The sequence below is a fragment of the Camellia sinensis genome, chromosome 1 (assembly GCF_055761805.1).
Source record: "Camellia sinensis isolate YWXY chromosome 1, ASM5576180v1, whole genome shotgun sequence".
In the NCBI taxonomy this organism is placed as follows: Eukaryota; Viridiplantae; Streptophyta; class Magnoliopsida; order Ericales; family Theaceae; genus Camellia; species Camellia sinensis.
This window is the reverse complement of record NC_138961.1, coordinates 136,888,260-136,960,348: the sequence shown is the minus strand read 5'-3', so window position 1 is coordinate 136,960,348 and position 72,089 is coordinate 136,888,260. Positions and strand designations below refer to the sequence as shown.

General features: G+C 37.6%; 3 protein-coding genes across 3 annotated transcripts; 1 reads left to right on the top strand and 2 right to left on the bottom strand.

The window, feature by feature from the left end:
- Nucleotides 1–15,442: 15,442 nt before the first annotated feature.
- LOC114286074 (NDR1/HIN1-like protein 26) lies at nt 15,443–16,455 on the bottom strand. Its single transcript, XM_028229153.2, has one exon. The coding sequence runs from the start codon at nt 16,426–16,428 to the stop codon at nt 15,646–15,648; it is 783 nt and encodes a 260-aa protein (XP_028084954.2). The 5' UTR covers nt 16,429–16,455; the 3' UTR covers nt 15,443–15,645.
- Nucleotides 16,456–27,053: 10,598 nt separating this feature from the next.
- On the bottom strand, nt 27,054–57,195 carry PRR5 (two-component response regulator-like protein). Its single transcript, XM_028229154.2, has 8 exons — nt 56,636–57,195; nt 37,713–37,874; nt 37,486–37,616; nt 37,217–37,372; nt 36,937–37,108; nt 36,437–36,815; nt 33,833–34,601; nt 27,054–27,572 (listed from the first exon to the last, which is right to left on the bottom strand). The coding sequence occupies exons 1-8, from the start codon at nt 56,841–56,843 to the stop codon at nt 27,441–27,443; spliced, it is 2,109 nt and encodes a 702-aa protein (XP_028084955.1). The 5' UTR covers nt 56,844–57,195; the 3' UTR covers nt 27,054–27,440.
- Nucleotides 57,196–61,396: 4,201 nt separating this feature from the next.
- On the top strand, nt 61,397–63,007 carry LOC114286090 (zinc finger BED domain-containing protein RICESLEEPER 1-like). Its single transcript, XM_028229176.2, has one exon. The coding sequence runs from the start codon at nt 61,397–61,399 to the stop codon at nt 63,005–63,007; it is 1,611 nt and encodes a 536-aa protein (XP_028084977.2).
- Nucleotides 63,008–72,089: the final 9,082 nt, after the last annotated feature.

The following is a 72,089-nucleotide window of genomic DNA, read 5'->3' as shown; positions in this document are numbered from 1 at the left end:
AGCTTCAGTAGTTAAATTTGGTAAAACTTCTTTTTCTTCTTCTTCTGTTTTTTTAATCCAGGGAAAAAGCGGTAAAAGAATCTCCAGTTGGTCAGGGTAGATTTAAAACCTTTCCTTAGATTATGCAAATTTCATTGAAAGCTCCAAGTATTGCGACTCAAATTTATGTATAAGTTCTAGTTCAATATGCGCCTTACAAAGAGCCAATGTTATTTCATCTCATAGTTGTTGAAATCATATGATTTGCAATTCATATCTTACAATTCAGAGTCAATTCAAACTGTAATTGATATGGATTGGTTGACGGAATCGACAGAGGGCTTGAATCAGTGGATGGATAGATAAATTGACCGAATCAATTTAACCCATTTGTTGAAAATGGTCTCTCAAAGCCTTTTAATGCGGTTAAGATTGGTCCAGACCATTTTCCTCCTGTTCCCGTTCTTTTATTGTATTTTAGACCCTTAGTGCCTCAGACATCAATTTTCAAACAAATTTTCTCTCTCAACAGGGCCCCTCATTGTTGAAATTTGGCTTTAGCTTTTTTATATGATGGACCTCGCATGCTTGTTTTCTGTATTTCAAGTGAATTAATGCACACTGCCACTTACCTGACCTGTTTAACCAGTCACCATTGACAACAAGTTTTGCATTAATATATGTAATAATTCAGCTTTTCAATAGAATTTTTTTTTTCTTGTTTAAATGTGTTTTTCCACCTATTCTAGAAAATTTTACCGAATCTTTTGATTCACTATTATAAGAAAGAGAATATTGATTCATGATTCATATCTCAATATAACAACTATGGTTCATCGTGATCTCAATCAAAAGCCTTGCGACCAATATTAATTGATGGTGCAGAAGCTCCATAGCCTAATAATCAGCCATTATATACTAAGACTCTATGGGACCCTTGTTTAGCAATCCTAATACTGGTGCCCTGATCTTTTGCGGGTGACTGCTCTTTTCAATCTTGTTCACCTCCCCTCTGTGGTATCTGTGTTCCTTTGGTAGTTCAATATTGACTGGTTTGCTCTCTTAGCAATCCATGTGCACATGAGGATAATTTCAAAAATCAATTTGTATGGACCACTGCCGTAAAAATGTCCAAATCACAAGTTTGATACCATGTTTTTCCATGATGGGATAACCTTGTTGCAGCATAAAGGAGTTCTTTCGGTGTTGTGTTGATAGGTCTGTATCATGTCGTATCCATGTACCGTGTTTAAATCCAAGCTTCTTAAAAGTAATTCCACGTTAAGGCAATGTTAAATGGACTCAGATACGAGTATCGGATCCGAGTATGTATCCAAGCGTTAGACCTTCATAAGTTTAAATCTTAGGATTTTGAGATACATATCCAAAATTGAATATGGATACGGAGACATGCCATATGCACATGTATATTGCATGTTATATAATATTCTCGAGTGAAATGTTGTAAATTATGTAAAAATATACTAGAAATTAAATAGGATTCAGGAAAAATATGAAATTTTTATATCTAGACTAAAAATATTGTTTTAGTAACAAATCTGAGTTTCTTCTTACTTTTCATGTATTGTTACAAATCAAAGGATCTAAGTGTCCAAATTGGGTATGAGTGTCGGACACATATCTCACACCTTTACCTATGTCATATCTAGTGGACACGACACATGTACTGTGGGGGAAATAAAAAAGTCCATGTAACATAGCTTTATGCTGTGTTTGGTTGGGAGATTTGGACAGGAATTTGGAAAGAAAAAGAAAAAAGGTGTGTGAAACTAGGTGAAATGTAGATATATTTTATTTACATTTCACTTACTTTTTCCGTTTTACTTTCAAATCTCTCATCAAATCTCCTAACTAAACACAGTATTAAGGTACTTCCAAATGTGAAAACATTTTCTAACTTTGTTTTCAAAATTATCCAATAAAAGGTAGTTTCGTATTATTTGAAGTAACATGTTACAACACAATCTAGTTGCATTATTTTTTTAATGCTTTGTCATGCCAAAATTCTAGTCAGATTTAATTTGGTGTATTTGTTTTTTAAACCTTCGAAGGAAAACTTTTAGTTAAAAAAAAAAAAAATTAAAATAAAAAAAAGGGTAATGATAAATTCACTATTTTGAGTAAAAGTGTACCAAGTTTCGGAGAAGTGTTCCAAAGTGTAAATTGCTCAAGTATTAGTGTTCTACGGAAAGAGACAATGCACTTCAGTAGCACAGCCACAGACATATAATATGACACGGAAACAAAGGGATGTAATCGGTTTAATACGGTCGGCATTTAAGTAAAAAATTACAACAAATCGATAATGTTGGTTTAATTATTTTGAGCACCGATACAGACCGCTTCTTACATGAAACCGCACCGAACCGAACCAATTGAAACGGTTCGGTTTGATACGGCTTAATCAGTTTAGAATTTTTCAAAACTTGAGTCACTTTTAAATATAATCATTAATCTATATAAAAATATTAAATTAGTTATTTGTCTACCATTTCAAACATATCCAATCCATCCATTTAATACACATTTTTTAATTCCTAAATTAACAAAAATAAAAACAAAAAAAAAATTTAAAAATACTAAGGTTTCAAGAATAATAAGTTACAGTTAAGATTATATATAATAAGAGTTTACAAACTTAGATTATAAAGATGATAAGGTTAATAATTTATTATACTTATTAATATCATTAGATTATTATATTATATATATATATATATTATAAATACAATATATGTTGAAGCGGTCGGTTTCAGTTTAAATCGGTGCACAATGTGCTTAAACCGATACCGGACCAAAAATCGAAAAAATTCAAATTTAAAAACCACACAGACCGATTCTTGTTAAAAAACAGACCAAATATAGCCGATTTGGTCCGGTTCAATCAGTTTGGTCGGTTTTTTCGATTTTTCTTACATCCATGGCAATTTGAAAAAATGTAAGACACAATTTGTTTAAGACATGTTAAAAATAAATAGTTTTACAAATTTATTATATGTCAAATATATTATAATTTATTCAAATGTAATGAAAAAAGAAAAAAAGAAACATAATACTAATTAAAACAACAATGATTCATCCCACTAAAAACATCACCACTAATAACACTAATGCATTAAAAAAATAAAAAAAATAAAAAAAAGAAAAATGCTTGGGAGCACTAATTAGTGCTCCCACTAATTAGGTGGCAGTGGGTCCCGCCATTAATGATGTGATGTTTTGGTCTTGGAGTTGTATTTATTTATTTATTTTTTTACTTTTTTAATGCATTAGTGTTACTAGTGGTGATGTTTTTAGTGGGATGAATCATTGTTGATAAAAAAAATACAACTCTAAGACCAAAACATCACATCATTAATGGCGGAACTCACTGCCACCTAATTAGTGGGAGCACTAATTAGTGCTCCCAAGCATTTTTCTAATTAAAATTAAATAGTCATAAATTCCATAACGTAAATATCAAAATATCATTCACATAATGTAAACTAATTGTGAAACATTAAAATATACATAATATATTTATCTTATTGTGGTGGGACGTTTCCTGGTTCTTTTTTTTCCAAATAATGAATTGAGGTCTTTGACAACAAGGATCTTGCACAAGAATCAAATTACCAAACAGTCCGACCTGAGCATTAGTATTATTACGAAAAGATTCATTATATAAGTCGTGTTTAGAGAGTTCAAAAAGTGTTGCAAAAGTGTTTGTACAATGTCTAATATTATGAATTTAAATTTTTTATTAAAATATAGTTGAAGAAGTGTCGGATATACTTTTAAAAGTGTTCACAGAGTGTCATCGTTCAACTTGATACACCTCCTCTGTAGAAGTGTCCTCGCTTTATAACTAGAACTAGTTGTGTGACAGTTATGCGAGAAGTTTCAGAACCTTCTTATTGTAACACAGTTACTTGTTGCAAGGGCAAGTTATGTACATGGCCTCCACTGCATACCTTCTCACTCTTTCATCATGGCTTGAGCACAATTTGAAAGTAATTTAAACCCTTCAGCATTCAAATTATATATGTTATTAATTATAATATGCAATATCCTAAACCAAAGCTAAAGTACAAAACTTGTAATATACTCTGCACTGCTGAATTTTGTTTTTTCATGAGCCTATTGAGGATTCATGATTGCCATCAGCTGATGATGAACCCACATCTGGAAAAGTGAAAACCTTTTTGTTACTTTTGGGGTTAAATAGAAAAACACTTGCAGGAAGTGGAATGTGTAGCAGTCAAATAGTATAATTACCTTTGTGGCCTTTTTGTTTTGGGAGGTCGAACTTCTATATTGATCTTGAAGGTGACTTGAGAGTGAGAGAGATATTTTTCATCATAGATAGACATAGGGATAAAGTGTCACTGATTTCTGCTGGTGATAGGGACTACCATTATCTGGGGACCAAAACTAAATAATTTAATTTTCTAGCAGCTTAAGAGTGGTTCAGACTAGTGCTTTATTATTGGGAAATCTTTTTTGTCCTCTACTCTTTTCTTTTTTTTTTTTTCTTTGATCTTGTGCATTGTCTATTTTATTATAGGTTTTTTTTCTACGTATCTACTTTAGACTTTTTTTTTTTTGATCGGCAAAGAAAAATTCCATTAAAAATATGAAATTTAAAGGTACAAGGAGATAAAACACATTGAGAGAGATTCGAAGAGCAAATACTCACTCTCCTACTACTGCTACTCGCGTTCATAAAATCAACCTCTTAGCCTCATGATTTTACATTTTAAAATACAACTAGAAAATAAAAAAGAAAAAGAAAAAAACAACCACACTCTCTTGAGCCCCCACCTAAACACAGATACACTGAAAATAGACCCACGCCTGATACACTCTCATGAGCCCCCGCCCCCACGTCTGACTCAAACACTGAGACACTCTTGAGCCCCACGCCTGACCCGAGCACCCTGCGTCATTGTCGGGCACTCAACCTCCAAAATTGCCAGACACTCGGGCTCCATTACCGTCACTCAAGCTCTGAAACTACTTCTTCAGCTGGACTGCTGCACCGGGACTGCTGCTGCTACTGGGACTGCTGCTACTACTGGGAATTCAACCTCCACAGATACACTAAAAAACCACACACTCAACCTCCAAAATTCTTTGCTCCTGACTTCAACCCCCACCGGTTGCCTGATACACACTTGATGCACTGATACACACTTGAAATACTCAACCTCCATACTTGCCGGACACACAGACTCCTCCATCGCTGTCGAGGACCACCCGTGACCGAACCTCCTTTGCTTCATCTCTGAACATCGACAGCCTCTGAACATTTTGTTAACACTCTAAAATTAAACCCCTTTCCTTCTTTCTCCTCTGAGCCTCTGGACCTCTTCACCTCTGAACCTCCTTTGCTTCCTTCTCCCCTTCTCCGTGACCCAAACATCACCCTCCACTGCAGATGCTTAGCTTTTCTTGCTTCACTCTCCTCGTCAAGCTTAACCGAACACAAACACCGACCACCAAAGGATTGAACGGAAATCATCCCTCAAACTCCCACTCGCACGGAGCGCTCGAATGAAGATCCTAAACATCTCTGAATCCTCCACCCCTCAAACTCCCTCTTGCAGCGAAGTGCCCGAATGAATTTCCTGAACCAACCCATCCAAGGTCAACGCAAGGCCGAAGCTGAACCCAAGGCCGAGAAACGAACCCACCAAACCCACCCAACAAAGCTTCCAAAGCACCAACCCACAAAGTGAAGAAAGATCTAAAACCACCCAAGGTATAAACAACTAAAAAACCCAAAGAAAACCTGAGAACACAAACAACCTAAACTAAAACGAAAGGACCCTAAACAAATCTAGAGGTTAGATCTGAAAAGGAAGAAAACTGGGAAACAAATGGGGGCTCAAGATTATTAGGAGAAAAACAACAGCACAAAGAGAGAAAGCTAGGCCAGCCAACCGCCATGGCCAAAGGCGGCGGCCGGCCGGCCAACGGTGAGGCCGAGATGGAGGCTTTTTAGAGAGAGAATTTTTAAAACGAGTCTAACAAAATAGTTAAGGGACTAATTACTTTCTACTTTAGACTTGATCTGTGGAGACTGAAAATTTTAATAAAATCCTACAATATTAGATTAGCATATAAAACCTTCCCCAAATAAATTTTCGATGTAACACATTGAAAAATCTGTGTGAGGATCGCTATGGTGTTCCAACCACCATTCAAAATTATGGCCTTTTTATGAATAGAACTGCACCTCCTTTAAATTCATTCTACTTTCTAGCCAGGAATACCATGAATGAATATTGTAAGTATTACTGTCAAACGTGAATTGAATTCTAAATCGTTTTTCCAAAATAGTGAATCATGAATATTAAAATTCACTTTATTTAGCATAATATATACTTTTATATATGTATAAACATATAATAATACACATAGCATCTAAACTTTGTGTGGTTCAAGTGGGTCATATGCACAAACCAAAGTTTTTTGAGAAAATTTCCCTTCCCTCACTATCATGATCGGGTCAACCAGACCAGATCATGAGTGAATAGAAACTCTACTGTCATTAACTCTCAAAACTCTTGCAAGGCTCTCAAATGGTCTTGCTCTCGAAACTCTTGATAAGGTTGGCTGCTACCAACTCTATAGTAATGGGTCAAACTTTTGGTGTGCTCCTCTGTTCTCGGGGATCTGCCACCTCGAGGACTAGAAATTTCATTGTAGACTATGGGTTGGCTGATTTGGGTTTTGAGGGTTATCCTTTCACATGGAAGAATAACAAATTTAGTGGGGTAAGGATTTTGTTAATGTGTGCCTTTAAGGTACATGTTAAAAAGTTTAAAACGATTATATATTCTACATGAAAGTGAGTATTATAAAGAATGTTAAATCTTTTTAAACTTGCTTAACATTTGTCCTAAGAGCACATGTTAACAAGATCCATCTTCTTTTTCTTTTTTTTGTGAAAATGTTGTCTTTTCATGCGTTATACAAATAGAACTGAATTGTGGCAAATCATAGTAAATAGCAATTGAATTGTGTAATTATCTGAATTTAAGATTCAATAGCATGAATTGAATCATTTTAGTTGAAACTTGTATGAAAGTGAACCATGAATCTTAAGATCTAACAACCATGATCAGAGAACTGGCTTATTGGTTCTATTGGGCAATAATAATATCTTGTGAATTGGTTTAGATGATGATATACTAGGCAGGGCAGAGTGGATTGCATTGGTCTAGCAGAAGCCTTCTCTTCTATTAGGTCTTTCTTTGACTGATATATTAAAGATTTTCTCAGTTATTTTGTTCAGGCAAAAGGGGGTAGAGTTTTCATAGGACCTTTGTTTGAAAGAAATGAAAAGGAAAAAAAAGGGGAAAATTGTGTAAATGAGAGAGAATGTAATGTGCCATCAGGGAAGAGATGAATTCACAAAAGGCCATGAAGCCAAGTCAAGATTTGAAAACAACTCATTGGAGAAATATCTGTGCATCTCTTATCTGAAAAAAGGTTTCAAAGTATCATGGATCTATCTATGTGGTCCCTTTATTATTATTATCATTTTGAATTGGTTGTTTTGATTGTTGTTGATAATATAAAACCTTATTGAGTGGTGGATAACATCGACTCTGTCTCAACCATTTTCCAGTATCTTGAGGTTTATTTTGTAATTTGTAGGGACCTATTAGGTAGGAACTGGTAAGTCACTTTGGCTTTTTTGAAAGCCATGAAAAGTTCTGTAGCTTTTTTTTTTTTTGCTTTCTTTCTTTCTTTGAGGGAGAACTGAGGCTTGGAAGGGTGTAACAAAAAATAAACGAGGAAAATGGTAGAGAAGGTGCAGAATAGCTTCTTGTAGAGCTTGCCAACATTCAATCCTTGCTTGCCACAGTGTTTGGGAGATTTTGTGAGGATTTGAGAGAGAGAGAGAGAGAGAGAGAGAGAGAGAGAGAGAGAGAGAAAGAGTATACAATGTTAAGGAAGGGGAGGTAGCACTGGGAAGCAGAAAATCAGCAACAATAATTTTGTGAGATATCATCACCATGTGAGGGGTGATTCTCCATGTGCTACAAGAGTTGGCAATGTGCAAAGCCAACACACATGAGCTGGCCATGTGAAGCCAACACACAAGATAGCTGGCCATATGCAAGGCCAGCCTCTCCATCTTCATTCTGTTAGTGTATAAATGGAGGCTGAGGGGAGGGTTTGATAAATAGAGCAGAGCAAGCCACAGAGAGTGAGATATCTGAGGCGGAGAAACCGTCTTCCTCGGTGTGAACAAGGGAGACGGGTGAGTGGGTGAGTGAGGAGAGTGTGAGCTCCTCCTCTATTGTAATCTTTCTGTAATATCTCCAATGTTATAATGATAACCGGCTACTCTCCCGTGGACGTAGGCATTGAGGCCGAACCACGTTAAATATTGTGTCTCCTTGAGTGTGGGTGTGTTTTTCTGCATGAAATAATTTCTATAAGGTCTTGGGCGGGATCCCAGATCCCAACAAGTGGTATCAGAGCCTCGTTGGTGGCGTTTCGGAACAAAAACAGCGTGTTGTTTGAAACTGCCCAGAAATCAAGTTGCTCGAAATCAGGTTTTGAGCACACCAGGAGCAAGGGCTCGACTAGAGGTGTCCAGAAATATAAAGCAGACACCCAACGGAGGCTGGACGCGCCCTCACGCGCCCCTGGAAGTTGGCGCGTGAGTCCCAGTCGTGTCACGCACCCACACGCGCCGTAAAGGCACCCGACGCGTAGTCCCAATCTCACTCACGCGCCCCACGCGCGGCGCAAGGAGGACGACGACTGAGGGAACAGCGCGTGCCATACACGCGCCATCAACACGCGCGCCACGTCATCTCACCATGTCATCACCACGTGGCACAGTTGTCAGCCAGGGGCTGCCACGTGGTCGCCACGTCATCGTCCAATCATCGCCACGTGGCAGACACGTCCTCGCCACGTCATCACTCTGAAGAAAGATCCAGTGCGACACGGCAAGGGTGTAGCCGCAGGAGGAAGGATCCAGTGCTTCGCGGCTAAGGTGCAGCCGCAGATCTGAGGCGTACAATCTGTTTTGGCTTGATCTAAGCCATTTGGAGTCCGTTTTTGGTGATCCAATAATGGTTTCCGACTATTTGGAGTATTCCGGACACATCCGTACTGTCAGATTTTGCAAATAAGTTTTCAAAAATTTGCAGTTTTTATTTTGGCAATCCGAAGTACTTTTCCGGCTAATTTGAGCAGTCCGGACTTCACAGCAAAGCCTGTTTTTCAAACAAAGATTACTTTCTGGATGATGGAGGAATCCACATCAGTTTCAGGGCCGATGATTCGGTTGAACGCTTCTAATTATGCGATATGGAAGCCGCGGATGGAGGACATCCTGTATTGTAGAGATTTGTTTGACCCTATAGCGCTAAAGGGGGTCAAACCAGATGGAGACAAGGATGGGGACTGGATAAAAACCAACCGGAAGACTGTTGGTCAAATCAGACAGTGGATTGACCACAGTGTGTTCCACCATGTTGCCCAAGAGACAGACGCCTATGCCCTATGGATGAAATTGGAGGGCATGTACCAGTCCAAGACCGCACAGAACAAAGCCTTGATAATGAGAAGGCTTATAAACCTGAAGCTGAAGAATGGTGTGTCTGTTGCTGAACACACCAGTGAATTCCACAGCCTTGTGAACCAGCTTGCATCAATCAAAATGGAGTTAGAGGATGAGATGCAAGCATTATTATTACTCAGTTCCTTACCAGACAGCTGGGAGACGTTGGTGGTTTCTCTCAGTAATTCTGCACCCGAAGGGAAGCTGACCATGGGGATGGTCACAGACGCCTTATTCAATGAGGAGGCAAGGAAGAAAGAGATGGAAGGAGAGCAGTCTCATGCCCTTGTCACAGAAAGTAGAGGCAGAGATAGAGAAAGGGACAGAGGTAGAGGAAGAAGTAAAAGCAGAGGGCGTTCACAGTCCAGACAGGACAACATGAGGAGGTGTTTTTACTGTGATCAAGAGGATCACGTAATAAGAGATTGCCCAAAGAAAAAAGCGGACAGACAAGCCAAAGAGAAGGCTAAGGGACACGGAGGTCCCTCAACTACAGCAGTTGCAGTGAATTCCTCTGACGATGAAGAGGTGATGCTTACAATCTCGTCAGAGTTGGAGACACCCGGCTGGATTTTGGATTCAGGGTGTACATTCCACATATGTGCAGATAAGAAGCTTTTCTCCACTTATCGAAGAGTCAGCGGTAGCATTATCCGGATGGCCAACAACACAGTGAACAGAGTTGTCGGCATAGGGACAGTGCGGTTCCTTACTAAGGCTGGAAGAAAAGTAATTTTATCTGAGGTCCGACATGTGCCAGGAGTACGGAGGAATCTAATCTCCCTGAGTATGCTAGATCTAAAAGGAAATTGTTTCTCATCTAGTGGCGGGGTTCTTCATGTACACAGAGGTGATAGAGAAATGTTGCAAGGCAAATTGTGCAACAAACTGTACAGACTGGAAGCAGAAGTTTTGACAAAGATGAGTGTTGTCAAATGCCAGTCGAAGGGTACAAAGAGAGAACATACGCAACCAATGCGTATGCTTGAGCAAGGCTTTCATCAGGAATGGCAAAAACGGTGCACGGAAACGCAAGGAGGCAGTTCAAAGGTGCACAGATCTGAGCCAGTGAAGCCAATCTTGAAGAAAGTTCAGAGCAAAGAAACCAAGTCTGTAGAGACTATGCCAGTGAAGAAGAGAGTTTCTTTTGCTTCCGTGTTAGAGACTTTTTGCAACCTCTCAAAAGATGCATGGAAGGGAGGGATGCAATCTCAAGTCGCAAAGTGAGCTTTGCAATGCACTCCAATAAGGGGGTGCAAGCACTATGCACGGAGTTGCATAGTGGTAACTTGTACAGACCGGTGGAAGTTGTCTTGGCAGAAGGGCTAACTGTCAAACGTCAGTACGAACGTACAAGTGAGACAGAACCGAACATCAGGGATTGCAGCACAGACAACGGGCGTATGAGATCGCTGGGAAGTTGTTCTGAAGTGCAGAAAGCAAAAGCTGGTTGTTCAGAAATAAGCTCCGAGCAAGAAAAATTGAGGATGTTAATGTGTCAAACTCTGAAGTTTTCTAGTTGCTCCCGTGTTCATCATGCAAGGAGTTGCACGGTAATGCAAGGGTATCCCGAGCAGAGGGTACAGGGCATCCAATCAGGGGGTGCTTGATACCTTGGCAGCAGGTTTTGTTGTGGATCACCTCACATAGGCTGAGGGGGTGATTTGTGAGATATCATCACCATGTGAGGGGTGATTCTCCATGTGCTGCAAGAGTTGGAAATGTGCAAAGCCAACACACATGAGCTGGCCATGTGAAGCCAACACACAAGATAGCTGGCCATATGCAAGGCCAGCCTCTCCATCTCCATTCTGTTAGTGTATAAATGGAGGCTGAGGGGAGGGTTTGATAAATAGAGCAGAGCAAGCCACAGAGAGTGAGATATTTGAGGCGGAGAAACCGTCTTCCTCGGTGTGAGCAAGGGAGACGGGTGAGTGGGTGAGTGAGGAGAGTGTGAGCTCCTCCTCTATTGTAATCTTTCTGTAATATCTCCAATGTTATAGTGATAACCGGCTACTCTCCCGTGGACGTAGGCATTGAGGCCGAACCACGTTAAATATTGTGTCTCCTTGAGTGTGGGTGTGTTTTTCTGCATGGAATAATTTCTATAAGGTCTTGGGCGGGATCCCAGATCCCAACAAATTTTGGTTGCTGCATTTGGCTGCAGTTCTCATAGTAATGGAAGGTGGGCTGACAGACATTTACCCATTAAAATTGTTGTTTATTACCTATATTAACTTCTCAAATGTACCTTCGTAATTTTTCTAGTAATTATGTGTAGGCCCACAATAAGTATGAATCTTCGTTTGAGACGAGCAGATTGATGTAATTGATGAGATGCTTCTTAATGGACGTGATATCTATGTTTGTCTTGATCAATGCTTTGTGATGTAGCTTCCCTTTCTCTATTTTCTCCTATTGATTGTATTTGTAACAATATATATTATTTAAAACAAAAAAAAAAACAAAAAAACAACACGAGCATATATTTAACAGTATGTCTAGATGGTAGATACACATAGATTGCATGGGGTGCATGGTGATCACGAGTTGTGACTACCTAGTAGCTAAGGTCAATTTCCATCATATACGAATAATAGAATCCTCATTTAGCAATCCCAATACTGGCACCCTGATCTTTTGTGTGTAACTGCTCTTTTCAATCTTGTTCACCTCCCTCTGTGGTTGGTGTCCATGTACCTTTGGTAGCTCAACATTGACTGGTTTGCTTTCTCAGCAATCCAGGTGCACACGAGGATAACTTCGAAGATCAATTTTTACACATTACTGTTGTAACAATGTCGAAATCACATTTTTTATATCATGTTTTGCCATGAATGGGATAAGCTTGTTGCAGCATAAAGAAGTTCTGCTTTCAGAACTATCTCAGCGTGTCCTAATCATGTTGTATTCATATTCATGCTTCTTAAAATTAGACTTTAAGATACTTCTAAATGTGAAAGTAATTTTTATTAGTAATTAAAGATCCAGTAAAATGTAGTTTAATATGCAAAAAAAAAGCACAATTCTAATAGCGTTATTTTTTTAATGCTTTCATGTCAAAATTCTACTCTCCCCAGGTATTAGTTCAGTATATTTGTGTTTTTCCCCCCTTAAAATAAAATAAAACAAGTCACAGAATCGTTTCATCACAAAATTTATTGTTTTGGAACGGAAGTATACAAAGTTTCAAGACGTGTGTTCCAAACCGTAAATTGCTAGTTTATTAGTATTCTATGGTAGCACTGCTCTCTTAGAACTTAATTAAAAGCTAGTTTGATCTCTCACACTCCTTTTTAGTGTAAATTTCAAGCTGGAACTAGTTGCAAGGTCTCCACTGCATACCTTCTCAATTTGAAAATAATTTAAACCCCTCAGAAATCAATTGTTTGTTGTATGCAAGACCCTGCTGAACCAAAGCTAAAATGCAAAAACTTGTGAGTCTCTGCACTTCTGACATTTGTCCTTTCATGAGCCTATTGAGGATTCATGGATTTATCAGTGGCTGATGATGAAGCCACGTCTAGAAAAGTGAAAAACCTTTTTGTTACTTTCGTAGAAAAACTCTTGCAGAAAGTGGAATGTTTACAAACAAAACAGTATCAGTCAATAGAATAATTACATTGTGGCCTAAAGATTCTTTTCAAAGAAGGAGGCCTAATCGCTATCTTTCTCCTCAACCGTGCATCATTTGTAGTAAGAGTGAGAAAACTTTGGATCACTTATTCTTGCATATTTTCATGTGGCTTTGGATCTGTGGCATCGTCCATTTCATTTGATGCTCAATGGGTAGCACCGGGCACTTGTCTACTAATGATTTCAATGGATTGCCCAGGCTTGGGTGGTACAAGGTAAGCGAAAGTGATGTGGCATTGTGTTATCTTTTCAATATTTTGGGTTATTTGGTTAAAAAGGAATGTAAGGATCTTTGAGGACAATATTGATGACACGGAGTCTTTGTGGGATACAGTGTGTTATTTGAAATCGTTTTAGGCTTCTGGTACAAATTCTTTTAAAGGGATTCCATTTTTTATTTTTATTTTTATTTTTAAATTTTTATCTCTAGAGATTAAAAAGCAATTTGTGGTGTTTAAATTGTATTTTTGTTTTGGCAGATAATGCCTTTTCTTCTTTGGCATTGGACATTTTGTCCTTTATTTGTACCTTTTCTTATTTTTAATGAAATTGTGTTCTGGTGCCGATAAAAAGTAAAAAAAATAAAAAATTACGTTGTGTACTCTATGCTTGTGGGAGGTCGAACTTCTATATTACTCTTGAAGGTGGCTTGCAAGGGAGAGAGATTGAGAGAGACGTTTCATTATCGATAAAGGAGCAAAGTATATCACTGATTTCTGCTGGAGATAGGGACTAGCATTATCTGGGGACCAAAAATCATTCAACTTTCTAGCAGCTTAAGAGTGGTTCAGACTAGTGTTTTATTATTGGGAAAGCTTTTTTGTCCTATGCTCAGTTTTTTCCCTTTGAGGTTCTGCATTGTCTATTTTATTGTAGGTTTTTTACACATCTACTTTAGGCTTGGTCTGTGGCAAATGAAAATCATAATAAAATCATACTATAGTAGATTAGCATATAAAACCTTCCCCAAGTACATTTTAGATGTAGCTAGCTATCTTCTCCACTTTGAAAAATCTCTGAGGATCCTTGAAGAAACTATGGTGTTTCAACCACCAAGCAAAAGGTGAAAACTGAAACAGTTTTTGAGTTGTGTCGAACGTGTGATTCATGCACATTTTTTTTTCCATGTTTGCCCCCAAAGTTTGTGACACCGAATCTGTTATCTGTGGGACAAAATTGGTAACAAAAATAGCATGATGGGGTTCACACCAACTTGAGTGCTCACATTGTATAATGGAATAGATATACTAGGCAGAGTGGAATCCATTAGTCTAGTAGAAGCCTTTTCTTCTAGCAGATCTTTTTTAGACTGATATATTAAGTCATGGCTATCATTTTCTCAATGATTTCTTTCAGGAAACAGTGGAGTTTTTTCATAGGACGTTTGTAACTCTCCCATTAACACCCGAAAAGAAAAGAAAAGAAAAAAAACAAATATTAACTGGAAAATGGTGTAGATGAGAGAGTGGCACTGTGCTATCAGGGAGAGATGAATTTACACAAAAGGGAGTTTTTTTATTTTTTTATTTTTTTTTTAATTTTGAAGTGGTTAATATAAAACCTTATTGAGTGCCGATTATCTTGTGCATCCCTTATTGTGCATTCCTTATTGAGTGGTTAATATCAACCATTTTCCATTATCTTGAGGTTTATTTTGTAATTTGCAGGGACATGTTAGGTAGGAACTAGCAAGTCAATTTGGCTTTTGGAAAACCATGAAAAGTTCTGTAGCTTTTGAGGTATATATACATATGGCACCAGTTTTTTTTCTTTTTTCTTGCTTTTTTTTTATTTGTTATTTTATTTAAGATTTAGATTAGAGCTACTGCTTTTGTCAGTATTTCAACAATACTTGAAGAGTAATGCCTATACAAAATAACAAATTTTACAAACTTTCCTTAATGGAGGAGGATTGTATTTGTATCATCTTTACTCACTTGTTTTGGAACGGAGCTGATTTGAAGCAGAAAAGAAAAGGAGATTAAGGTTCTTCTTTTTCGCTAACTTATACGAAGGGATGAAGTCGACACTGTAAAATGAAGAGCAATGAGATAGAATCCGTACTCAATATCTCCGGTTGGGGATATAGGTTTAGGAAAAGGGAGCTTTAACTAAGTGTGTTATTGTTGCAGAAAATTTAACCACAAAGGTAAGAGCGGGATTGACAAGTAAATTAAAGATTCCTTTGCCAAGAAAGCAATTGTAAAGCAAAAATTAAAGTCAGATGAGTGGTTGAAAAAGAAGAGAAGATAACTAGCTTTTCATTATTATTATAATTGTAATGTAAACTTCCAATCCTATATACCATTTATCACTTTTTTACAAGCACTAACAAGAAAATTACATAAGCCAACCTTAGAAATCAAACCTGCAAGCAAGCCATAAAAAATTACCCATTAGATGCCTAATTCAACACATTCGTTTATCATCATGATTCAAACTGTCGTCGAGCATTCAGTCCCTTGCTTAGAACTCAATGGACCTGTCGGTATAGTAGGTCCAAAATCCATAATCGAAACACAATTAACATTGAACCTATACCGCCCGGACACCCAAGTCCCCACCTTCCATCGAAGCCGTCCATTCACCTTCAGATTCAATACCAGTTTCCCGGCCACCTGATCGCGCCCCACTTCGTAACCGAAGGAGGGATCCACGGGTAACCCTACTCCAACCAAAGACGCGGTTAAAAGGTTGTTCTCTTGATTCCCTTGATAGAAGGGAGGTAGAGAAGTATCAGTAGTAACCTGTTGGCCCTTGTAAGATGCATAAACTTGTAGCACGTCGTAGTAAATGCCGACTTTATTGTTTGGGTTCTTCGAGAGTAGAGTGAGTTGGATGGAGGAATTGAGAAGGTGAGTATTTGAGAGGTTGAGTTCATATATATCGGTTTCTTTGAGAGAGAACTGGGGCTTGGAAGGGTGTAGGATGAAATAAACAAGGAAGATGAGTAATAGGATTGAAAGGAAGATGGTAGAGAAGGTGCAGAATAGCTTCTTGTAGAACTTGCTCACATTCAATCCTTGCTTGTTGCCACAGTGTTTGGGAGATTTTGTGAGAATTTGAGACATTTGCAGCGAGAGAGAGAGAGAGAGAGAGAGAGAGAGAGAGAGAGATGGTATACAATGGGTAGGAAGGGGAGGAGGTGGAGTTAATAAAGGAGCACTGGGAAGCAGAAAAGAAAATTTTGGTTGCCGCTTTTGACTGGCAGCTATCATGGTAATGGAAGGTGGGATGAGAGATGTTTACCTATTAAAAATTACTTTGCTCTGTTACACCTGTATTAACTTCTCGGATGTACCTAAAAATTCTTAAGCTTAGATATTTTTTAGTAATTATGTGGTGGCCCACAAAAATATGAATCTTTATTGAGATTAAAGGATAGACTTAGTATATGAAACATTTTTAACTAGATGTGATATCGAAATTTCGCTTAAGGCTCGTTTGGCATATAACTGTTTTAGATTAAAAATTAAAAAGTTATTAAAAAAACTAAAAAATATATAACTTATACTAAAAAATTAAAAATTTTATTTTCTCTTTATTTTTTATATATCTTTTCGTAAAAAATCAAAAAAGTCATTCTAAACATACTAATTTTTTTACTTCATATTTTAATCAAAAAATTATTTAAAAAGTGAGTACCCAAACGAGGCCTTATCTACGCTTTGCGATATAGCTTCCGCTTTCTCTATATTTTTCTTATTTATTGTGAATATATATACAAATACTTTAACTGTCTGTCTAGATGATGGTAGGTACACATAGTTTGCATGGGATGCATGGTGATCACCAGCCATTTCCCATCATGAATATGCAATGCACTTTGCATTTTCTTTTCTTTGTTTTTTTTTTTTTTCCGCCTCTCTCACAGGCATGTTTGAGACTCTCGACTAGTCATCGGTACATGTAGTTCTTCGTCCAGCACATACATAAACCTAGGTTGCTGTCTATGGGGCTAGGAATAGAACCAGAGAACTCTTGCTTAGCAAGAGAGCCAGATCATTGATCCACCTTTGGTGTTCAATGGCCAGAGATTCTGTCTCAATTTTTTTTTTTTTTTTTTTTGGGTCTCAATTCGCTTAAATCATACCGTGAAATTCCTATACTTCAAAAATTTTATACGATTCAGCAACTAAGATTGAATTAAAACAGAAAATTGTAGATTTTTTTGGTGCAAATAATTCACAGCCCTTTGCCATAACTTGGCTTTACAGTATATATGCTATTGCAAGTAGTTTTAATATTTTATGGACCATAATGATTGATGTGAGAGTGATCCTGGGATATCTACGGCGCTTTTAGAATTATTGAAAGCAAAGTTCAGGCTTTTTCAAAATAGTGATAAAAGTAGCCAATATAGCCTTTCCTATTGATTGGAGATGAGAAAATGGTGCAAATGGGTTAGTAATTGAATGGCATCTCTCTCTCACTCTCTCTCTCTCTCTCTCTCTCTCCACCTACCTTGTTTGGTGAAATATAAATTAATTATTGTGCAAAGTATGAAAGAGTTTTGAAATCTTGGGTCTTTGTTTAATTTATTTATTTGAGCTGTGCACAAAAAAAGAGTTAGAAAGAGGAGCAAGACATGGAGAATCTGGAAAAACTTTTTGTTAGAGGTGGGGGCTTAATGAATGCGTCTCATATAGCTGTTTCTTTTGAGTGAAGAAAAGGGTATTTAGGAGATTGTTAGTTTTGTTACCTGTGGTCTCATCTCATTACATTACTTGCTGAGATTGAATCATGGCCACTTGATTTGATTACAAACATAAAGTGGACCATCCAGTAATATAAAAAGTTTTCATACGATGGTGATGAGTGATAACCCTCCGTTCTTCACTATTGGATGGTGGCGAGACTGTTTGAGTTGTGTGAATCTTGATAAGTATTGAAATATAAATTCTTCAATTGTGATTGTGGGAGTGAGGTTATTTTTGATATTTCACAATTTTGTCATGTTGCTTTAATAATGCTGTGTATATATTTATAGTTGAAAGGGCTGCTAAAGGGGAAATTCTATTTTCACACACCAAGTTTTCTTAATTCACACACTTGATGAATTTTTTCAGAATCACAATTTTATACTTAAAAAAAATTACCATCTCACCCACACAACTCACAATTTCTCCATACACATTTCACCCAACATCATCTCACCAGCCACTTCACTACTAGTGGTACGCTTCCCATGCCTAAACCTCAACCATACACAGCATTTCCATATCGAATCTCTCTCTGTCTTTTTCTTTCACTGTTAATTGGCCAGAGCAGACGGATTAAACTGGAAAACCTAATCCTTTGTCTCAGTAATATTGACTCAAAGTATTCAATTTATGTGCAAACTTTGTAGACTTCTCAATACCAATTGTTGAACTTTAGAGATAATGTATGCTTAGTACATAAAGTTCGAGATAACGAATGTTTGCATAGTGATATGTATATATATATATATATAGAAATTGTGGTATTTATTTATTGTTAGAAATTAGAAATTCAAGTAATTCAGTTTTAAGGTATGGATATAAATATATAAATAGATAGATAGATAATAGATTTAGATAAGAAAAATAGAGTCCTATAATGTCATGTATGACACGGAAAAAAGTAGAATCTTATCATGGCATGTTTTCTGCCTTTCTTCTTATAAGAAATGCAGAAATATTTCAAGCTTGGATAAAAATCAGCCTATATGAGTTTGCCCATGAAAATCGTGATGGAGATCTTTGCAAGACTACTTGTCCAAACACTCGCATGTTGCAGGTGCATTTGCAAGTCATGGCACTCTTTAGTTGCCAAACCTTTTTTCATCAGCAAGCACCTTCTTCATCGTTCAATCAGTGACAAAAATAATAGCAGCAACAGCCATGTAATCGTCCAATGTGGACATCGAAATCGATCGATCGTGATGGAGGGAGGTTGCATTGCGATGGAGGGGGCGAAGAGGACTGGGGAGGGGACGGAGAAGACTGAGGAAGGGGTGGGGAGGTGAATCTCAGAGGTGACGGTGACCAATGATGATCGCGATGGCAGTGACTGCGACCGGCGATGATCGCGATAAAGGTGACGGCAGCGTGAGGGGCTATGTAAGAATGGCTGAAAGGTTGGAAATTATGGGTGGTTGATGTCGTCGTTGCCGCCGTCGCCGATAACTAGTGTAGTTAGGGTTAAGGTTTTTGAAGTGAGAAAGAATGGAAGGAGAGGATGTGCACAAAGAAGGTGAGAGTATATTTAAAATGTGAAGTGTGTAGACTGAGACAAAGAAGTAAAAATCAAATTGCTAAATGTGTGGATTGAGAAAAGATATACACAAAGACAGTTTGGTGTGTGGAAATAGAATTTCCCCTACTAAAGGCCTTTACCTTTTTTACTTTGGATCCCTTATTTATTTTTATTTTTTTTATTTTATTACAATTTTGTCCTAACATCAAATTCCAATTTTATCCTCATCATATCCTCCCAAGTCTAACCCTAACCCTAACCCTAATCTCACCACCACTTCCACTCCTATCAGCGGCCTCCGACGACCAACCTACCTCCTTTATTTTCCTCCTCCGACGAGCCTCTCATCACCACATGTTGTTCACAGAACTATTAATGGCAATAAAGGTTAGGGTTTTGGCAGCGATGGCAAAGAAGGAACAATTGATTTGCAAACTCTCTTTCACGATCTTCATCTTCATCCTTCGAAACTTACTCTCTTTTCTCTCTTTTGTAAGCAACTCTCTCTCTCTGCCCATCGATTTCTCTTCGTTCAGTTACACAGAGCCGAACTTGTTGAATATATTTGGTGTTCCATAACTGAAGATATGCCTTTTGTTCGGTTACATAGTACCAAACATCAGGCTTTTGTTCAAAACTGGCTTTTTGAACGACGGCGAGAGTGGTTGCGAAGGCAAAAAAATGGGTTTTTCAAACTGGTTATTCATCCTTCATCTTCAACAACATCAATGTGATTCTTTACAATGAAGGAATCGCCCTTTGAACTCAGGCCCATTACACTTCCAATGTTGTTACATACCTTGAAACATAGTTCACATCTGTCTAATACTCCGAGGAAACAGATGGTTGCTCTATTGTTGTTGCTGTTGCTGTTGTTGCTACCGTTGTATGAGCAGGTCGTCGGAGGAAGACGGTCGTCAGAGTGTGAGGGGGACTGCCAGAGGAGGAAATGAGGAGTTGCAAGTAGAAGGTGTAAGGGTGGGGTTCAAAGGTATATTTGAGATTATGGTAAAGGTCCGAAGAAAAATAAAGAGGCAAGCAATGTTGGTGATGGAGAGCCAAAGGAGTGGGGAGTCCAAAGTAGAAAGATAGAGGCATTTAGCAGCCATCATATATTTAAATAGTTGAAATATTGCATCTCTATGTATTGCATAGTGTAGTCCTTTCAAATCATAGTGAAAAAGCAACGGCCATGAACGTAATTGTATTCTCAAGGTGAATCTTGTATTTTAGGATGAACTACGTAAATATTTGTATTCTTGTATTGTGTTGTAACGCTTTTAGATTATTGTGTGTAGGAGAGGGTTCAAGAAAGGAGTTGGAAAATTTGAAAATCTTCGAAGATCCTTGAAGAACAATTTCGAATTCTCTAGAATATGATGAGAGGCTTAGATTCTTCAATAATCTCAACTTAGGAACACGACAACAAAGGAGATGATGGAGATAAGAGATTGGGTGAAGAAGAAGGCAAAATGGCTAGAGAATAGAATAATGGCAAGGCTCTCCCATGGATCTCCCACTTTCACTCTCAAGGTTGATAATGGAGAAGGGAAATTAGTTCTTTCCCAAGAGTTAAAAATCTCCAAAATCCATCCCTTGTAAAGCTATGGGTGGGTGCTATTTATAGGCACCTCATGATGTAGGATGGAGCCCATGTGCAAGGCACATGGGGGATATTCTCTCTAACCACCTTGTCCGAGGAGGTGACCTCTCCGAGGAGGTGACTTCTCCGAGGAGGTGACTTCTCCGAGGATGAGAAAACCCCGAAGAGGAGATCACTCCCTCGGCGAACCCTTCTTCTTAGCCATACCTAACCAATGATCCCCAATCATCCCAAAGGGTCAGGGGTAGTCCCAGAGGACGTCCTGCCGCAAAATATTGCCGAGTCTCATGGACCCCCCGCGGTCGTGCCACCTCGACCCGGATATAGGCTAGTTTAACCGAAGAGTGAATTTATCTCCACTCACCGTCCTCGGGATCGGGTCCTTTGTTCGAACTCCATTACGCCCATGGTTCTGGTGCGTAGATCCCGGAAAGCTCCGAGCCCGCAAGTGTTCTGAGACTCATTAACGGAGCGACTTCTAGACTGCGTCTGAATCCGTTCGAAGCCAAGTACTTCGGATCTCTAGATTCGTGGGTCCGAATCCTTTCGAGTCCGAGTGCCTCGGATCTCTAGGCTTGCTTAATACCCTTTCGAGTCCGGACCCGAGTAAGTCTCTAGGTTCGTGGACCCGAACCCTTTCGAGGCTTACAGCGATTCAATCCGTTTGATGGCGATAAATCTAGGCCCACCAATTCTTGGACTTGCGATAAATTCGGGCCCACTAATCTTGGGCTATTGGGCCTAAATAATTTAGTGGGCTCAAATTAGCCCCTCTTACATTGTGGAAATACAGCAACCGTGACATAAATGTATTGTGCTGTGAATTATGTTAATTGTTTGTGTTTAGGTGCACGTTATTTAGATTCTTGTGTTATTCTTGTTTATGTCTCATGTTTCACTAATCCTAATTAAGTGTATCAATTCTTTGTACAGCTGCATTTGACAAGAACAATGTCTGGGAGACCCTAGCAAAGTTAGGATCTTAAAAGAATATTACAATCTTGGTCTGGGAAGCAAAGTCAGTTTGAATTTAGGGGTCTTTTGTAACTTCATTGTTTTATTTTTGTGGACTCTTTTTTTTTTTCTTTTTTCTTTTTTTCAGTTATTCAGGCCTTCAGATCAGGACAAAAGTTGGTCTTTTGTTAATGAACTTTATAGTGTTCCCATCATCTTTAACTGTTCTTCTCTTTTAATTTTTTTAAACAAACTTTTGCTTATTTTCTTTGCGTAACGCCAAAGACAGGGTCCATGTGTCTATAAGATTAAAACTTTGGTAAAAAGATCTTTGGCTTTTCATTTCTTGAATTTATGAACGAGTCCATTATATATATATAATCATCATGTTAATTTTGATTCCAACTAATTATTATAATCAAATTAATTAATTTTTTTACCTATGTTATACACAGATTGTGTTTGAAATTCACGTAAACATTCAAAGTGACACGCTTTAAAAATGTTGTTCTTAATAATTTTATAAATGTATCAAGTTTCAGAATTTATGTAATTTGATAGTGTAAGTTAATTTGTTATGTTGGGAGGTATATATATTAATTTAAATTTTAAGTTGTTGAATGCAAAAAATTTATGTAACAAATTAACATGGAGCTTATATGTAATTTATCAAATTTGCAAATATATTTTTTATGTTTTTTGAAGGTTAAAAAAAAATAAAAAAAATAAAACAAACAAACAAACAAACAAACCGTCTAGGCAATATGTTTTTATGTGAATCTAGCGCATTTGTTAAGGTTGGATGTGGTTTACGATTTTTCTATTTTGCAGGTTCCGGGCGGGTTGCGGATTTTAGTCACACCTGCACCCGCACCCGCACCCGCACTTACCCACCCACATCTGTATACAACTTCTTTTTCTTTTTTTTTTTTATTCTGAACCATTAGATTTTTTTGTAAATTTTGCATATATGTAATCCTAATATTCTCTTCTCTCACTCACTTTAATCTCATTATCAAACCTGTAGGCTATAACATTATAACATTATAACATTATAATAATATCACACACTGCCTTATTTAAAATACTTATTATTCAATTGGAATTTTTTCAATTTTTTCCAAATCCAGTTATATGATTTTTTTTTCTATGTTACTTTTTATTTAATTTTCATTCTAATTTTTTGTAATCCAATTTTAATGGAGGATAGCGTTGAATCTCCCGCAATCAAAAAATATTTAAAAAATAGGAAAAACAAAGCCGAAAAATAAATTTTTAAAGGAAAAAGCTCAATCTACAAACTGCCCGCAACCGCTCACACATCCGTAAACCTTATCCGCACAAATTGCAAACCGTATTGTGGGCGGTTGCGGGTTCAATTGTTTCCAAACCATAGATTCTGGATAGGTCCAAACCACAAACCGAACTGTCAAAAACCGATCCGTGATGTGAGTTATGCTAGGTTATGATAAATTATTTTATCTAAGAATTACTCCCGCCCGAAATGTGTAAAAAGAGGGGGAAAAAAAAGGACAATTAAATTTTTTATGTTAAATTTTATGAGTTTAAACTCTAATATTTTGATTTATTTGTAATTTAAATTATTTGTCTAATTTTTGTTAACTAAAACTGACAAAAAAAATAATATTTTAATCATTAAACTCAATGTAATACATAAAATGTCTAAAATAACTATTTTATTGAGTTTAATAATTAAAATACTCATTTTTTTGTCGATTTTATTTAACAAATATAAGGAAATTGCTCAGATTGAAAACAAACTAAAATTTTAGGATTTAAATTGACAAAATAAAAAATTTAAAATTTATTTTGTAATACTCATAGATTTGTTTTTTGTAATTTCCTAAAAAAAATCATGTGTAAATCATATATATTATATATAATTCATTAATTTTTTTTTTTTTTTTTGGGAAGGTAATCCAATAATTAGCTTTAAAAATGGGTTATTACTTAACAATGACATCAGGAAAAAAACATACAAACTCATAAAAAAAAATTATAAATTTAATTATTAATATTTACAAAATTTCTTATTAATTTATAATTATTTTTTTCTACAACCCACTGATGTGATGTCTCATCTTTTAAAAGGCACGAACCCAGTAATTACTCAATCACTTCAAAAAAAAAATAAAAAATAAAAATTGTGAACAACAAAGCAAGAAATAAACAAAAATGAGAAGTACATACACATCTAGTTCTCCATTCAAATAAGCAAGAAGTCCATACAAACTCATAAAAAAAAAATAGAAATTTAATTATTAATATTTACAAAATTTCTTATTAATTTATAATTATTTTTTTCTACCACCCACTGATGTGATGTCTTACCTTTTAAAAAGGCACGAACCCATTAATTACTCAGTCACTTCAAATAAAAAATAAAAAATAAAAATTGTGAACAACAAAGCAAGAAATAAACAAAAATGAGAAGTACATACACATCTAGTTCTCCATTCAAATAAGAATAAAATGCAAAATTGAAGAGAGGAAATTTGCAAGGTTTTTAGACAAAAAGACACATAGGACAAATTATTAGGTGGTCTTGGATACCGTGTGGCAATATTTTCACTAATTATCAAATTTTATGCTTTTTTATTATTCTTTCATCACCAACATCAAATCGTAAGTTTTACTTTCTTTACCAATCACAATATTTCTAAGACACTACTTAACCATACTCTAGAACCCCGAATAACTTCTCCTCCAAGAGAGGGGACGGTTGAGGAGATGAGGACATGTCAATTCTTTAGGTTAACAAGTGCTTAGGGGGCCTTCAAACAAGGTGGCTCATTGGCTTGCAAATATTTGTCTCTATGATCGTCTTCCGTTAGGTTGGGTGACAAAGTCCCCGGTTGCTTTATTAGATTTGTTTAGTTCTTTCGGGTAGGAACTGTTCTACTCTTTTTTCTTGTGTTCTTAGATTTCCTTAATCAAAAAAAAAAAAAACAAAATAAAACAAAAACAAAAACAAAAGTGTTTAGAGTAAGCCAACTTAAAGGGCACATGTCCATTCATATTATGTGGGTGTTTGGAAAGTTACTATTTTAGTAAACTATTTTAATTTTTGACTATTTTAGTATGTTAAAATTTTTGTATTTGGAAAGATAGTTAGATTTTTTTGTAGTTAGATGTGATATTTGTAAGAGAAAAAAGTAAAATGATTATGAGTTTGATGCGACATTTTGTCTTATTGACTATTTTAACTTATTTTGTCATTTTCTAAATTTTAGCCTAAAAAGCCAAAAAAAGCCTTTGCCAAACACCTCCGTATGATATATGAAGTGAAATTTAAAATTTTATTTTGTCATAACATGATGATTATCATCATATATATACACATCCTAATTTCGGTCATTCACAATTTTCATTACAAATATTATTCTTTATGTCATAAGGATTCATAACTTTCAATACAAAAATTGTAACATTTCTTACCATGTGTTACTTTCTGAGGGTGCAATTGTAGCAATTGCCATCAAAACTTTCAAGTTATTTTGACCTCGTAACTAGAAATTGCACCAAAGACTAACAAATTTTCAAAATAATATATCTATATTATTATAAAACGAAGACGGAGTTGGTGTAGATTGAAGCTTGCTCACGCTAGAATTCTCTGAGTAATTACCAAAAATTGGAAATTGCCTGAAACAGTTACTAACCCCATTTAACTATTTTAATAGATAATTGTTAGACTTAATAGATTCCACTTCTAGTATAAATAAACAAGTTTAATAAGTTGTACCAAACTGGAACACAGTAGCCTAGTAGACTACCATTATTGAAGGTTTTGAGAAAGAAAAGCTTTGCCAAGCATTATCTCTTTGTGGCATTACCAGTGAATTGCATTGTCTTTGGGCATTTGGATTTTCCTGTACTCGCATCTATGAGAATATGACATCCATACCTAGATTACACATGTTGCAGTGGATTTTGATGTTACATCACATCCTTGGCAGAGCCAATATGCATGTATGTACTCAAAAAGTTTAAAAGTACCCCTGAAAATGGACTGTAAAGCACCAAGTAATACACCACAGAAGAAAATTGGAAAACCTGAAATTGATTTTCTCAATTGATTGAATTTCTAATGCTGTGTTTGGTTGGAGTTTTTGAGGTGGGATTTGGAAAAGAAATGAGAAATGTAATCCTATTTATGTTTGGTTATAATAAAAAATATATGGAAAAAGAAAGGAGGTGAGAAATAAATAAAGAAATAGGATACCTTTTAAGACATCAATTCTATTTTATAATCAACACAACCAAACATAGTTGGGATTTGGAATTCTATTAATTCTTTCTCCTTTTCCTTTCATTTCCATTTCCCTTTCCATTTCCCTTCCCAAATCCCCCAACCAAACACAGCGTAAGTGTAAAATTTGCACTAACAATAAGGTTGACATATAGTAGCAGTGAAGTGACATTATATTAAATCAAAAAAAAATAAAATCTTTTGTAAACTGAACAAAATATGTAATTTTACTAAATTAGCAAGAGAGATGGAAACAACAACTTCATCTGTATCACTATACATATAGTTGTGTTCACTGCAAAGGGCGGCTCATTTTTTTTATCAGAAATGTTTTAGAACTCTAAAATAAAAGCTCTAATGGAGCTCTAAGGGATAGTAGGTCTCATGTGATATGATATTTGTCTTATCTTTCTTTTTTGAAAAATGATTAGTAGTTCTAATAAATGAACCCTAATGGAAGTGGACCCCACTATAATATAATGTTTAATCTTAATTTTATTTATTTTTTATTTTTTTTATTCTTTACCACATCATCAGAACTTAATTAGAGTTCTAAAATTAAAAGAATGTATTATTACTCTTCTTTTTTTCTTTGCCAAATGTATACAGCTCTATTTAGAGTTTCATTTTTAGAGAATGTATGGCTTCTACTTTTTTATTGTCAATGTCCGACTATGACAGGTCACATCATAGGTATCACTATCTTCTTTTTTTCACAGTAGTACTTTACGCAAACTGATTGAACTGGTCTATGACCATTGGTAGAAAAAGCAACGTAAAATAAGGACTCAGAATTGAACAAGAACGATAATCATGAGACGGTTATATCTCATTTCCAGTGAGTGATGAAAGAATCAATGATTTACACCAAGTTTGCATGCTTATTGACACATGTATCACAGAGAGAATCCATAATACATGAACAGAAGAACAAAAGCATATCTCGCGGAGCTCCTTCATAAATATAGAGAATGCTCTATCAAGACATTACAATACTACTCTACAACAAATACACATGATTATACAGACATACATGAAACAAACAAGCTAGTGATGTTAGCATATATCTATAGATATCATTTATCCCCTCTTTGCGATGATCTCGACAAACCAATCTAAAATCTTCAATTACAGTAGCGTTTGTATGCTCCTCCTTTTGAAAGAAGTTGTGAATAGCTTGGCTAACCATCTAATGAAATACCACAGCGACTATCAGTTTCTACAGGTGCTGGCTCGGCATGCCCTCGACGAATGAACTGCCCTTTCACTCGAGCACGCTGCTCTGCAAGTTTTTTCCTGCTTTCATAACGTACCTGCGAGCAAATTTACAAATTATCAATTGCGGACTAGGCACCTGATCAGTATTTATGAGGATCTTAGTTACTAGGCAAAATTTCACTAGATCAGCAAACTAATTAAATATTAAACCATTTTATATTGTGCAATGCAATAGAACAGTAGCAATACCACTTCTAATCACAATAATGTTGCCCATCTAGATTATAGTTCTGAATCATGACAAGTGTTGTTGATATCATTCCCCCATTGATGTTCATGTTCGTATTCAGTTCCATTCAAAAATTGAGAAATTAGAAGTAACAAATAATTTGGACTCTTCTGTTCATGAAAACAATTGTAACAATCAATTCACAAGAAAGACTCAATTTCTGCACTAAAAAAAAATCTACTGCTCTTCTAGAAATTTGGCAAAATGATTCCAAAAAAAGGTCTGTTCGCCAAATCTTGTATACATCATATCATGCAGATACCTCCTCAGTAGCTTAAAAACCATTATTGTTATAATAATCCCAGTACAGATCTTATGATCCATTTATGCAAAATCGATTGGGATCTTATAAAAAATCCCTTGTGAGTAGGATCTTTCGACTGTGATTGTTGGATCTTATAGGATCATGCTATGAAGCACGGATACTTCAAAAAGGGTGACGTATCCGTATCGGATACTTATCGGATACCGATACTCCTCGGATACTCGCGGATACGTATCGGATACTTCTTAAAAGTATCAGATACTTCTTAATTAATTTTTTATTAATTTTGAAGTATCGGATACTTAATTTTGAAGTATCGGATACTCGAAGTTATATATTACTTATAATATTTTGTTTAGTTCTTTGATAAGAGGAATATAGTGAGAGTTAAAGTAATAAAATTTGTCAAATTGATGTATCCTTGTTGTCTCTCTCACTTCTCTCTCGCTTTTTCACTCTCTCACGTTTCTTCTCTCTGCTCTCATTCTTTTTTTGGTGTTGGCATGTAAGGATGATGTTTAATTTGCATTTGCTTTTGCTTTTGCTTTTAGTTTTGGATGTTTTATGAATGTTTGAGCACTTTTAGGTTAATAGGAATCCCTCTCCTTATTTATTAATTTACTTTAAGTTTTATTTTCATGCATATTACATTATTAAAATTATATAAAAAAAAAATTATGAATGTATCCCCGCTGTACCCGTATCGTACTTTTTCAAATTTTGACATATCGCCATATCCACATCCCCATATCACCATATTCGTATCCGTGCTTCCTAGGCTATAATTGATGACTTAAAAAAGTATATTTGCTGAAATTTTTATTTAAGAATGGTTTTTTGGCTTTGGCTTTAGCTAAGGTCTTGCGATATTCAATGATGAAGGGGAACAAGTTGAAACTATTGACCTTGAAGACTCTTAGTTTTATAGGAATCTTTCTTCTTTATCAAGTTGTCTTTTGTTTTAGGTTTTATTTTTATGCATACTGCATTACTAAAAATTGTTAAAATAATATTTTTACAAACGTATCCCCGCCGTACCCGTATCCTAGTTTTTCAAATTTTGTCGTATCGCCGTATCCGTATCGTATCGTATCCGTATCCCGTATCCGTATCCGTGCTTCCTAGGGATCATGGAATCCCGATCAAATCTGATCCTACCCAATTCAATTTTTAAGCAGTGTTTTGTATTGTATAGCCTATTTTAATGTAAATTTTATATTTGTTGCCCAAGTCCCAAATTTTCAAGGTCTAAATGAACAAAAATAAGTCATTTGAAATTAAAATAGACTAAAGAAAAGTAAAATAAAAAATATACATTCAAATATAGCAGTAATTTAGAAAAACTAGTTAGTCTAAAAAATCTCATTCTCAAAAATTTAGAAAAACAAGCAGTAGATTTTATGTTGGTTGCCCAAGTCCCAATTCTTTTTTTCTTTTTTTTCCTTTTCTCTATTTAATAAAATAACCTACAGTCCATTTACTTATTCAATTCTCTTAAGTTTTGATTTCTTGGAATACTTTTAATCTATTTATGTTTTTTAATGTGACATTTTATCTTATTAGCTATTTTAGCCTATTTTGTCTTTTTGTAAATTTTAACCTAAATTGGGCTAAAATCTCACTTCCCAAACAGCCCCAATATTATATTTTAAATTTTACATGGACCATTATATTTTTCACAATATCTTTATGTTAAATTTGATGTATAGAGAAATAGAGAGAATGAATTATGTATTATTGATTGATTTATTTTATATATTACAAATGGTGAGGGGCTCCTTATATAGGAGATGTAGTGGAGTAGGTGATAGTAGATGGTAGTGGTAGGTGTGTAGTAGGTGGTAGTAGGTGGTGGTAGGTGTAGTAGGTGGAGTAGGTGATAGTAGGTTTTAACAGCCCCCGCAAACTCAAGGGGGATAGGAACTAACCAACTTGAGTTTGGAGAGAGTAACAAAATAAGAAAATAATCTAAAAAATAAAAAATTGATAGGAGACACTGTATGGTCGTGTCAGACCGTTGTAGAAGACTGTATGGTTATGGCAGACCGATGTAGAAGACACTGGCTCGTGTCGGACCGATGTAGAAGACAGTTTATTGGGTCATGTCGGACCGTTGTAGCAAACAATGTTGTGACAGTTGTGGTGACAGTTTACGGAGTCTTGCTGGACCCTTGTAGAAACTAACCGGAATCAATGTCGGGACAGTTTACAGAGTCTTGTCGGACCCATGAAGGAGCTAACCGGAATCAATGTCGGGACAGTTTACAGAGTCTTGTCGGACCCATGAAGGAGCTAACCGGAATCAATGTCGGGACAGTTTACAGAGTCTTGTCGGACCCCTAAAAAGTCGCACCCTCAAAAGGTGTGCCCAATCTGTCAAAAGGCGTGCCCAATCCATAAAAAGGCGTGCCATCAAAAAGTGAGCCCAAGTCATAAAAAGATGTGCCGGACATGATGGCGAGGCGCGTTACCACATTGGCTTGCGCGCCCGTTTTGTCGTCTGGCGTCAAGTGGCGCGCGATGCGCGTGTCTGCCTTGGCTATTTAACCAAGGTTGAGGCGGAGGCTGTGCAAACCAGTCTGAAACCGCTGAACATTTGCATTCTGAAACACTCTGTAAATACTCTGTAACCAACCCTTCTCTGACACACTCAGCAACCCATAACATGGCCTCTTCGTCCCGTAGTCTGCTCACTCTCTTTCCCGACCTCAATGAGTCCACAAGAGAGGTAACTGGTGCGGTTGCCCGTGAACCTCAACCAAGCGCCCCTGAGTTTGCTCCGTTGACCTTTCCTATGCGGTCTGTGGAGCAAAGAATGGCAGCGCAATCAGATATTGAGGCGAATCAGTATACATTGAAGTCATGTGTTGAAACCATGACTGCGGTCACAAACTTGTCGCACCGGCTGCAGAGTAGGACAAATGAGGTGCAGCAGTTAAACGCCCAATTGGCTCTGCTCCAACGCATGTATAAGGATGCGCGAGCAGAGATAAGTGTGCTGAAAGCGGAAAACAAGGAGCTGAAGCGGAAGGCCACCGTGATGTTCCGATTTAGAGGACCGCCATATGCTGCAGTGGAGGAGCAGGGAGTAGTGATCGTGCCCAGTGGAGTGGGAAACACGGAGGCAACACCGGCAAGGGCCGCCCAGGACGGAGGCAAGAAGAAAAGACCGGCGGAATAGGCGAAGAAGTGAGGTCGGTGGGTGGCCGTCTGCAGAAAAGAAAACAAATCTGTGGGTGTTATGTTTTGGTTTGGTGTTTTTTTTTTTTTTTTTTTTGTGTAAAATTGTGATTGGGGTTGATCCCTGAGATAAATAAAATATGGTTTGGTGTGCAAAGCTATATGGTATGAATGGAATTTGAAAAAGATTAAAAATAATGTGAAAGAAAAATAAAGAAAGAAATAATAAGAAGAAAGTTGAAATCAAAACGGCAATGGTGTTCGGTTTTTTTTTTTTTTTTTGGTTTAATAATAATAATAATATATGTATAGATAGAAAAGAAAAGAAATTGAATTCAATGTATATATATGTATATGTTTACATATTAAAATATAGATAGAATATATTATGATGAGATTTTGGGTGGAAAAAATGATAAATTATTTTAAGAGATAGTGGGTGATAAGAAAAAGAGGGAATGAATAGAAGGTTTTTTTTTTTTTTTTTTTTAAATAAAAGATAAAAAGAGGGGCGGTGGAAGATTATTATATGATGAGTGCGTCGGTAGGATGATGATGATTGGGTGAGTGGTGGTCAATATAGGGAACTTTCCAGTTGGAGCCGCACACAGGGCACAGAAGGCTGCCTTGCTTATGAGTGTGCGTGACGATGCTTTACTGAGTGTGCTCACAATGCTTTACTGCAGAAGGTGATGGATAATAAAGACGATGCAGGGAAAGTGAAATTGAGAGTGGTGGTCAAAATCGAGAGTGCTTCATCCACCATACCCAAGTTCTTATCTTCAAGTAAATGAAGTAATAGTGGTATGATACCCGCCTTAATGGCCCTGGACTTGTTAAGCATGTTGAGTGACAAGTAAAAAAGTGCAGTAGCAGCGTCCTTTTTACCTCTGATTGTCCCAGTCCTCAAGAGATCCACTAGAGGAGGAATCCCATTTAAGCAACCGATCATCACCTTGTTCTCATCGAGCATTGACAGACTAAAGAGTGTCGCAGCAGAGTTCTCCCTAGCCTCGTCTGTCCCGTTCTGCAAGATTTCAATGATAGTGGGAATGGCAAAGATTAAAAATTACTTTGGGTACCTCAATGAGTAAGAAATAGCGAGTTTGGGTGGTACTATATCTCCAAACAAAGCTGTTTACTAGGCCATCTTCAGTATAACTCTTCTAACAACCTTTCCCAGATACATTCCTAAAATGAGCTTTTCGAAGATCTGGTTACCCGGATTTGAGCTTTCAGCATCTAAAGAAGCATCAAACTCGGTTAATGGAAGATGGGAGGAACGTCGAAGAAGATGATAGCGACGCAGGCGGAGATGGTGGAAGCGAAGGTCCCAAAAGCATACAGAGAACAGTGCGCACACCTGCTGATACCCCTCAACAAGTGCCGCCAAGCCGAGCTATACCTCCCATGGAAGTGCGAGATCGAGCGTCACTCCTACGAGAAGTGCGAGTACGAGCTCGTCATGGAAAGGATGCTCCAAATGCAAAAGATCCGCGAACAAGAGGCCAATTCCAAGCTCTCCCACAAACAGGGCAGCGGGGTACCAGTACAAACTTGGGTTGCCTCCGAGAGAGAGAGAAGATTTGGACAATGATGGGAAGGTATGTGTAGAAAATTCTAACGGACTAGGTTGAGGTCCGGCGGGCGGCCAAGGCGAGGTTGCCGCCCGCCGGTAAAGCGAGAAATACTAAGGTCTTAACCTTGCTCTGATACCATGTTAAATTTGATGTATAGAGAAATAGAGAGAATGAATTATGTATTATTGATTGATTTATTTTATATATTACAAATGGTGAGGGGCTCCTTATATAGGAGATGTAGTGGAGTAGGTGATAGTAGGTGGTAGTGGTAGGTGTGTAGTAGGTGGTAGTAGGTGGTGGTAGGTGTAGTAGGTGGAGTAGGTGATGGTAGGTTTTAACAGCCCCCGTTTGAAGAGAGTAACAAAACAGGAAAGTAATATATAAGCTTATTTTGTAGTATAATTTAAGCTTATTTTGTGTATCCTTTATAAGAAATGTTTATTCGAATGAAATTATTATGTAATTTTTCTTTTTGGTAGGATCGTACAATCTTCAATCCAATTTTAAGATCCAATTTTATAAACCCTTCCAACAATCCAATGTAGGATTCCAATTTTAACAACCATGTTAAAAACCCAACATGATAATAGCAATGATTCATATCCCATACAAAAACATGAAGAGCTTACTAGATTTGAATTTAAGTTGAAACAACGGATGGAAGCTTCAGGAAAAAGTTAAGCAGCAGAATATGGAGTCCGAAAAACAGCCTATCCCTCTTCTAAATATTACACAAAGGAGGGTTATCTACATAGGTTCCTATAGGCAAGACATGGCAATTCACTCACAATGACATGACAAGGGAGTTGAGTTCATGACAAATCAAAAATTGACACATAACATGCCATGTCATTGTGAGTACAATTGTGGAATTTAAGTTGATGATCTCAATCTTTTTCCTTTTTTTAATTTGAGGCCCAAGCAGAACATGAAAGAGTCTATTCAAATCCTAGGTGCCAATGTTCAGATTAAATGGAAGAGCTATTGCATTAGTAACAATGAAAAACTTCCACCCAAAAAATAATGATAACCAATTACCTTCTTCTCATAGCATCTGTCTTTCCGCTTTAAACGGAATTTGGTCAGAGCTGCTTCTCTCAGAACAGTTCGATGACAGTTTCTATCGTTAATAGGGAGCCCTTCTTCATTCACACTCTCTACACCAGTTTGGACAACTGCAAGTTGATCGACATTGCCATTGCTTACACAACCAATGCTATTAAGATGACTTGCAGTACCATTACAGAAACTGCTACTTGCACTCTGATCAGTGGCAGAAGAAAAATGTCGTAGATCCTCTGAAGATTCCAACTTGTGCCTCTGCTTGTGCTCCGTTTGGTTTGTGGAATTGTTGACAGTTTGACCAATCAAGTTATTAAACTGCTGAGAGTTTCTGGTTTCAAGATTGGATTGATGAAATGTATTCACTTGAATGGACGGTTCCTGATGGTGAACTGAACCTGGACTTGGCACCATTGATGGGCCCGATTGTGTACAAAATGTTGGGGGCACTACAGAACCAAAGGCGGTGCATAGACTATCAAACCTTATACCTCTCACTGGAACTGGGACAGGTAACACTGTCTGTTGAGGGCAAAGAAAAGCAACTTCAGGTTGTCCACATTGACCGGTGGCCAGAGAGAGCATATTGTTCTGAGAACTTATTAGTGCCGCGAAACCGTGAGTGTCGGAGTTATAATCAAAGGTGTGATTGGATAACTGTCTGTCAGAATTAGTTCCATAATTTTTCTGTTGATCACATATGCTAGTTGATGAGTGCAGGGGTCGTAATGCCCTGTTTGTGTACCTGCATTTAGGATATTTGAGTTAAGTAGAAAGCCAGTAAAAGTTTCCAACTGTTAGAAAGTCACATCAAGACATCCTCCTACTCAATATTAACAGTGAATAAGCATGTCGGGTGTTCTTACCAATTTTTTTGGTACTGCAAGATACAATTGCAGAGTATATCATCTGTTTTAAAAATCTTTCGAGCTATTTAGAACCTGGACTCAATCCCTCATTGTAATCTGAAAAATTATTACTAAGCACTGTATTTGCAGACTGGAACTTAATCTGTATCAGTAACAGATAGGGAGAAATTGAAGTTCTACCTATGTTTTTGTCACTAGGAAACACAAAGCAATTAAGGAAGAACCCCCTTGTGAAGCAGGACAATGTAAAATGGAAACAGCCATCTTTGGGAGGGACAAAGGTTTGGAGCTATGGGATGTCAACCATGGATCAAAATATTGGCCTCCCAGTTCGGATACTATACTTTGTGTTGCCGGGAAATAAAATCACATATGTATCGGCCAATACAACCAATATGTATCAGGTATCATTGCCATATCGGGAAAAATCAACCAATACACACATTGTTTGCTAAAATATTTTCTTCTTTTTGTGTTTGTGTGTGTGAAGCCGACCCCATTTGATGGGGCTTAAGGCTTGGTTTTGTGTTTGTGTGTGTGTGTGTGTGTGTGTGTTGAACCATTGCCTTTTGTTGCTCTACTTTGCCCTTTTTTTTTAAATAGATCATATTCATATATAAGATATGAAGATCTGTAATTGACTAGTAGTATTTGTGATTTGTATATTATTTACATATTATATACTATATATCCCAAATTCACAATCATACTATAATTTTGTGTGTGGCCCATGTGGTTGTATTTGTGGCAAGTTGGTGTCTGAAAAAATTTTCTTCCCCCCATAATCCCATTCAAATGAATTTAATTAAAATATGATTTCTACCTTTCTACCCACACATCAGATTAATTAGTATTAAAATAGGAAAATTTGCTAATTCATTCAAGTTAAAGAAAAAGTTTCTTGAGAATTGTTAAAGCAATTACAGCATGACTAATTATAACAATGTCGCACGGGAAATCAGGAGAATCCCTAGTGATAATATTGGATGAAAATTTATTGTCATGCATTATCAATCAGTTATTTTAGTAGCATTCTAATTATCCTAGATAGTGAAAATCCCTTACTACATGAAATTCTCCATTTTGGTGCCACAATGTTAATTAAAAACCATTACAAACATTCAAATTGGTATAAATAACTAGTACTTGAAAAAAAATTCATGAGTTCAGTCCCGATTCCCGTTACATATTGGCTGATACTCCCAATACCAGTAACACGCGCCTGCAACCGTTACATCGACCGATACTGCAATTTAACACCATGGTGTCAAAACATATGAATGCACATAAGCACTTGCTGACACTAAGATTCATTTTTATCTCACAATACAACTTATGCATTTATGGGAAATCTATGTTTTCTTGAGAAGCATGGCGTCTTAGGTTGCTCAAGTTCCTATCATGATGGAATTGTGTTTCCATCTTAAAAAAGCTGCAATTCTCACAGGCTTCAAAACAGCAAGCACAAAATCGATTAACAGATTGCAAGTGTTGCAACTCTTTCCAAAGGATTGTTAAGGAAATAATTATATCAGAGAACCAGTTCGTACAAACTAACATGGCAAGATGTCCATCCATTTTCCCTTCAAGTGATCAACTTAATTTCTATTAATTGCAGAGATTAATGTTGCACCAAGCACGTCAAAATAAGAAAATAAAATTAAATAAAAAGCAGCAATAAAAACTTTAAGTGTCAGAAACAGAAACTTACCGCGAGAAGGCTGATGCATCAGAGTGGTTCAGTATGTGCCTTTCATCACTAACTTGATTTACAAAGCCACTTGGATGTGGATGAGGATGAGGATAAGGCTGACGAAGAGGATGAGGATGAGGTCTCCTCAAAGAAAGATCCAATAATGGTGAGTCAACCTTGTTTGTACCATTATTTGAACCAGAACTTCTATAACTGCATTTTGTGTAATTATCAAATGTTCCTATTAAATCAATGACTTCTTTAGAATAGTTGACAGGAACATGATTGTTATCACAAGCTTCACTGAAGATGTTAGCATGATCCCTTTGACTTTGAGGTGCCACATCTTCTCCCTGAGTCATTGCGTTAGCATCTTTGCCAGCAGCCACCGCCAATCCTAATTTAATAAGTAAATACTACAAAATGTCAGATGTTTTCCTCCTTATGGAACTCTAGGGGTTATACAAAGATTAAGAAGACATCAAACAGAGAAAAAGTGAAGTGACCAAGTATTTTACCCCTATCTTGTGAATCATACATCAGCAAATTCCTACTCGATTCGACACGTTCTTCATACTTCTGTATTTTCATGTCACTCCTAGGAGATTTGCTCCACTTGGTCTGCGAGAGGTCCTGTACATTTTCTGCATATGCTCTCTCTGCTTCCAATTCTGGCTTGGTACAAGAGCTCTGCACAAAGAATATCTTCTTATAGAGATGCTATACTAATTCAGGTATACAACTGGTGCATCATCTGCCTGCCTCAAACAAGATTTCTTGGAGAATGAAAAACTCTACCTGAGCATCACTCCCTTTCTCGATGCATTCCCCATTTCTCTGAATACAGGCCATATAACCACTTGAATGATTACTAGAAGCATTGTTTTCCGCTGTGGCTTCGACCTTTGGTTGTGCAACACACTCAACTTGTGGGTCATGTCCTTCCCTAGTCGACTGATTGAAGAAAAAAGAAAGGAACAATATTCTATGAGAATGTTGTCTTTCCAAGTTACCAAGGAGAAACAAAAATGCCTAAGTTGTCAAAGATTAGCAAGGATTAAACATACAGCTCGTCTCCTCCAAACATGCTGCCACAAGTTCTGCAGCTCATTTTTTCGCACAGGCTTGACAAGAAAGTCTGCAGCACCTCTCAACATGCATTTATAGACCATGCTAACTGAATCATGCGAGGACATCACTGCATAATCAGGGAAGAAATATTAAACTATACATAGCATAGAATCTTCAGAAGAAATGAAAAATTCTAATCAAAAGTTTGCATTTATTATCATACTTATAACAGGAATGTTTTTGCAGATCCCATGCTCCATAATCAAGGTAAGAAGAGCGAATCCAGAAATTGATGGCAAGTCAACTTCTGTTAGTATGAGGTCTATGTTATGAGGTTTTCCCTTCAGTACTTCCCATGCCTTTAAGCCATCAGCCACTGCGGCAACTGCTCAAACAGAAAATACAAATCCAAGTTAGTTTCCAGAGTGACATGCCTATATAAATTAGTCAAAACAAAATAAAAATGGTTAATTTCACTTTCTCATTTGTTCTATTTCATTAACTATCAATTTCATCTAAGTAGTCTTTAAAATTTCTTATTTCAAATAAAAAAGTGAAATTAACCCAAATAAAAAAGAGTTTTAAGCCAGAAACAATAATAGTCACATTAATGGAAGAAAACTAGAAGTGGAATTTCTTGTTGCCATGTACTATATTGGGAGATGGTGGATTGGTCATGCAAAGAAATAAGTGTATTGCAATATCTTTGGATTAAGGTAGTATATGCTAACATGAGTCAGGGTATTAGTTGCACAAAGTGGGGGTGGGAGAGCGAGGGCATATAAAAGCTTCAAGGGTTGGAAGGGCCTACGGGAGCATGTGTATATTTTATATATTAAACATATAAATATGTCCTAGCAATTATTTGTTTCCGCTTAGTTGGAATATGCGTGTTAAAATATGAATAAAAATTTGAGATTCATGTCAACTACAAATTGTCTTTGTTATGTATAAATAAATATTATAAAAGTACTTTAATAAGTTTAAGTTATTTTTCTTTTGTTTGTTTGGGATTTGTATGTTTTAGAGTTTCTATCTTAGTTAGGAGTAAGTTTCTTACAAGTTTCTTAGTTGGGAGCGCAGAAATGCGGTTTTGTGTGAGAAATGCCACTCAATTAGGAGTATCCTGCTACTAAGGTTGGGGTGCGTGCCACAAAGGAATGCGGATAACCATGCTTGCGGATTACAGAGTATGAGTCTAAAATAGTCACCATGCTTTAGCCAAAGATATAACTTCTCTGACAAGCCAAAATTGCAGTGCATGATTGATTATAGTAATTCTGATGTAGGAGGATCACCAGGCAGGTTGGACAACATTGAAGGATGTTAAATTTTCTATACATGTACCTCAAAATAGATAAGTAATTTTTTTCTCATTCAACAATAGATTGACATAACTGTTATACCACCCAAAAGTAAGTAATTCAGGAGCATTACAGGTTATAGTATAAAACTAATGGCCATAAAGATTGAGAAAACCCTTGAATAGGGTTGCAAAACATACCAACCTACTCATGTTCGGGTCCTTAAAAACTTGTTTGAGATCAGCTCGTTATGTAAGCAAGCCAAACTTGAACACATTTTAAAGCACGTTGAGTTTTCAAGTCAAACTTAAACAACTTATTACTCCGCTCGAAAGCATATATGCACAATAATAAATAAAAATAAACAAGCTACTCGAGTTCTATTTGTGTTTGGCTTGTTAAAATGCACGTTCGAGTAGGAGCAGTGGCACATTGAGGGAAGGGTATTCAACTGAATACCTTGATTTCTTTTTCTTTATTATTTTTATTTTTTATATATATGTTAATCAGTTTACTTCCCAGAATTTGAATACCCAAGTTTATATATTTTTTGAATACCATTCCACAAATTTTGAACATCCAACTCACCCACTTTAAACTTTACACACACACACACAATCCACTCACAATATCTTTTAATTCGGGATGTAACACCCTCAGTGGTAGAAACACTACATACCCATAAAAAATGTCCTGAAAGTACAGAGTATGACATAGATTTAATGTTGCATGGTGTGAGCTAAATCCAAAATGCATCTAGCCCATACAACTTCATGTCTTGGTACTTTAATTGGTATGTAGCAATAGTGTACCTTCATACAAATACCAAAAGAGAAATTTGGCCAAAACCTCTTAGGACCAACCTAATAGTGTGTAAAAGACAACCTAAAATGTTTTACTTCCTAAACCCCCTGAACAGGAAGCATGTTCTTCATGAAGGAAGACTAATATTTTCTATGACAAATTTAACCATTTCAAATAAATCCAGCTTAGAAAGCATCTTAAGCAACCCACAAATGCCAGAACCACGACACAAGCCCCCAACTTCATTTAACAGCTCTACCACTCTTCTTATAGATTTTGTGATTGAAATTTGAATCCTTACTCGAACTCAAAACGGATAGAAATCCAAAAGCCTTCTCATTAAGACCAATACTACCCGATCTAAACTCCCTCAACTAGCGAAGCATCGTTTCAAAATCATCCACCAACCACAGTTATCAGTAATTAAACTACAAACATCAAAATTCTTATACAGACTTGGATTCTTATCTCGAGCCCAAACAAAGAAACGCAAAGCCGATATTCTTTACCAAATCAAACCTTAAGTCCCATCAAATAAGGTCCGCCGCATAAATCATTCTTCTCCACTAGACTCTATCCAATGCCATTTCGTTAGTCAAATTAAAGAAATTCATATTTCTAATTATTACACTAGTTCACGTCAATCTAGGTCTATCCCTTCCCCTAACACCACCATCTACCATTACTGTATCGTATCTCTTCAATACTATCTCTGTTGGTCTCTATTGTATATAACTAAACCATCCCAATCTATTCTCTCTCAATATATCTTCTATCGGTACTACTCTACCTATTTTCAAAGATAATCATTCCTAACTCTATCTTTTCTAGTTTTGCCACACATTCACCTTAGCATCCTCATCTACGCAACACTCATCTTATCTACATGTTGTTTTTTAGTTGCCCAACATTCCGTCCCATAAAATATTAAATTACTCACTAAGGATATTTTGGTAATAGTGGTATGTGCTAGACTTATCAAGAAAAAAAATTTGTGTTTATCCTTAATGCATTAAAGTGTCATTATAAGGCGGCTTTGACCAAATCCACCATACCAAAAAAGGTATCCTCATATCAAAAAATTAAAAAAAAATAATACCCAAAAAGACAACTTTCTCAGGAAATATAATTTATATTGAATCAGGGTACTAAATTTGAGAAAAATTGTCTTTATGCTCCATCAAAATTAGGTAAGAGTCATGACTAGTCGAAAACAATTGTAGAACTCCATATATTTAGTTTGAAACAATAGTATCAACATATTATAATTATTTTTTGTTTGTGATTGATTTGAGATGTTTAAATTCAAAGATTTATTGAAAGTGTATGATAGATATATATATATATATATATATAAGCGTGATTTCTTTTATAGAAATTCTAATTTAAGTTATTGAATACCCTGATCAAAATTCATGGAGCTGCTACTGCGTTCAAGATTAGCTCATTATATAAACAAGTCAACCGTGAACTTGTTTTGAAACTCGTTAAGTTTTTAGCCTAAGCTTGAACAGCCTATTACTCGGCTCATTTGCAACCCTACCCTTCAACTTGAAATTCAATGACTACATTTATTATAGTTTGATCTGAACAGCTCAACAATATGATCTTACATATGCTATCAATGCATATTATATATGGATGCACGTGTGATACCCCAGTCTTACTAATGCAACTTCTCCTTCCCCATTCCTCTTTTTCAGATTGTAAAAGGAAGTACCAACTCAACTGGGAAGTGTAAGAGAGGGTTCAAGAAAAGAGTTAGAAAATTCGAAGATCTTCGAAGATCCTTGAAGAACAACTTCGAATTCTCTAGAATATGATGAGAGGCTTAGATTCTTCAATAATCTCAACTTAGGAACACAACAACAAAGGAGATGATGGAGATAAGAGATTGGGTGAAGAAGAAGGCAAAATGGCTAGAGAATAGAATAATGGCAAGGCTCTCCCAGGGATCTCCCACTTTCACTCTCAAGGTTGATAATGGAGAAGGGAAATTAGTTCTTTCCCAAGAGTTAAAAAAAATCTCCAAAATCCATCCCTTGTAAAGCTATGGGTGGGTGCTATTTATAGGCACCTCATGATGTAGGATGGAGCCCATGTGCAAGGCACATGGGGGATATTCTCTCTAACCACCTTGTCCGAGGAGGTGACCTCTCCGAGGAGGTGACTTCTCCGAGGATGAGAAAACCCCGAAGAGGAGATCACTCCCTCGGCGAACCCTTCTTCTTAGCCACACTTAACCAATGATCCCCAATCATCCCAAAGGGTCAGGGGTAGTCCCGGAGGACGTCCTGCCGCAAAATATTGCCGAGTCTCATGGACCCCCCGGGGTCGTGCCACCTCGACCCGGGTATAGGCTAGTTTAACCGAAGAGTGAATTTGTCTCCACTCACCGTCCTCGGGATCGGGTCCTTTGTTCGAACTCCATTACGCCCATGGTTCTGGTGCGTAGATCCCGGAAAGCTCCGAGCCCGCAAGTGTTCTGGGACTCATTAACGGAGCGACTTCTAGATTGCGTCTGAATCCGTTCGAAGCCAAGTATTTCGGACCTCTAGGTTCGTGGATCCGAACCCTTTCGAGTCCGAGTGCCTCGGATCTCTAGGCTTGCCTAATACCCTTTCGAGTCCGGGCCTGAGTAAGTCTCTAGGTTCGTGGATCCGAACCCTTTCGAGGCTTAGAGCGATTCAATCCGTTTGATGGCGATAAATCTGGGCCCACCGATTCTTGGACTTGCGATAAATTCGGGCCCACTAATCTTGGGCTATTGGGCCTAAATAATTTAGTGGGCTCAAATTAGCCCCTCTTACATTTGCCCCTTGCGTGTATGAGAAATTTTAAATTTCTCAGACATGCATACTGTCATTTCTTCGACCCTGTTTCGCATCACGTTCCCCAAAAAAAAAAAACATTTTGTCACGACAGAGCCTATGGATAAAGTTGATGACGCACTTCAATTTACAGAAAAAATTGACAAGCAAAAATTTTATTTTTTTTGTACTTTTTTTTTTTTTTTTTTTAACAATATAAAAACATATTGCTTTTTGACACCAAATAAATATTTGTGCTACGTTTTTCTTCAGAAACCAATCCTGATCCTTTAATTTTTTTAAGAGCCTGAATAATTCCAAGTCTTCTAGAACATTTGAAGATGCATTGTTTTACTCCAAGTCAAAGCAAATTAAAGAACCTATTTTTTTTATTTTTGACAAGATATGGCCACACTTTCTTTTACAATACAGCAGCCCATTTATTTTTGAATCTTGGAGAGATAAGGCCCACCACTTATACATAAATATAACCTTATTCCTTTTTGTCAAACCCTACTCTTCTCTCTACAGCTTGCTCTGCACTCCATTTGAAGACCACCGCCGCTGCTTCTCTAAATCAAGAAAGGAGAGACCACGAATTTTTTTTATTTTATTTACAGGAGATCAAAATCCAAGGACTCATTTCGGCACCCAGCTTTCTTCTTCAGTGTTCCTCAGCTACTAAGCCAAATCGTGGCCAGCCGGTTCTCCCTCTACAAGACAAACCCAGATTTCAACATTTTCAGAGAGGCTCTGTTTCTGCAATTAACAGAGGCCGACACCAACTCCTTGCATCCACGACATCTTTTCTATTTATTTTTTTATTTTTTTGTGCTTCATCTTCCTTACTTCACTATCGAAATTTTTCAGGTTGTACGTTGTTCATCGCTGCAGCTACAGGCCTCGCCGTTGTCAATACTTCACCTCGGCCCAACGACGCATCCACTCTGAGCTTTGGGTGCGTCTGATTTCGGTTTTGCTCCACCGAATAGCACCACCACTGGTTCAAACACGACTGAGCAGCGCCGTCCAAACTTCCTAGCGCCGTGTAACACTCCGACGGCGCTTGCGAGAGCAGCCCCGACCCTGCCTTGCATACACGACTGCCCAGCTTGCGTGGCCTGCGCACCTTTTCGTCCTGCTCTTGAGACATCACCTCTGCTGCAACTTTGCTTTTGGCCTTGACTGCCCAGAGCCGACCACACTGTTGCCCATTCAACGTGACATGTGTGGTTGCCAACTCCTCTGCGACACCACTGCTGCTTTCGGCCTCGCTCATCCAACGCCGACCACGCACGTTTGCCCACTCAACGCCGTGTGTGGTCTGGCCTAACGTCGCTTAGCTTCAGTTTTGTTGATCACAGTCCGTAAACCTTTCTGATTTTCAGCTTATATTTCCAACATCGGCCTCGGATATCACCCCCCTTAACTGTGGCTTTCTCTTCCTCTTGTATATTCATATATTTTGTGGTAGTTTTTCTTTTTGGTAGTTTTGTATATACATATATCAGAATTTATGATTTCAATGACACACATTCTTCTTTTAACAGGTTAGAGACTGAAGCCGTGTGTACGTTGATTGCTATTGCAGGGCCAAATTCAATCTGCTATTGAAGTCGTGTGTACATTGTTGGTTTCAATCTGCTGCTACTCCATCGCCAATCACTGTTGGTCTCTCTCTGCTGGTACTCCGCCATTGGCTTCAACTACTCCAACGCAGACCACGCACGTTGCCCACTCAACGTGACGTGTGTGGTTGCCGACTCTTCTGTGGCACCATCGCTGCTTCCAGCTTCAGCTTATCCGACGTCGACCACGCACGTTCGCCCTCTCAACGCAACGTGTGTGGTCTTGCCCAACCTAGCTCCACATCGCTGCTTCCGGCTTCAGCTTATCCGTCATCGACCACGCACGTTCGCCCTCTCAACGCAACGTGTGTGGTCTTGCCCAACCTAGCTCAGTCTTGTTGCTCTACGTCGACGCCAACTCCGCTACGTCTTCCACACTACCTTTGGCTTCAACTGTAACTGGTTATTGACCACGCCGCCCACTCAACGCGTCGTCGGTCTAACTATATTCTTTCTTGCCCACTGCCGGTGCTGTTATTGATTTACTCCGGCTATCTTCGGTACTGGTTCCACCCATTCGTGGCCTATTTTCTGCTTCCCACATTGCCTCTAACTTCAGCCGTGCTCTTCCGCTGTTGGCATAAATCTGTGAGTAACCTCTTGTTTTGACGAAATCCGAATTTTCGAGCCTTACTAGAAATTTGCTTTAGGCCTTTGAGATTTGTGAGTATTGTTGTATAACAATTTTGAACTCGAGATAGCCGAAGGTTCTATTGAATCTTGATTGGCATGAGTAATGTAATCCTGAAATTCATGTTTTGAAGCTTGACCTTGTGTTGATAAATCTGACATAAACAAAATATTTGATGCTTGCACTAGGCTATTGATGTTGAGAGAGAACATGGCCTAGACGTGAGTGTTGTTGCTATCTTTGCTTGCATGGGACGAATAAAATAATTATTGTTGTTGTCGAAGAAACCCGAGAAAATAAACCCCTCATATTGTATATAAATCTTGTTATCGAATGATTGATTGTTGCAACCCCGAGAATATTAGATATCATGCTCGAACTCCTGATGTAGAATTCATCGTAGGACTTGTTGATATGATGAAATACTTCGTTGAATAATAAAGATGATATATTGTTGTTTGTTTAACTTGTGGATGCTTGGGAAATACATAGCTGATGTCAAAATTTTGTGTGACCGTTGTAGTTTTACGTCGGCTTGAGAAGAACCAGTCCGGAGAGACAAAAACTTGATTGTTGCATTTTCATGAACTTGCTCAGAGTAATAAAATTGTTGTAGCTTAAATAGATAATTATTATTTGTTGATGTTGCCCCATTCTGATAATGCCTGAATCATGATCTGAAATTGATATTGTTTGTCTCATTTGTTGGCTTTGCTATTTCAGGCAAATGAATTCTTGATTGAAATCCACGACCTCGGAAGTCCGAGCAGAAACGAGGCTGTCCCTCGGAAGTCCGAGTGGATGCGCACTTCTACTTGGGCAGCTAATGGAAGCAAAGGCTATCCCTCGGGAGTTCGAGTAAGAGTCCACTCTACTTTGAAAAGAAAGATCCCTCTGGAAGATAACCGAGTCTACCAAGCTTGCACCAACAGAAGTAAAGATTGTCTCTCAGAAGTTCGAGCGAAAACAAGGCGGTCCCTCAGAAGTCCGAGCAGAAACGAGGCTGTCCCTCGGAAGTCCGAGTGGATGCGCACTTCTACTTCGGCAGCTAATGGAAGCAAAGGCTATCCCTCGGGAGTTCGAGTAAGAGTTCACTCTACTTTGAAAAGAAAGATCCTCGGAGCTCGTATTGATGAAATCAAGGGCTGTTCTTCGGACCCGCACTAATGAGAGCAAGAGTTGTCCCTCGGAAGGCTCTCCCTCAGAAGTCCGAGCAGAAACAAGGCTGTCTCTCGGACGTCCGAGTGGATGCGCACTTCTACTTTGGCAGCTAATGGAAGCAAAGGCTATCCCTCGAAGCTCGCACTGATGGAAGCAAGATCTGTTCTTCGAAAGTCTGAGGCGGAGAACACACTCTACTTCAGCAAGAAAGATCCTTAAAGCTTGAACTGATAGAAGTAAGGGCTATTCTTCGGAAGTCGAAATGGGAACACACACTCTACTTCAATAAGAAAGACCCTCGAAGCTTGCATTGATGGAAGTAAGGGCTATTCTTCGGAAGTCCGAGTGGGAGCACACACTCTACTTCAGCAAGAGAGACCCTCAAAGCTTGCATTGATGGAAGCCATGGCTGCTCTTCAGGGGTCCGAGTGGAAGTATACTTCTACTGTGTCAAGAAAACTCCCTTCAGGTTGGTAATTGAGTCTACCATTCCTTTTTCTTCTTTGAGGGACAACAAAATTGAAAACTGTTTCAAGCAAAATAACACAATGAAGATATACAATGTAGAGAAAATAACTTTTAATGGAGATACATAATATGGAGGAAATAAATTTCTTCATAACATAAGAAAGATAGAACTTCATGGACAATGCAAACTGTAAATGTCATAGATAGACTTCTTCCGTGGAATGTTGACATTTGACCCTAGAGTTGCAAGATCGTTTGGAAAGCTTTCACCAGCTGCTCGGGTTGTGGCCATCATGCACCATCATAGCCATGCCTTTGGATCTTTTTGTACAGACTGATATCCTCATCCTCGCAAGACTTTTCATGGATCTGTTGTAGCCGGAAGCTTGCTTCTTGTTGGCCAACACACCGGGCTAGGAATCCGGTACCTCCTCGGAAGTAAAGTTCACCTTGAATAATTGTGAATTGGGCAAGCTTGGCCATAGTCAGTTTTCCAACTTTGCTTCTGAGTTGTTCGAGGACTTCTCCTCTCCAGTCCTCCGGAAAGCCTTTGTCTTCGGGTATTATTGAAGGTTCTGTTCTCTTCTTGATAACAATTGTTGCCTCTTCCTCTGGAATGTCAACTCTTGCCCCTAATGTTGCGAGGGCATCTGAAAACTTGTTGTCGGAGCGAGGCACATGCTCTATTTCGACCTTCTGAAATTTGTCAAGAAGCCTTTGGACTGTTGTTCGATATGTGGCCAAGGCAGGCTCCTTTAAGACGAACTGTCCTGAAACTTGCTTCACTATCAGCTTTGAGTCCCCCCAGATCCGAATCTTCTTGATACTGTGCTTCTCAGCTGCTATCAAGCCTAAAATAAGAGCCTCATACTCGGCTTCGTTATTCGAACAATGGAAATCCAGTTTATAAGACAAATATAACTTTTCCCCACTTTTACTTGTAAGGACTATCCCGGTTCCTCCCTTCCCTCCGGCTGCTGCTCCGTCAAAGCTCAATGTCCAGAAGCTTTCCTCGGAAGCCATAGCTGCGTGCACCTCTCCTCTTAATTCTTCATTCACTGGTTCATAGTCACCACTTGGAAATTGGGCAAGGAGATCAGCTAAGGCTTGGCTTTTGATCACCTTGGGGGCTACACATGTGATCTCGAATTCACCTAGTGCTAACAACCATCTTGCCACCTTCCCGGTTAGAGCAGGCTTGCTGAGGAGGTATCGGATTGGATCACTTCTAGTAACAATCTGAATCTGATGTGCTAGGAAGTAATGTCTGAGCTTTTGGGCAGTGAATACCAAAGCTAAACAATGTCTCTCTACTGGAGTATATCGGACTTCTGCTCCTCGAATCTTCCGACTGATGTAATACATCGGGCGTTCTATTCCATCTACATCTTGGACCAATAATGCCCCTATGGACTTGGGGGTTGAAGTTAGGTACAACATTAGAGGCACCCCGGGCTGCGGGGCTATCATGGTCTGAGGCGAGGTCAAGGCCGCCTTGATTCTCTCAAAGGCCTTTTGGTGCTCTTGGTTCCACTCGAACTTGGCATCTCCTTTTAACAAAGAGCCGAAAGGCGCAGAGATCTCTGCCAGTGCTGGGATAAACCTCCGAATATAAGACACCTTCCCGAGGAACTTCTTTAACTCCTTCTGAGAATGCGGGGGAGGCATTGCTCTGATAGATTTGACCTTGTCTTCATCTGCCTCGATACCATGCCTATGTACAAGAAACCCGAGGAACTTCCCGGCCGTCACCCCGAAAGCACATTTGAGAGGATTCATCCTCATTTTGAATTTCTGGCACCTCTTGAATACCTTCTCAAGGTCTCGGAGATGGTCTTCTTCTTTCTTGGATTTTGTTAAAATTTTCACTTCACCTACCACCACTACCACCTCACCTACTCCACTAAACCTAACCCACTACACCACTACCACCTCCACTTCACCTACTCCACCTCTCCACCTACTCCCAAACACACTCCTATATAATAGGAATCCTTGTAATTGTAAAAAACACAATTCAATACAATCTATCAATAATACAATTCTCTCTATATTTTTATACATTAAATCTTGCATGGTATCAGAGCAAGGTTAAACAACTTAGTAATTCCGCTTCACCGGCGGGCGGCAATCTCGCCTTGGCCGCCCGCCGGACAAACCCAAATTTCCTTCATTTCTTCTTCACTAGTAGTTCTGTATTTGGTTCTTCGACAACTCCTAATGTGTTTGGCTCAAGCACTGTTTTTGGTCTCAGTTCTTCAGCTTCCTCTTCGGAGACGAACTCCATTAGCACCAGTGGTGCCACTTCAAGCTTATTTAATTCCACTTGGCAGCCCACCAAGCCTTCATTTAACTCAACATTTAGTTCTGCGTCTCTGTCAACTGGGTTCTCCTTTGGAGCATCCTCGGTTTCTGTTGCTGCTACCAACAGTGCCCCTATGATGTTTGGTTCAACCGCTCCATCGCCAGGGCTCGCCTTTCAATTTGGTAGCCAACAACCAAATCAGAGCGCTCCGCAAAATCCATCTCTATTTCAGTCATCGGGTAGTCTAGAATTTGGTGCTGGAGACAGCTTTTCATTGGGTTCTGGTGCGACCACTGACAAGTCTGGTCGAAAAATTGTCAAAGTAAAACACAAGAACCGGAAGAAGTAAGACATTAATGTTGCAGGTAATTGGTTTCTTGGCCATCACCCACGGTTATATGGGTTAATGTGAAGATTATTGTTATTCTCAGTCTCAGGGTTCTCTTTTTGGCACCAGTGGTGGAACTGGGGTTGCAACTGTTACGCAGAGCATGCCAATTCACTTTGGGTCATCCACCACCCACTTTTGCCCCACCAGTGCATGATTCTCGGACAGGGTGCCAGGCACCAATACATGCCACTCTGCACCATATCATCCACCCACTTTTATTTTATTATATAATCCACATACCCATCATTCTTTTTCCCACTCAAATATATTATACTAGCCTTCATTGATTCCACTGGCTTCCAACACTTCATTTTATTTTTATTTTTTTTATTATTATTATTTTCAAAAAAAAAAAAAAAACGCAGAGGAAGATCTGCACACCAAACTCATTTTATTCATGTCGGGACTCATCCCAATCACCATGTTTCCACATACAAAAAAAAAAAAAAAAAAAAAAAAAAAAAAAAAAAAAAATACAAAGAAACAACCACATTCACAGGTGGGATTTTTCTTCTCTACTCTGCCGCCGGTCTTTTCTTCTTGCCTCCGTCCTGGGCGGCCCTTGCCGGTGCTGCCTCCGTGTTTCCCACTCCACTGGGCACGATCACTACTCCCTGCTCCTCCACTGCAGTATATGGCGGCCCTCCAAATCGGAACATCACGGTGGCCTTCCGCTTCAGCTCCTTGTTTTCTGCCCTTAGCACGCTTATCTCTGCTCGCGCATCCTTATACATGCGTTGGAGCAGAGCCAGCTGGGAGTTTAAATGCTGCACCTCATTTGTCCTACTCTGCAGCCGGTTCGACAAATTTGTGACCGCCGTCATGCTTTCCACACATGCCTTCAGAGTATACTGATTTGCTTCCACATCCGACTGCACTGCCATTCTTTGCTCCACAGACCGCATCGGAAAGTTCAGCGGAGTAAACTCCGGGGCACTCGGTTGAGGTTCCAGTGCTACCGCTCCAGTTCTCTCTCTTGTTGACTCGTTGAGGTCGGGAAAGAGGGTGAGCAGACTCCGGGAAGACGAGGCCATTTTCTGGGCAACAAAGTGTTACAGACTATTTTCTGGGCAACAGAGTATTACAGACTATCTCTCTCCACAAACGGAACTATCTTTCTCAGCAACACGAAGGATTTTTCAGAGGTTTCTCTCAGTTTTTTTCTCTGCCTCAGCCTCTGCCTTCGTCTTGGTTAAATAGCCGAGGCTGCCACGCGCATCGCGCGCCTCTTGACGCCCGACAAACTGGCACGCCTTTTCATGGCACATCTTTTGATAAAGTGGACACGCCTTTTGATGGCACGTCTTTTGATGGCACGCCTTTTGATGGCACGCCTTTTTATGAATTGGGCGCACCTTTTGAGGATGCGATTTTTTAAGGGGTCCGACAAGACTTTGTAAACTGTCCCGACATTGATTCCGGTTAGCTCCTTTGTGGGTCCGACAAGACTCTGTAAACTGTCTCGACATTGATTCCGGTTAACTCCTTTGTGGGTCCGACAAGACTCTGTAAACTGTCCCGACATTGATTCCAGTTAGTTTCTACAAGGGTCCGACAAGACTCTGTAAACTGTCCCGACATAGATTCCGGTTAGTTTCTACAAGGGTCCGACAAGACTCTGTAAACTGTCCCGACATTGATTCCGGTTAGTTTCTACAAGGGTCCAGCAAGACTCCGTAAACTGTCTTCTACAACGGTCCGACATGACCCCATAAACTGTCTTCTACATCGGTCTGACACCGCCATCCAGTGTCCTCTACACCGTTATGACACCACCATACAGTGTCCTCTACAACGTTATGACACCACCATTCAGTGTCTTCACCAATGGTCTGACACGACCATACAGTGTCCCCTATCCTTTTTTATTTTTATGTATTTTCTTGTTTTGTAACTCTCTCCAAACTCAAGTTGGTTAGTTTCTATCCTCCTTGAGTTTGCGGGGGGCTGTTAAAATTTTCACTTCACCTACCACCACTACCACCTCACCTACTCCACTAAACCTAACCCACTACACCACTACCACCTCCACTTCACCTACTCCACCTCTCCATCTACTCCCAAACACACTCCTATATAATAGGAATCCTTGTAATTGTAAAAAACACAATTCAATACAATCTATCAATAATACAATTCTCTCTATATTTTTATACATTAAATCTTGCAGATTTCACCGCTAGATCATCAACATAATCTTCCACCTCATGATGGATCATGTCATGAAAGATTGCAGTCATAGCCCTTTGGTAAGTTGCACCGGCATTCTTGAGTCCGAAAGGCATGACTGTATAGAAGAAGTTTCCGAGAGGTGTTCTAAAAGCGGTCTTTTCTGCGTCCTCTTCAGCCATCTTAATCTGATTGTATCCACTGAATCCATCCATGAATGAGAACATCTGGTGTCCCGAGGTAGTATCCACGAGGGTGTCGATGTGAGGAAGAGGGAATTCATCCTTCGGGCAAGATTTGTTCAAATCTCGAAAGTCTACACATACTCTGATTTGGCCATTCTTCTTCTTTACTGGCACGATGTTTGCTAACCACGTGGAGTACTGTATTGGCCGGATGAAACCAGCCTGTTGAAGTTTTTCAATCTCCTCCTTAATCTTCTCTTCGAGATCTGGATGATATTTTCGAGCAGCTTGCTTAATTGGCTTGGAGTTTGGGAACACATCAAGATAGTGGGAGACTAGGTCAGGATCTAGTCCGGGCATTTCCTTATATGACCAAGCAAACACATCTGAGTATCGGCTTATCAACTTTAACAACTGTTCCCGCTTCTCTGGGCTAAGGCTCGAACTTACGAATACCGGCCTCGGTGCATCTTGTCCATCACTCAGATCTATTTCAATAAGTTGTTCGGGCTGAGGCTTCGGCCCATCTTGCATACATTCTGGAGCCACTTCAGGCTTTATTACTATATCATTGTCAGGAGGCTCTTCTTTTGACTCGGAGTCGGTGACTGAAGAAACCGACTCCCCGCACCTTCATAAATAGTACACCATCTTGCCTCCTTCTCGAACTTTCATCACCTTCCGAGGAATAGGCGGACTTTCTGTTCTAGACATTGCCCGCTTACTTGACTCTGCCATCGGCTCCTTGTCATCTTTGATATCCTCCCAACGAGGAATTTTGACCCCTCGAGGCTTAGAGGTGGTGGGAACTTCTTCGACAGCCAGTTCGGTGAAGTAGATGGCATCAGAATAATGAGCTTCATGGATCTCGAAAGGCCTTTCTGTAGCTTGAATTGTCACCGTTTTCTTTCCCCATTTAGCCTTAACACACTGATGATAACTTGACGGTACAGCCCCATATCTATGCATCCAGGTCCTTCCTAAAATGATGTGATAATTTGCCTCAGAATCGATAATATGGAACTTGGTGGCCGAGCGAATCTCTCCGACGACTAAATCAACTGTTACGCATCCGATAGTAACTCTTCTTTCTCCACCGAAGCCAGTGATGACTATCGGCTGCTTCACAATGCGTTCTTCAGAGATTCCGGCCTTTTCTAGAGTAGCGCGAGTCATAATGTTGATAGAGGCTCCACTATCTAGAAAGGCCCTTTTAAACTCAACTCCATTAATAAAAGCAGTCACATAAAGCGGGCGATTGTGAGAAAAAGGATACTTCCGATCAGCCTCGGAGAAAGTAATGGCACTAGATTGCTCTTTTGCCTTCCTCGGGATAGACCCCTCAGTCGACATGCATTCCTCATGGTGTGCCTCGGCTATATTAATGATAGACTTGGTGATTTCCGTTCTTGCCTCCCTGGAAAGTCCAAGCTGGTCAAAGAACTGCTTGAACTTTACACAGTCTTGCAGGGTTTTGGCATAGTGATCCGGATCTTTTTCCACTCTTGGAGGCTCGTAGTTAACCATCTCCTCGGTCTCCTCAAAATAAGATGCCACATAAACATGGTGTCCTCCTCTTCCATAGTATTCTTCTCCTCCTTCTGGATCAAAGGGATCTTCGCCATGAGTCATAAATGTTCTGCCCTCTGGATCGAGAGCACTTCCATAGTAAACTTGCTCACCCTCTGGCTCGAGGATGTCGTCCAGATAACAGTCATCGTCATCGAGATTAGCGATAGCCTCGATCATCGGGCCTTCATAAGCTATCATAGCAACATTCTTGCCCTTGTCTCGGTGTTGAGGATATGGTTGTTCTCGGATGTCTTGAGTCCCTTGCTTTTTAAACCTTAATTCGTCTGCCTCGACTTTATCTCTGAAGATTTTCCTGAGAGTCCAACACTTCTCTGTCGGATGTTTCAATGTACGATGGTAGACACAGAATTCAGGGCTCTCACGGTCCTTCTTTGATGGCATTTCTTCAACATAAGGCAATTTTAGCTCTCCGTCAGCCACCCATTCCTTAACTAGAGCTTTCACTTCCTCGATTCCACATGGATAAGAAACATTCCCCTTTTCACCATTATATTGCTTTCTCTTCTGGCCTCTATGACGTCCTCCTTGTGAATTTCGGGTATCTGGGGCAGAGGCAGCAGCAACAATAGGTCCACGAGACGATTTGAAACTAGTCTTGTAACTGGCCTTAAATCCGGACTCCTGAGCATGAGGAATGCTAATGTTCCGAGCTGCTTCTATTAATGCCGAGAAGGTGGGTAGCTTGTGATTAACTAGAAACATTTTGTACCTGCTCAATGCCCCTTCTAGACAAATTTGAACCAGATAACTCTCCTCAACTGCTTCATGACAATCCACAGCCTTGTCCTGAAACCTTTTGACGTAGTCAAGGATGTCTTCACTTTCTTGTTGCTTCTCTTTACACAATGTAAGTGTGGTCACCTTCTCCGCCACTTGAAAGAACTTGGAGTGGAATTTGTTAACCATTTCCTCCCAACTTCGGACAGAGTTTGGGGCCAAATTAACATACCAACTATATGCTCGGTCAATAAGGGACTTAGAGAATTCTCTCAGTCGGAGGACGTGGTTTGAACCATGAATACCCAGAGTCTCGATGAATCGCACAACATGTTCTCGGGCATTTCCTTGTTTGCCGTCGAACTTGATGAACTTCGGCACTGTATACCCCTCAGGGTATGGATAGCTTAGCATCTCAATGGGGTAAGGCGGCTTGACGTCTGGATCAGGCAAAGAGGGTAAGGTCCTCTTGCCCCGTTCGAGATCGAACATGGCCTGCACATCGGCGAGAGTGAGAAATTGTTGAGGGAGAGAGTTTGATGGTGGTATTCCCGGGACTTGGCTTATAGACCCGAAGACTGAGCTAGGGGCGACTTGGCCATTCTGGTGCTGCGAATTCATCATTGGTGAGAACATTTGACGATACTGGCCATCAGTGCCTATAGACAAGCCAGCTGGTGATGAGATATTGAATTGAGGCCCGTAGAGTCCACCGCACGGCGCCGCTATACCGGGTTGTGCTTGCAGATTTGTTGTCGGCACCAAAGGAGGCCCGCTTGGTGTTTGGGTAACATTTACTGGTGGCGTGACAAGATTAGGTACGGGCAGAGCTCCCTTTTGCGCCATCATGCTCCTCATGTTTTCCTGGACACCAACAGTCGCCGGAGCGCGATTCATTACACCAGAAACTCCCCTAGTCACCATTGGATCTTGGCTTGGCACGCCATGGAGCCTGGGCATGGGCAAACTGCTGCCGCCTGCTGTGGTTTGAGCATGTGTTACTGTGGCCGTGTTGCCATGAGCCATAGGCTGATTGGGGCCTACTTCTCCTTGGATTTGATTTTGCGCTTCAGCGGGAATAACTCCACCACCAGTTTGATTTCCGTTTGGCGCCGGTGCAAGGTTAGAACTCATCACCAACATGGTGTGAGTGAGATTCTGAAGAGTGGTAAGAATCTCTTGTTGAGTATTTTGAAGTCCTTGAATGGCTTCAAGCAAAAGTGGTTGATCTGGAGCCATGGTCCTGTTATCACCACCATTAGAGGATCCTTGTTGGTAAACTTCATCTTCTCCCGCCATCCTTGTTGGAGTTGTGTGGATTCCAGATCTCGTTGAGACCATTAACCAATCCGCCTCCCCAGCGGAGTCGCCAAAATGTAGGAGAGGGTTCAAGAAAAGAGTTGGAAAATTCGAAGATCTTCGAAGATCCTTGAAGAACAACTTCGAATTCTCTAGAATATGATGAGAGGCTTAGATTCTTCAATAATCTCAACTTAGGAACACAACAACAAAGGAGATGATGGAGATAAGAGATTGGGTGAAGAATAAGGCAAAATGGCTAGAGAGAGAATAATGGCAAGGCTCTCCCAAGGATCTCCCACTTTCACTCGCAAGGTTGATAATGGAGAGGGGAAATTAGTTCTTTCCCAAGAGTTCAAAAATCTCCAAAATCCATCCCTTGTAAAGCTATGGGTGGGTGCTATTTATAGGCACCTCATGATGTAGGATGGAGCCCATGTGCAAGGCACATGGGGGATATTCTCTCTAACCACCTTGTCCGAGGAGGTGACCTCTCCGAGGAGGTGACTTCTCCGAGGAGGTGACTTCTCCGAGGATGAGAAAACACCGAAGAGGAGATCACTCCCTCGGCGAACCCTTCTTCTTAGCCACACCTAACCAATGATCCCCAATCATCCCAAAGGGTCAGGGGTAGTCCCAGAGGACGTCCTGCCGCAAAATATTGCCGAGTCTCATGGACCCCCCGGGGTCGTGCCACCTCGACCCGGGTATAGGCTAGTTTAACCGAAGAGTGAATTTGTCTCCACTCACCGTCCTCGGGATCGGGTCCTTTGTTCGAACTCCATTACGCCCATGGTTCTGGTGCGTAGATCCCGGAAAGCTCCGAGCCCGCAAGTGTTCTGGGACTCATTAACGGAGCGACTTCTAGATTGCGTCTGAATCCGTTCGAAGCCAAGTATTTCGGACCTCTAGGTTCGTGGATCTGAACCCTTTCGAGTCCGAGTGCCTCGGATCTCTAGGCTTGCCTAATACCCTTTCGAGTCCGGGCCTGAGTAAGTCTCTAGGTTCGTGGATCCGAACCCTTTCGAGGCTTAGAGCGATTCAATCCGTTTGATGGCGATAAATCTGAGCCCACCGATTCTTGGACTTGCGATAAATTCGGGCCCACTAATCTTGGGCTATTGGGCCTAAATAATTTAGTGGGCTCAATTTAGCCCCTCTTACAGGAAGAAACTAAGATTTCCCAATTCAGATATTACTGTAACTAGTACATGGGCACTACAACCTCTCTCAGGAATCAGTAAAGCAAATACAAGCAAAGATTTCATTTTTTCTTTTTTCTTTTTTCCTGTGTGAAAGGGCTTTGTAATTGTTTCTTTGTTGGTGAGTACAGAATTTGACCCCTCTCAGCATCCAAGTACATATCAAGACAAATTCATATGAACCCAAAACATCAATCCATTCCTAATGTCTATCAAAGCTACTGAAGAAGATGAAATTGAAAATTGAGACCAACCATTCGTAAGTCAGATAGAGCAAGGTCTTCAATTAAATTCAAATACCAAAAACCAACTTGCAACCAAAAACAAAAAATAAAAATAATCAAGCTTAACCTTAGATTAAAATCATATCCCATCAAAATTTTCATCATTCAAATCAAACATCAATTTCCAACCCAAAACCAAACTGATACAATACAACTCAACTAAGATACCCAAAAGTAAAAAAACTAAAAATAAACCTCTGAAACTGCATTTCCTGAGAAGTGCTGCTATAATCTGCCGAGTCGAATCGTCTGCTTCGACCAACAACACTCTCAGGACCATCCTCGGAAGAAACTTCTCCCACCGAATGACCGAAGTCGAACCATCTTCCTTCTTATTCTTGTTCTTCTCTGCCTCAAATTCCAACTCTTTCACTTGCAATTTATTCACAGCTTCTTCACCCATATTGAATTTGTTTCAGAGTTCAAATTCCAAAGTCTCAAAAGCTAGATTCACATACTTTATTGAAAAGTTTTTGAGATAATAAAAATCTTCAAGTGACCATAAATTTGGCACAAAACCAATGGACGCCGAGATCGGATATCGGGAAGTGAAGGTACTCCCCACCCAACCAAACCGCTTTTTTCTTTCCTTTTCTTTTCTTTTCTCTTTTTCCAAACAAGGGGGGACGCAAAATATCTGAAAGCCGAGGGCATGTATGTATGGCCCAAATTAGCTACTATATCGACCCGTTTCTAATCAAAAGATGAAGGATCATTGGCCTCTCTATGGCGGCTTGGTGTTTGGTTGGTTGTCCAATTTCTTGAAGTTTGGTTTCAATTTCAAATTTATTTTAAAAAATAAAAATTAGTTTGATAAAATTTATATCAAATAAAAATATTTTTAAAGTTATTTTCGCCCTTAAAATTGATAAAATTATCTGAAAATCATGGGTGTTTTTTAATTTCTCAATTTTTCATCAAATTAATTTTTTTTTTAAATTTAAATGAAAAGTGATTTTGAAAATCAAATTAAATAGACTTTATATACATAAAATACATTAATAATATAGTATTGACATTTTTGTAATTATGAGTTACAATAATAGATATTTTGATTTTAAATAAAATGACCATAAAAGGATATACTTCTGGGAAAATGGTTGAGAGCTCGACAAATTGGCTCGAATTTTGGCTCGAAAGAGAAGAGAGGGGAAGAGAAGGAGAGGCGGAGAAAGAGAGAGGTGAGGGCTCGTCGCCTCCGCCGCCCTCGTCACAGCTCGCCGATCGTCTGCCTCTACCCAGCCCTGCCTGCCCAGCCCCAGTCGTCTGCCCAGCCCATCCGCGTGCCCGATTGTGCCGTCACAGCCCCGCCGCAGCTCGCCCCGCCGCAGCCCCACCGCAGTTCTCCTCCCTCCTCCCCCCTCCTCCTCCCGATTTTTATGGCCCCCTCCCCTCCAGTTCTCCTTACTCCTCCTCCCTTCTCTTCTTCTCCATTCTTCTTCTTCTTCTTCGTTCTGCAAAACTAGGGAAAAAAGAAGAAAAAAAAAAAAAATCGACACCAAAACGACGTCGTTTTGGTGTCGAGCCAAATGTCGAGCCATGAAATTCGAGCTACGTAGCATGATCGTATACTTCTGTATGAAATTTTTTATTTTTAATATTTTTTTTGTAGCACTGCCCATTCTGCCAGGCAAAATAAATAAACAAAATTAACATCAACCATACGTAAAATATATTTGGTATTTTTGAAATTATGAATTTTGTGGTGCATGTTTTATTTAGGACTCGTTTGGCAAGTAATTTTTTTAGTCAAAAAGTTAAAAAGTCACTAAAAAAATCAAAAAGTCAAATATTCTCTTTTCTCTCTATTTTTTGCATATCTTTTAGTAAAAAATCAAAAAATCATTCTAAATATTTTTTTTTAACTCATATTTTAATTAAATAGTCAAAAAATTACTAAATTAATCTGTTCCCAAACGGCACGTTACAAAATGAAAAGTAGCTAAGAGACTTTTAGTTAGACGTCAGATCTCATGGATAAGATATTGACACGTGGTAGCATGGGCTAGAGATGTTTTTTATCTCATATTTCTTAGGTAGATTCTACTTGAATCTGGATCCTCAGTCACCTTTGCATGTGGCCCTTTCCTGTAGCGCCCCAAAACGACGTCGTTTTGGGGCAACTTTTCAAGAAAAAAAAAATGGAAAAAAGAAGAACAGAGGAAAGAACCCATTAATGGCGTCGAACACAGGAGGAAAATTTTTGATTGAAATTTTTCCTTTTTTTTTTTGGACGTTTTGGGGCAACTTTTCATGGAAAAAAAAACAAACAAACAAACAAACTCAAAAACAGAGAGAAAGAGGGAAGAAGATGGCTATCACAAGAGGAAATTTTTTTTTTTTCTTTTTGTCTGGGTCATTTTGGGGCAACTTTTCATGGGAAAAAAAACAAACAAACAAACAAACTCAGAAACAGAGAGAAAGAGGGAAAAAGATGGCTATCACGGGAGGAAATTTTTTTTTTTTCTTTTTTTCTGGGTCGTTTTGGGGCAACTTTTCATGGAAAAAACAAACAAACAAACTCAGAAACAGAGAGAAAGAGGGAAGAAGATGGCTATCATAGAAGGAATTTTTTTTTTCCCCTTTTTTTCTGGGTCGTTTTGGGGCAACTTTTCATGGGAAAAAAAAAAAAAAAAAAACTCAGAAACAGAGAGAAAGAGGGAAGAAGATGGCAGGCAAACCAGGAAGTAGAAAACCAGGAAGAAGAAGAATAATAAGAAAGAAGAAGAGGAAAAAGAAAACCAGCAAACCCGGCCTCAAGTCCTTTTTCATCTGCTTCATCCGTGCTCCTCTCCGCTGCTTTCTTTCTTCTTCCCCCTTCCCTTTCTAAGTTATGCTCTGTTTTTTTTTTTTTTTTTCTTGAAAAGTTGCCCCAAAACGACATCGTTTTGGGGCGCTACAAGAAAGGGTCACAGGCAAAGGCGACCGAGGATCCGGATTTCGATTCTACTTACTTGTCCTAAAGTTTTGCATAATTACAGAGACTTTATTATAGTTTCAATAATTATATTGAGATCCCCTATTTTTTAAAATATTATTAATGGGTCATTTAGTAATGATTTTTTTTTAGTTTTTTATTTTATTTTTTTAGTCTGTAAATTTTTGTTTATTTGATTTTCTTATTTGGCTTTTCTTACTTTTTGATTTTGAAATGACAAATTTTTTGTTAATTTTTAACTTTTTAATTTCTTTTTATCTTTTTATATGATTATTTACCTGAGAAATTTGCCAAACCAGGGCTAAGATTCCCCATCAATCATCTATTCATTAGATTACTTAATGGAATGAGATGATACCAGCAACCTTTGCTAGGGGTGTTCATGAAAAACCGAAATCCGACCCACCCGCCCGGTCCGAACCGAGCCGAAGTAAAATGGACGGTTTCGAATATTCAACCGGTTGGTTGCAGTTTCGTTTGGTTGAATTTCGTGGCTTCACGGTCGGCAACGGTTTTGTGTAAATTATTTTGGTCGAAACCGACCCGACCGAATTTTTATGCAGTCGTTACATTTTTTATATTTGTATAATTGTTTTATTATTGGGAGAAATGCAAAGCTTCTCGTGGAAGCTTTCTATGATGATGATGTATTTCAATTTTCAACTTTCAAAGCAAAAGGAGTTGTTCAGCAGACCTATCATATCATATCAACTCCTCTCCTCTCCTCTTCCCCATATTTCTCTCTTTCCCATATTTCATTCTCTCACTCTCTCTCTCTCTATAACGTAAACCAATCTCTTCCCTCATTACATATCTTTTTACAGCTTTGATCACAAATTCTCAACTTCCATCTCTTTCCAATCTCTCTCTCTCTCTCTCTTTGATACTCTTTGAGGTGTTTTATCTATCCTTCAAATCAGAGATGCTGGTGGTGCTCTCTTACTAACCAAAGCCTTAGGTATGAGTTTATTTGTTTAAACTGTTTTTGATTAATTGCAACCCTTGATCGATATTGTGTTTATAGTTAATTGTTTCTTGAATAACTGAAATCCTACATGGATTTCGTATTTTTAAATTTTGTTTTAACAAAAACACCAGATTTAATGTATATATATATATATATATATTTAATTTTTTGTAGACTAACTAACATAATCCATACATGGATTTTATTTATTTATTAACAAAAACCCTTGTTTTAAGTCATTGTTTTTGTTTCAAAGAAGCTAAATGAAAAAAAATCTGAATGCTCTCATGTGTGCTTTTTTATTCTTTGGTACTTTAAAATGTTTGTTAGTTTTTCAATAAATCCTTGTATTAACTATTTTGAAAATGAAAATTTATTATCATGTTTGATTAGTTGATGTATATTATGCTCTAGATAATGGATCATTCATGTTTTTGAATGCTCCAAATATATTTGTTCCAATATTTTTTTTTATTTTTTTTTTCTGATCACCAAAAACCTTAGATTTATTTTGTCATTTTATGTAGTTTGTTTAAAGTTAACAAAATCCCTACATGTAAAAAAGATTTTTAAGTAACTTATTTTTCTTAAAAGAAGCTAAAATGGAAAAACAAAAAAAAAAAAAAAATGAATGCTTAAATATACTCAGTAAGAATGAATTGTATGTTTTTTTTTTATTTTTTATTTTTTTGTTTTTAAATTACAAGCTTAAACTTAAAGTGTATGTTTTTTTATTTTTTTTATTTTTTAATATCTGTTTGTTTGCTATTATTTTAAAAATTGCAAGCTTTTTATTTTTGTTTTTTTTTCATTAAGTAAGCATGCTTTTATTTATATTTTTGGATCCTATAATAATGGTATCATATTAGAATGCATAATGCTCTTCTGTTCAAAAAAAAAAAGAATGCATAATGCTCTTTGTTTTTGTATGGATCATTTTTTAGAAAATAGTTTGTTAACTAACTGTTTACAAAATTGGAATTTATTAGCATGTTTGATTTGTTTATGTATATTATGTAATATATTTATTGTTGTATTTTGTGTCTAGATAATGGATCATTCTCCTACTGAAACAACCACTATTGGTCAACCTAATGAAACAGTCACAATTGGTGCCCAACCTACTGAAACAGCCGCTGGTAGTGCCCAACCTATTAAAGGTAATACCACTGGACCTCTTCTTTCTGATAAGCCTCCATTACCACCTAAGGAGAAGGGTAAGGCACGGGGAAAAGGTAGTGGTAGGAAACCATCAAGAGCATGGGATCACTTTGATAAAATTAAAAATGAGGAAGATGGGAAAACACGGGCTGTATGTAAGTATTGTCAAAAAGAATACATGGCTGAGTCGAAGTCTCATGGGACTAGTAATTTATTGAGTCATGTGGCTAGTTGTTTAAAGTATCCTTATAGAGAACAAGAAAAGAGTCAACATACATTGTCTTTTCAAAACAAAAAAGATGGAGATGGTGTCGGTCTAGTGGCAACTTCTTTTACAGTGAAAGGTGCTAGGAAAGCTCTAGCTGAAATGATCATTCTTGATGAATTGCCTTTTAGATTTGTTGAAGGGGTTGGTTTTCGTAGGTTTTGCAATGCTTTACAACCAAAGTTTACCATGATTCCATCTCGTACCACTGTTGCTAAAGATCTAGTTGCAATTTTTAACACTGAGAGGACTACGTTAAGAAATTTTTTGAAGGGTCGTAGAGTTTGTCTTACAACTGATACATGGACATCTATACAAAATCTTAATTACATGTGTCTTACGGCTCATTTTATTGATGATGATTGGAAATTGCAAAAAAGGATTTTAAATTTCTGTCAAGTTGAGGATCATAAAGATGAAACTGTTGGTAAGAGGATTGAGTTGTGTTTACTTGAATGGAACCTTGGTAGTGTTTTTACTTTGACTGTTGATAATGCGAGTTCTTACAATACAGCCATAAAATTCTTGAAAAGAAAAACAAAAGATTGGAAGGGCACTGTTTTGGGTCATGAGTTCTTACATATGCGTTGTTGTGCGCATATTTTGAATCTCATTGTTGGTGAGGGCTTGAAAGAGTTGGATACTTCAATTTGTTGTGTGCGTGATGTTGTGAGATATGTGAGGTCGTCTCCAAATAGGCATGAATCTTTTAAGAAGTGTGTGGAGATGTGTCAAATTGAGTCCAAGTCTTTGTTATGTCTTGATATACCTACTAGGTGGAATTCAACTTATTTGATGTTGGAGAGTGCTGAAAAATTTGAGAAAGCATTTGAGCGTTTAGAGGAGGAGGACTCAAATTATCGATCTTACTTTTTAAAGGGCGATAGGGAGGATGGAAGTGGTAGAAAGAAGAAGTCATGGGGTGCTCCAACAGAGGGTGACTGGAACAATTGTAGACTATTTTTAAAATTCTTAAGGCTTTTCTACAATGCTACTAAAAGGTTTTCGGGCTCCCTTTATGTAACTTCTAATTGTTTTTTTGATGAGATGTTTGTTATTCTAACAAAAATTGAGCAATTAAGTAAAAAAGATGGGAGGGAAGATGAATTGCTGGGTTTAATGGCAAAAGGAATGAAAGCAAAATTTGACAAATATTGGGGTAATGGAGATAAAATAAATCTGTTGATGTATGTTGCTGTGGTGCTTGATCCACGAAAAAAATTGAGATATGTCTAGTTTTGCTTTTCCCAACTGTTTGGTGAAAGTGTACTCAATACAATGACTGGTCAAGTGAAAGATTGTTTGACTGGTTTGTATGACCATTACCTTGCAAATGATTCAAATTTTGTGGAAGTACTTGACACAAATGAACCATCTAGGATGGTGATTGATTATGATTGTGATGATCCTCATTTGTTGATTGAATCTCCATTTAATACCTATTTGGATGCTGAATTTTCTGTTATGTGCAAGTCCGAAGTGGACAAGTATTTGGCTGATTGTTGTGAAGGAGTGAGAGATGAAAAATTTGAAATTTTGGGGTGGTGGAAAGCTAATTCTTCTAAGTATCGAGTGTTGTCCCAAGTAGCTCATGATGTATTGGCAATGACGGTTTCAACAGTGGCTTCGAAGTCAGCATTTAGTATCGATGGACGCATTCTTGATCCTTTTCGAAGTTCTCTTTCTCCTATGATGGTTGAGGTACTTGTTTGTACTCAGAATTGGCTTCAAAGCACTGTGCCAATCTCTCTTCGCAAGGCAATGGATGATGTTTCAGAATTTGAGCAGTATGCCTCAGGTAATTTTGAGCATAAAATTGATTTGTTAATTTTGTTTATCTTTTGATTTAATCATCTATTTTTATTATTGACTTGTTTTATTTTGTGATTTTTCAAGAATCAAGTTCATCCTCAAACTTAAGTTCAAGTCCCATAACTGTTTAGCATGGCAATGGAGCATAGCTTGGTAAATAAACTAAAGTCTTTTTTTAATTTTATACTATGTTGTTTCCTTTTATTTATGTTTACTTATTTATCAAATTGTTTTTCCTTGCAGGTGGTTGATATTTGTTGATAATACTGTTGATAATACCTTTTTGCTTTGGCAGACTATTTGCTGATGGTTATTTTTGTGTATTTTTTGTCCATCCTTCCTATCCAAGCTGTTCATATTCTACTAAGTTTTGTATTAATATTGCTTTAGTTCCATAGTTGGATGAATGTAATCATTAAACAAAATTACAAACTTCTGGTTGGTTATTTTTTTGAAGCTTTTTGGCTACCAACTGGAGTGACAAGTATGGAAGTAGGGAATATTTTGACAGTTGCTAAGTATAGTTATATATATATTTTTGGCTATGAACATCATTAGTTGATAGGTTATCTTGATGATGTTGCCAATCAGAAAAGTTGATAGTTGATCTTGAATTACTTATTTTGTTTGTTAATTGGAACTTAGAAGTTTGTAATTTTTTTGTTTGTTTATTTGTTTGTTTGTAAAAGGTTTGAAACTACTATTCTTCTTGATATAAATGGGTTCAAAACAGGTAGTAAGTGGTGTATGAAATTTCTTAGTTAATTATTTTTTATTCATATTATTGTGTGGAATTTATTGTTTGTTTGGTTAACAAATAATTCTTTAAGGCCAAAACTACTGTTTTTATTCATCAATAGATTTATTTATTGAATTGGTGGAATTGATTTTAGAATTGTAAAATTATAAATTTAATATTTTTTGTTAATTATACTTTTAATTGTAAAGTTGTCTATTTTTAAAATTACTAATATTTTAACTTGGTAATAAATTAAAAATCATGAAAAATGTCTATTTTCATAATAAAATTGCTAATGGTTTGGCCCAGTTATGGTTTGGCCCAAAAAAATTTATTGATACAGCCCAACCCGTGAAACCGACCAAATCCGACCGTCAATCCGATTCTTATGAACGGTCGGTTTCGAACCATCATCTTGGGTAAGGTTGATTCAACTTATAACATCTCATATCTAGATTCGACTAATAACATCTCAGATCTAGTCTGTGGCATTTCGAATTTGGTGTGATTTCACCATTACGAACTCGATTTTGAATTTTGATTTGGAGTCGACTTTGTAGCTCAAAATTTTGCCTAAAATCTGGATTGATGACTTGATCCTCACTTTTGATTCGATGTCGCTATTTGATCTTCGACATAGATCTGAAGTTGTGCTTTGATTTTGAAAATTGACATCTGCTCTCGATATTTCGATTTGCAACCGGGATTTATTTTTGCAATCTGATCTCAATTTGGAAATTGAAAGTTGATTTTTGTGATTTCTTGTCTTTTCATGGAATGTTGCGACTTGTTGAGATTTGTTCTCCTTTCTTGGAAATTGTCTTCCTTATTGAACGAGTCTGATTTCACAAATCACATGCACAATTGATTGTCGACTGTGGATTGTTGCGTCCTAATTGAGTCGTGATCTTTATTTGCATGGAAGAATAGGGGGATGTGGCAGGGCATTTGTTGCAAATTGTATTGTGAATCTAAATGTCGTCTTTAATTCTTTATTTTCAATTGGCTTTCTTTTTTATTTGTTAATAGATCTTAGAGTAAAATTTGATTGTGGTTCATTCATGTAGTATGTCTTTTATTTTTTATAATAGTAAAATTTTACTCTAGTTTAAAAACATGTTGATTTGCTTAACAATATAAAAATTTTCTTTGAATCATAGTAAACTTTACTCTGATTTAGAGTAAAGTTGTACTTTCAGAGTAAAATTTTACTCTGAATCAGAGTAAAGTTTACTATGATTCAAAGTAAAATTTTATTCTGAAATTTTACTCTGGTTAAAAACATGTTGATTTGCTTGAACAATATAAAATTTTACTTTGAATCATAGTAAAGTTTACTCTGATTCAGAGTAAAATTTTACTCTGATTCAGAGTAAAATTTTACTCTGAAATTTTACTCTGGTTAAAAACATGTTGATTTGCTTAAAAATATAAAATATTACTTTGAATCAATTAAGAATAAAGTTTATTATGATTCAAAGTAAAATTTTACTTTGAAATACACTGTGAAGATAGCTTAATAGGAGAGCTGATAGATATGAGGGTAATATAATAAAAGAAACAAATTTTAAAATATTAGAGGGTTTTGAAAGTACCTATATAATTATTGTCCTTTTGAAAGACAAATTAGACAGTGAGGAGTCTATCACCAAATCCCAATTTTATTTGTTGCTCTACCCTCCTTTCCTTCCTTAATGTGTTTTTTTTTTTTTTAAAAAAAAAAAAAAAGTTACTATCATTGTTAAGTTGCATATCATTTCACAATTCTAAATTATTTTCAAATTTTAAGTTTATATTTGAGTCCTTAAATTTTTAATCAATATGTAATAAAAATGAAATATTCTCCAAGTATTAACAAACTTGTAAAAATAAAAATAAATATATTTAAAAAATGTGAAAAAATATAATCATATTACAACAAATGACAATTAGATGATTGGAAATGAAAGATCATTTTTTTTAGAATATTAAACTATTCAAACAATTTATCAAGTATTACATCTAAAACTAAAATCAAATTTTACTTGTACTAGTCTTTAGTTTTTCTTATTTTGTTTTATTTATATATCCCATCTTTGTTTCTTTAATTTAAACTATTTTGTCTTTCCTTAAATCCTAAAATTAATTCAAAAAAGATGTTTTCCTGACCTTCATTAATGGTAATTACACTTAGAATTAATTCAAAAAAGATGTTTTCCTTACCTTCATTATTATAAAAGTGTAAGAACTTAATAGAGAAATTCAAAGTTAGAGGATCATATTTACATTTTAAAAAGGTTTGGGAAATAAAATAATAATTTACCCTTCATAGATTTACTATAAAGTAATTAATTACACTTAGCTCCCCTGAGTTTTGCTTAGTGATTAAAGGGTGTTATGATTTTTCTCACAGCCAAATTAGCATTTTTTCGGTCAAGTTAACGGAAGAAGATATCTTGACAATGTTAGAAAAAATAAGAGAGGTTAATATAATTCTTAAGACTATGAGAAAATCCTTGTAATTATGGAACATCTCAGGAAAAGTAAGTGTAATTTACTCTATTTTCTATTTATCTAGAAAGCAATGTGCTGATTGATTCTATTCCATCATGTGTTATACTCGCTATTGTACTTGCTTTTTGGCCAAAATTCCGCTAACTTTACTGCCTATTTATTTAAATTCAGTTTGAATGATGAATTTAAATAGTAATTTGAAAAAAAAAAATTTGGTGAAATGTAAGTAAGTGTAATTATATTTCATATATTTTATTAATATTTTTTATTTTCTTTTTTAAATATTTACCTAAATCTATCATCTAAACACAACCTTAAAAAAAAAAAAAATTATTTTGTTTCTGGGACAAATGCAATTGGTGCACTAAGTTGATTTTTATTGATTAAAATAGTGAGACTTATCACCTTGTGTCTCTTTTTCACATACAACAAGGCAAGTATCCTGATATGAGTGGCCTGGAGCAATGCTACAGCACCACCAAATAATTTCTCAAAATATTAAAATCTCATAAATTTCCGTGCAAAAGGCCAAGCTACAGTTACATGGATCTGGAGTTTGGGCCGAGCTAATTTGACATGGTCTTGCGCTCCACATTGTTCAAATGGCTTTAAGACTGTGCTATCTTTGGAAGGCCAAACAACGGTTGGCTGGTTATAGCAAGGCAGAGTTGGCCACATGATTGAGCCGAGCAATTGTGTCTAAGGTTAGCACGGCAAAACATGTTGCTCGACAATCGTAAAGACAAGCGAGTTCATTCAGTACGATTCTCAATCCTTGACTAACTGGGATGGTGTTCTTAGCCTAATTGCCAAGCTAAGAGTTATGTTATTTTATTTGAACTTTGAAGATAAGGGTGTTAAAGAATAGACATTATCCTTTTGAAAGGGTAATTTGTAAACAAATTGGGCCGAGTTAGGAAGAATCTTCTTTGGGAGCTGGGTCGAGATAAGGGCCGAAGTATGGACGTTGGGTAGCTCGGTCCCTTTGTATCTGAGTACCAAACTGGGCAAGGGCGTTGACCGAGCTACCTAAATACTAGGCCCAAGGGTTGGCCGAGGTATTTGGTAAGACAGATGGCCGAGCTAGGTATAGCTCGGTCGATGCTTCTATTCCATTACTTAGTTGAGCACAGAGCCGAGGTAAAGATGACAGCCGAGGTAAAGAAGTTCTGTAGCAAACCGAGGTAATATCAATGACGAGGGCCGAGCTGTGTATAGCTCGGCAAGGTGGCATTCGATAGATCGGCTTTCGATCACACGGTCCGAATAGCAGGGGACCGAGGTAAGGCAGTTCGGTCAGAAATGTATAACCGAGGTAAAGGGTTCAGCCATCTCACTTGGCTTGTAGTGATGAGACTCCTAATAGGACTCTACTAAGGAGAGTTAGAGTCCTACTGGGATTGTGTAAACCATCTCACTTGGTTGGTAGTGAGTAGGAGTATGACTCCTAGGAGGACTCTGCTAAGAAGAGTAGAGTCCTACTAGGATTGTGCAAAACCATATCACTTGGTTGGTAGTGAGTAGGGTGTGTGATTCCTAGGAGGACTCTCATAGGGAGAGTTGGAATCTTACTAGGATTGTGCCAAAGTAAAGTCTATAAAAGCTCATGACCAGACCTATGGACAGGTATCCCAATTCTTTCTCTAGAATACACAGAGCTTATTGTCTATTGTCTAGTTGCTGACTTAGGCATCGGAGGGATTTTCGGCACACACCCGCCGGTTAGCTCACGTTTGTGTTTTCAGGTGGCAAAGCAACATCGTTTGGAGGAGTGCAAACTTGATTAACAGGATTATACGAGAAGATTATTTCATGCCCGTACACCTTTCATAGATGAATTCCTGATAGGATTCTACAAAGAGGAATTAGAGTCCTACTAAGGGTCTACCTTGCAGAATATATAAAAGTTCAGAGGTAAACCCTAAAGTTGTAATGCAACTTTACTCACCGAATACTTGAGAGCTTTCCCCATATTGATCATAAGAACTGACTTAAGTATCGGAGGGGTTTTTTGGCACACAGTTGCCTGATAGCTCACTGAAGTTATTTTGTAGGAAGATCAACATCATTTGGAGGAGGTTCAAGCTTGATCACAAGAAGTACGCGTGACGAATATTTCATGCCCGTACAACGACTAATATAATACACTTTTTTGATAAAAAAAACCATGGAGGAAAATATTTTTAGAGCAATTTTCAAACATTTCTTTATATTTTTTTTATTGTGAATTGTTACAAGCTTTTATAAAACTCTGTAAAACTTCATGCAAATATCTATTTTACATCGATTAAATAAAATTGATAAAATGGAACTGTAACATACGATCTATATCAATTTATCAATCACCAAAATTGAAATGATTGGTTCAATGCTAAATTTATCCTCAATACCAACCGAACTGAATCGTTTACACCCTAAGTTGCAAAAACATCATATCACACTAGTCTTGACGTGTTTTATGTATAAAAACTTTATTTGTTAATTATTTTATTAATTTTATCAATAATAACTTGACAAGTTACTCATCAATTTTTGAATAGTGAAACACTAACTTTTATGTTGATTTGTTTGAGACAGGTGAACAAACTGTCCCATGTTGAATAATGTGGAACATTATTCAAAGATTATTAAATAATTTTTCTTTATATTATGTCAATATGGATGATTTATAAGCGTCCCATGTTAAGTAACGTGAAACATTATTCCATAATTATCAAATAATTTTTCTTTATAGTGTCATTATGAATGATTCATAAATTCTAAATGTAGGTCTCTTGCGTCCTTTTTTCAATTTTGACCGTGTCTACCTCTTTTTGCAATTAATTTTATTTTGTTCATATATTTTCAAAATATTAAAAATATGCATCCTGTAATTAATCTAGAACAATGAAATTTGCAACTTTAAATGAATTCAAATATATTTTCTAAATAAACGATCAACACTATTCTAAATCAATCAAATAGTTTATTCGGGCTACGTCATTCGAGAGCTCGGGAAGCTATTTTTGTATGAATAAATTTATTCTCCTTCTTTTTTGCATCTTGTATGATTTTTTATTGTGAAGGGAGTTAGATTGCGTGGTGATTATGATTGCAGTACAACAAAATTCATTGCTTCGTACCATTTATTAATTGTAAGGGGCAACTCGGATAGATTTATCTTTACAAAAATTATTCAAATTCAATTTGAGTTGTGCTAAAAGTTATTTAGATTTGTTAAAATGGTTAGAAATGGTTTTGGAAAAAAACAAAAAAAAAAAAAATTCTCATCTTTGGTTTATTTTTGAGGTGGAACTCATGCGCCAAAGTTGACTGGTCTAAATGGTACCGCGTTGTGATTCACGTAGTTTATTTGGTTGCTCAAAACTATTATGTGAATGAGAAATTGAAGACAAAGAGAGCTCCATGGATATAGAGTTTTTGGTAGAAATTCCTTAAAAATTTGAATTAAAGGCTTGTTCCACATTGGTTTGGTGGGAAAACTTTTATGAGTTGATAAGGCTTAGATTTGGAACTTGGGGTAGGCCCCAAGGGGGGCATTCAAGTTTTGCAGAGGGGGAAGTTATGGGCAAAGTGTGCTAGATCCATTGGATCCAAAATAAACACGCGCGCCCCGTCCAAGCGGGCTAGGCCTAGTCACGAGTGTGAGGTTGGGTTGGGCTTGTCCGACCCAATACTTATCTTTTTGAGTAAAAAACATTTGAATTTATTTTCATATTTTATTTTTGGAAAATAAATTCTAACCGTTTGAATTTAAATTTTCAACTTAAATTTCAAACCCAAACAGAACCTTCTGGTACAATCCCATATCTGTTCGAATAGATTCAGTTATCTGTGCAAAATACAAATTGAACAGATTGCATATGTCCAAACAGGACCGAACAGGTTCTATACCTGTTTAAACACGTTTGCACCTGTTTAATTCAAATCTGAACAGCCACATTTTCTCCTATAAATAGGCAGACCCTCTATTGATTTTTGTTAGTTAGAAATTTCGTTCTTCTTTGCTACTTCAATCTCTGCATTTTGCTGCATTAATTTTTTTGTGAGAAAGAATATAAATACAAAGTGTGTTCGTTGTGCAAACAGCTTGTAGTGCTGCTACTGTTTCTTATTGATCATTTTATCATGGGAGATAGACGTCCATAATCTAAAAGTATCGTGGAGAGGACGAATTTGTCTTAAGGACACAGTGTTAAACACTGAATTTAAATAGAATTTTATTCAATAAATACATAAGATTAGTAATTAATTTACTTTCTGTTTTATTTATTTATTTTTATAAGATTCTGATTTTATTTTTTTAACAAAATAAGAATCTATTGTTTTATATTATTTTTTTTACTAGTTTGATTTTTGTAATCAAATAATGTCTCTCCTTTCTTTATTTCTTCTGTTTGTTGTTAAGTACACAAACATTATTTATTCTTAATACAGTAAAGATTGCCCAACAATCTTAAGACAGAACATTTTTTGGTGTCTTCATTATATTTATTTTCTGTGTTATTTACAAAGTGATATTCTGGTTGGAAAATACAAATAGTAGTCATATACTGTTTGACAAATAGTAATAATATACTGTTTATTTTCTTTGACAACTAATAGTATTATACTAGTGTCATTAATAATTTCATAATATTAATTTGTGTAATAGTGTTATAGAAAATTATTGTGTAGTAATTTATTTTCCTAGTTTTAGTAACTAGAAAACTAAAATTATTTTGTGTTACAATTTATTTTCTGGTTTGAGTAACTAGAAAATTAATTTGTCTTTTGATTTTTCTTATTTTTGTAATCAGATATTATGGCTGCTGAAAGTAGTACTCCAAATCCAATTGTTACAACGACTCCAGTTCCTATCCAAAACCATATTTAAGTTCCTATAAATCATGGAGAAAAATTAAAAAAATTTAATGGTACTGAGTTTAAGAGATGGAAGTAGAAAATGTTATTCTATCTTACAACTCTAAATCTGGCCTGGTTTCTCCCTGAAGAGGCTCCAGTACTGAAAAATGGTGAAAGTGATCAGCAAGTTATTGCCGCTGTAGAGCTTGGAAACATTCTAATTTTCTGTGCAGAAACTACATCCTCAATGGCCTTAACAACATGCTGTATAATGTTTACAGCCCTCTAAAAACAGCAAAAGAATTGTGGGATTTTTTAGAGGAAAAATACAAGATAGAGGATGCCGGCACAAAAAAATTTGTTGTTAGTAAATTTTTAGACTTCATTATGGTAAACTCCCAAATAGTAATTTCTCAAGTTCAAAATTTT

What these genes read in the sequence shown, in the direction of transcription:
- LOC114286074 (XM_028229153.2), bottom strand. Translation starts at nt 16,428, where the DNA reads ATGATAGCTGCCAGTCAAAAGCGGCAACCAAAATTTTCTTTTCTGCTT.
- PRR5 (XM_028229154.2), bottom strand. Translation starts at nt 56,843, where the DNA reads ATGGGTGAAGAAGCTGTGAATAAATTGCAAGTGAAAGAGTTGGAATTT. An exon ending in GATGCATCAGCCTTCTCGCG is followed by an intron (nt 34,602 to 36,436) that starts GTAAGTTTCTGT and finishes TCCTAAATGCAG; the next exon opens with GTACACAAACAGGGCATTAC. An exon ending in ACAGATGCTATGAGAAGAAG is followed by an intron (nt 27,573 to 33,832) that starts GTAATTGGTTAT and finishes ATTTGCTCGCAG; the next exon opens with GTACGTTATGAAAGCAGGAA.
- LOC114286090 (XM_028229176.2), top strand. Translation starts at nt 61,397, where the DNA reads ATGGATCATTCTCCTACTGAAACAACCACTATTGGTCAACCTAATGAA.